Source organism: Dama dama, chromosome 27 (assembly GCF_033118175.1).
Source record: "Dama dama isolate Ldn47 chromosome 27, ASM3311817v1, whole genome shotgun sequence".
Lineage (NCBI taxonomy): Eukaryota > Metazoa > Chordata > Mammalia > Artiodactyla > Cervidae > Dama > Dama dama.
Genome location: NC_083707.1, coordinates 144,687 through 216,775, shown reverse-complemented (window position 1 = coordinate 216,775; position 72,089 = coordinate 144,687).

Sequence of the window (72,089 nt, the reverse complement as noted above, 5' to 3'; positions counted from 1 at the left end):
ATTTTTGACATCTTTGATGCTCTTCATGTTTTTCAACACCGCTTCATGCTCCTCATATTTTTCAGACCGTTTCTTGCTCCTCATATTTTTGACACCTTTTGAAGCTCTTCATATATTTCACACCTTTTCAGGCTCTTCATGTTTTTCAACATCGCTTCATACTTCTCCTATATATCAGACCGTTTCTTGCTCCTCATATTTTTGACACCTTTTGAAGCTGTTCATTTATTTCACTCCTTTACAGGCTCTTCATGTTTTTCAACACAGCTTCATGCTCCTCTTATTTTTTAGAGCATTTCATGCTCCTCATATATTACACAGCTTTTGAAGCTCTTCATATTTTTCACACATTTCCAGGCTCTTCATGTTTTTGAACACCGTTTCATACTCCTCTTATTTTTTCAGACCGTTTCCTGCTCCTAATATTTTTGAAACATTTTGAAGCTCTTCATATTTTTCACACCTTTTCAGGCTCTTCATGTTTTTGAACACGGCTTCATGCTCCTCCTTTTTTTCAGACCGTTTCGTGCTCCTCATGTATTTCAATCCTTTTGAAGCTCTTCATATTTTTCACACCTTTTCAGGCTCTTCATGGTTTTCAACACTGCTTCATGCTCCTCCTTTATTCAGACAGTTTCATTCTCCTCCTATTTTTGACACCTTTTGAAGCTCTTCATATATTTCACACTTTTTCAAGCTCTTCATGTTTTTGAACACCGATTCATGCTCCTCCTATTTGTCATACCGTTTCATGCTCCTCCTATTCTTCAGGCCGTTTCATGCTCCTCATATTTTTGACACCTTTTGTAGCTCTTCATATTTTTCACACGTTTTCAGGCTCTTCATGTTTTTCAAAACCGCTTCATGCTCCTCCTATTTTTCAGAACGTTTCACACTTCTCATATTTTTGACACCTTTTGAATCTCTTCATATTTTTCACAGCTTTTCAGGCTCTTTATGTTTTTGAACACCCCTTCATGCTCCTCTTCTTTTTCAGACCGTTTCATACTCCTCATATTTTGACACCTTTTGAAGCTCTTCGTATTTTTCACACATTTTCAGGCTCTTCATGTTTTTGAACACCACTGCATCTCCTGTTATTTTTCAGACCGTTTCATGCTCCTCATATTTGAGAAGTTTTGAAGCTCTTCATATATTTCACACCTTTTCAGGCACTTCATGTTTTTGAACACTACTGCATCTCCTCTTATTTTTCAGACCGTTTCATGCTCCTCATATTTGAGAAGTTTTGAAGCTCTTCATATATTTCACACCTTTTCAGGCACTTCATATTTTTCAAAACCGCTTCATGCTCCTCCTATTTTTCAGACCGTTTCATGCTCCTCATATTTTTGATACCTTTTGAAGCTCTTCATATTTTTCACACCTTTTCATGCTCTTCATGTTTTCAAAACCGATTCATGCTCCTCCTATTTTTCAGACCCTTTCATGCTCCTCCTATTTTTCAGGCCGTTTCATGCTCCGCATATATTTCACACCTTTTGAAGCTCTTCACATTTTTCACACCTTTTCTGGTTCTCATGTTTTTGAACACAGCTTCATGCTCCTCCTATTTTTCAGACCGTTTCATGCTCTTCATATATTTCACACCTTTTGAAGCTCTTCATATTTTTCATACCTTTTCAGGCTTCATGTTTTTCAACAGCATTTCATGCTCCTCCTATTTTTCAGACCGTTTCATGCTCCTCATATTTTTGATACCTTTTGAATATCTTCATTTTTTTCACACCTTTTCAGGCTCTTCATGTTTTTCAACACCGCTTCATGCTCCTCCTATTTTTCAGACCATTTCATGCGCCTCATATTTTTGACACCTTTTCAAGCTCTTCATATTTTTCACACTTTTTCAGGCTCTTCATGTTTTTCAACACCGCTTCATGCTCCTCCTATTTTGCAGACCGTTTCATGCTCCTCATATTTTTGACACCTTTTGAAGCTCTTCATATTTTTCACACCTTTTCATGCTCTTCATGTTTTTCAACACCGCTTCATGCTCCTCCTATTTTTCAGCCCGTTTCATGCTCCTCATAGTTTGACAACTTTTGAAGCTCTTCATATTTTTCACACCTTTTCAGGCTCTTCATGTTTTTCAACACGGCTTCCTGCTCCTCCTATTTTTCAGACCATTTCATGCTCCTCATAATTTTGACACCTTTTGAAGCTCTCCATATTTTTGACACCATTTAAAGCTCTTCATGTTTTTCAACACCGCTTCCTGCTCCTCCTTTTTGTCAGACCATTTCATGCTCCTCATATTTTTGACACCTTTTCATGCTCTTCATGTTTTTCAACACCGCGTCATGCTCCTAATATTTTTGACACCATTCGAAGCTCTACATATTTTGGACACCTTTTGAAGCTCTTCATGTTTTTCAACACCGCTTCATGCTCCTCATATTTTTCAGACCGTTTCTTGCTCCTCATATTTTTGACACCTTTTGAAGCTCTTCATATATTTCACACCGTTTCAGGCTCTTCATGTTTTTCAACACCGCTTCATACTCCTCCTATATATCAGACCCTTTCTTGCTCCTCATATTTTTGACACCTTTTGAAGCTCTTCATTTATTTCACTCCTTTACAGGCTCTTCATGTTTTTCAACACAACTTCATGCTCCTCCTATTTTTTAGAGCGTTTCATGCTCCTCATATATTACACACCTTTTGAAGCTCTTCATATTTTTCACACATTTCCAGACTCTTCATGTTTTTGAACACCGTTTCATGCTCCTCCTATTTTTTCAGTCCGTTTCCTGCTCCTAATATTTTTGACAAATTATGAAGCTCTTCATATTTCTCACACCTTTTCAGGCTCTTCATGTTTTTGAACACAGCTTCATGCTCCTCCTATTTTCCAGTCGTTTCATGCTCCTCATGTATTTCAATCCTTTTGAAGCTCTTCATATTTTTCACACCTTTTCAGGCTCTTCATGTTTTTAAACACGGCTTCATGCTCCTCCCATTTTTCAGACCGTTTTATGCTCCTCCTATGTTTGACACCTTTTGAAGCTCTTCATATTTTTCACAACTTTTCATGCTCTTCATTTTTGGAACACCACTTCATGCTCCTCCTATTTTTCAGTCCGTTTCAAGCTCCTCATATTTTTGACGCCTTTTGAAGCTCTTCAATATTTTTCACAACTTTACATACTCTTCATGTTTTCTACACCGATTCATGCTCCTCCTAATTTTCAGACCGTTTCATGCTCCTCCTGTTTTTCAGACCGTTTCATGCTCCTCATATTTTGACACTTTTTGAAGCTCTTCATATATGTCATACCTTTTCAGGCACTTTATGTTTTTCAACACAGCTTCATGCTCCTCCTATTTTTCAGACCGTTTCATGCTCCTCACATTTTTGAAACCTTTTGAAGCTCTTCATATTTTTCACACCTTTTCATGATCTTCATGTTTTTCAATACCACTTCATGCTCCTCCTAGATTTCAGACCATTTCATACTCCTCCTATTTTTGACACCTTTTGAAGCTCTTCATATATTTCACCCCTTTTCAAGCTCTTCATGTTTTTCAACACCGATTCATGCTCCTCCCATTTTTCAGACTGTTTCATGCTCCTCACATTTTTGACACCTTTTGAAGCTCTTCATATTTTTCACACCTTTTCAGGCTCTTCGTGTTTTTCAATACCACTTGATGCTCCTCCTAGATTTCAGACCGTTTCATGCTCCTCGTATTTCTGACACCTTTTGAAGCTCCTCATATATTTCACAACTTCTCAGGCTCTTCAAGTTTTTCCACACCGCTTCATACTTCTCCTATTTTTCAGCCCGTTTCATGCTCATCCTGTATTTCACACCTTTTGAAGCTCTTCATATTTTTCACACCTTTTCAGGCACTTCATGTTTTTCAACACCGCTTCATGCTCATCCTATTTGTCAGACCGTTTCATGCTCCTCTTAATTTTGACACCTTTTGAAGCTCTTCATATTTTTCACACCTTTTCAGGCTCTTCATATTTTTGAACACCCCTTCATGCTCCTCCTATTTTTCAGACCGTTTCATTCTCCTCATATTTTTGACACATTTTGAAGCTCTTCATATATTTCACACCTTTTCAGGCTCTTCTTTTTTTTCAACACCACTTCATGCTCATCCTATTTGTCAGACCGTTTCATGCTCCTCATACTTTTCACACCTTTTGAAGCTGTTCATATTTTTCACAACTTTTCAAGCTCTTCATGTAATTGAACACCGCTTCATGCTCCTCCTATTTTTCAGACCGTTTCATGCTCTTCATATTTCTGACACCTTTTGAAGCTCTTATATTTTTCACACCTTTTCAGGCTCTTCATGGTTTTCAACACCACTTGATGCTCCTCCTTTTTTTCAGACAGTTTCATTCTCGTCCTATTTTTGACACCTTTTGAAGCTCTTCATATATTTCACACCTTTTCAAGCTCTTCATGTTTTTGAACACCGATTCATGCTCCTCCTATTTTTCACCGTTTCATGCTCCTCCTATTTTTCAGGCCGTTTCATGCTCCTCATATTTTGACACCTTTTGAAGCTCTTCGTATTTTTCACTCATTTTCAGGCTCTTCATGTTTTTGAACACTACTGCATCTCCTCTTATTTTTCAGACCGTTTCAAGCTCCTCATATTTGAGAAGTTTTGAAGCTCTTCATATATTTCACACCTTTTCAGGCACTTCATATTTTTCAAAACCGCTTCATGCTCCTCCTATTTTTCAGAACGTTTCATGCTCCTCATATTTTTGATACCTTTTGAAGCTCTTCAAATTTTTCACACCTTTTCATGCTCTTCATGTTTTCAAAACCGATTAATGCTCCTCCTATTTTTCAGACCCTTTCATGCTCCTCCTATTTTTCAGGTCGTTTGATGCTCCTCATATTTTGACACATTTTGAAGCTCTTCATAGTTTTCATACGTTTTCAGGCTCTTCATGTTTTTCAACACCGCTTCATGGTCCTCCCATGTTTCAGAACGTTTCATGCTCCTCATGTATTTCACACCTTTTGAAACTCTTCATATTTTTCACACCTTTTGAAGCTCTTCATCATTTTCATATTTCTGAAGCTCTTCATATTTTTCACACTTTTTCAGGCTCTTCATGTTTTTCAACACCTCTTCAGGCTCCTCCTATTTTTCAGACCCTTTCATGCTAATCTAATTTTTGACACTTTTTGAAGCTCTTCATATTTTTCACACCTTTTAAGTCTCTGCATGTTTTTGAACACCTTTTCATGCTCCTCGTGTATTTCACTCCTTGTGCAGCTCTTCATATTTTGCACACATATTCAGGCTCTTCGTGTTTTTGAACACCGCTTCATCCTCCTCCTATTTTTAAGAGGGTTTCATGCTCCTCATATTTTTGACTCCTTTTGAAGCTCTTCATATTTTTCACACATTTTCATGCTCTTCATATTTTTCAACACCGTGTCATGCTCCTCCTATTTATCAGACCGTTTCATGCTCCTCATATTTTTCACACCTTTAAAGCTCTTCATATTTTTCTCACATTTTAAGGCTCTTCATGTTTTTCAACACCGTGTCATTCTCCTCCTATTTTTCAGACGGTATCTTGCTCTTCATAATTTTCACACCTTTAAAGCTCTTCATATTTTTCATGCCTTTTAAAGCTCGTCATATTTTTGAACACCACTTCATGCTCCTCCTATTTTTCAGACCGTTTCATGTTCCTGCTATTTTTCAGATCATTTCATGCTCCTAATATTTTTGATATCTTTTGAAACTCTTCATATTTTTCACACCTTTTTAGGCTCTTCATCTTGTTCAACACCGCTTCATGCTCCTCCTTTTTTTCAGACAGTTTCATTCTCCTCCTATTTTTGACACCGTTTGAAGCTCTTCATATATTTCACACTTTTTCAAGCTCTTCATGTTTTTGAACACTGCTTCATGCTCCTCCTATTTTTCAGATAGTTTCTTGCTCCTCATATTTTTTACTCCTTTTGAAGCTCTTCCTATTTTTCACACCTTTTCATGCTCTTCATGTTTTCAAAACCGATTCATGCTCCTCCTATTTTTCAGACCCTTTCATGCTCCTCCTATTTTTCAGATAGTTTCTTGCTCCTCATATTTTTGACTCCTTTTGAAGCTCTTCATATTTTTGACACCATTTCAAGCTCTTCTTGTTTTTTTTTTTTTTTTTTTTTTAATTTTTATTATTATTTTTTTTTTTCCAGTGGGTTTTGTCATACATTGCTATGAATCAGCCATGGATTTACATGTATTCCCAATCCCGATCCCCCCTCCCACCTCCCTCTCCACCCGATTCCTCTGGGTCTTCCCAGTGCACCAGGCCGGAGCACTTGTCTCGTGCATCCCACCTGGGCTGGTGATCTGTTTCACCATAGATAGTATACATGCTGTTCTTTTGAAATATCCCACCCTCACATTCTCCCAGAGAGTTCAAAAGTCTGTTCTGTATTTCTGTGTCTCTTTTTCTGTTCTGCATATAGGGTTATCATTATCACCTTTCTAAATTCCATATACATGTGTCAGTATGCTATAATGTTCTTTATCTTTCTGGCTTACATCACTCTGTATAATGGGCTCCAGCTTCATCCATCTCATTAGGACTGGTTCAAATGAATTCTTTTTAACGGCTGAGTAATATTCCATGGTGTATATGTACCACAGCTTCCTTATCCATTCATCTGCTGATGGGCATCTAGGTTGCTTCCATGTCCTGGCTATTATAAACAGTGCTGCGATGAACACTGGGGTGCACGTGTCTCTTTCAGATCTGGTTTCCTCAGTGTGTATGCCCAGAAGTGGGATTGCTGGGTCATATGGCAGTTCTATGTCCAGTTTTCTAAGAAATCTCCACACTGTTTTCCATAGCGGCTGTACTAGTTTGCATTCCCACCAACAGTGTAAGAGGGTTCCCTTTTCTCCACACCCTCTCCAGCATTTATTGCTTGTAGACTTTTGGATAGCAGCCATCCTGACTGGCGTGTAATGGTACCTCATTGTGGTTTTGATTTGCATTTCTCTAATAATGAGTGATGTTGAGCATCTTTTCATGTGTTTGTTAGCCATCTGTATGTCTTCTTTGGAGAAATGTCTGTTTAGTTCTTTGGCCCATTTTTTGATTGGGTCATTTATTTTTCTGGAATTGAGCTTCAGGAGTTGCTTGTATATTTTTGAGATTAATCCTTTGTCTGTTTCTTCATTTGCTATTATTTTCTCCCAATCTGAGGGCTGTCTTTTCACCTTACTTATAGTTTCCTTTGTAGTGCAAAAGCTTTTAAGTTTCATTAGGTCCCATTTGTTTAGTTTTGCTTTTATTTCCAATATTCTGGGAGGTGGGTCATAGAGGATCTTGCTGTGATTTATGTCGGAGAGGGTTTTGCCTATGTTCTCCTCTAGGAGTTTTATAGTTTCTGGTCTTACATTTAGATCTTTAATCCATTTTGAGTTTATTTTTGTGTATGGTGTTAGAAAGTGTTCTAGTTTCATTCTTTTACAAGTGGTTGACCAGTTTTCCCAGCACCACTTGTTAAAGAGGTTGTCTTTTTTCCATTGTATATCCTTGCCTCCTTTGTCAAAGATAAGGTGTCCATAGGTTCGTGGATTTATCTCTGGGCTTTCTATTCTGTTCCATTGATCTATATTTCTGTCTTTGTGCCAGTACCATACTGTCTTGATGACTGTGGCTTTGTAGTAGAGTCTGAAGTCAGGCAGGTTGATTCCTCCAGCTCCATTCTTCTTTCTCAAGATTACTTTGGCTATTCGAGGTTTTTTGTATTTCCATACAAATTGTGAAATTCTTTGGTCTAGTTCTGTGAAAAATACCGTTGGTAGCTTGATAGGGATTGCATTGAATCTATAGACTGCTTTGGGTAGAATAGCCATTTTGACAATATTAATTCTTCCAATCCATGAACACGGTATGTTTCTCCATCTGTTTGTGTCCTCTTTGATTTCTTTCATCAGTGTTTTATAGTTTTCTATGTATAGGTCCTTTGTTTCTTTAGGTAGATATACTCCTAAGTATTTTATTCTTTTTGTTGCAATGGTGAATGGTATTGTTTCCTTAATTTCTCTTTCTGTTTTTTCATTGTTAGTATATAGGAATGCAAGGGATTTCTGTGTGTTAATTTTATATCCTGCAACTTTACTGTATTCATTGATTAGCTCTAGTAATTTTCTGGTAGAATCTTTAGGGTTTTCTATGTAGAGGATCATGTCATCTGCAAACAGTGAGAGTTTTACTTCTTCTTTTCCTATCTGGATTCTTTTTACTTCTTTTTCTGCTCTGATTGCTGTGGCCAGCACTTCCAACACTATGTTGAATAGTAGTGGTGAGAGTGGGCACCCTTGTCTTGTTCCTGATTTCAGGGGAAATGCCTTCAATTTTTCACCATTGAGGGTGATGCTTGCTGTGGGTTTGTCATATATAGCTTTTATTATGTTGAGGTATGTTCCTTCTATTCCTGCTTTTTGGAGAGTTTTAATCATAAATGAGTGTTGAATTTTGTCAAAGGCTTTCTCTGCATCTATTGAGATAATCATATGGTTTTTATCTTTCAATTTGTTAATGTGGTGTATTACACTGATTGATTTGCGGATATTAAAGAATCCTTGCATTCCTGGGATAAAGCCCACTTGGTCATGGTGTATGATTTTTTTAATATGTTGTTGGATTCTGTTTGCTAGAATTTTGTTAAGGATTTTTGCATCTATGTTCATCAGTGATATTGGCCTGTAGTTTTCTTTTTTTGTGGCATCTTTGTCTGGTTTTGGAATTAGGGTGATGGTGGCCTCATAGAATGAGTTTGGAAGCTTACCTTCTTCTGCAATTTTCTGGAAGAGTTTGAGTAAGATAGGTGTTAGCTCTTCTCTAAATTTTTGGTAGAATTCAGCTGTGAAGCCATCTGGTCCTGGGCTTTTGTTTGCTGGAAGATTTTTGATGACAGTTTCGATTTCCTTGCTTGTGATGGGTCTGTTAAGATCTTCTATTTCTTCCTGGTTCAGTTTTGGAAAGTTATACTTTTCTAAGAATTTGTCCATTTCATCCAAGTTGTCCATTTTATTGGCATAGAGCTGCTGGTAGTAGTCTCTTATGATCCTTTGTATTTCAGTGTTGTCTGTTGTGATCTCTCCATTTTCATTTCTAATTTTGTTAATTTGGTTCTTCTCTCTTTGTTTCTTAATGAGTCTTGCTAATGGTTTGTCAATTTTGTTTATTTTTTCAAAAAACCACCTTTTAGCTTTGTTGATTTTTGCTATGGTCTCTTTAGTTTCTTTTGCATTTATTTCTGCCCTGATTTTTAAGATTTCTTTCCTTCTGCTAACTCTGGGGTTCTTCATTTCTTCCTTCTCTAATTGCTTTAGGTGTAGAGTTAGGTTATTTAATTGGTTTTTTTCCTGTTTCTTGATGTAAGCCTGTAATGCTATGAACCTTCCCCTTAGCACTGCTTTTACAGTGTCCCATAGGTTTTGGGTTGTTGTGTTTTCATTTTCATTCATTTCTATACATATTTTGATTTCTTTTTTGATTTCTTCTATGATTTGTTGGTTCCTATATATGCTGCCTACAAGAGACCCACCTCAAAACAAGAGACACATACAGACTAAAAGTGAAGGGCTGGAAAAAAATATTTCATGCAAACGGAGACCAAAAGAAAGCAGGAGTCGCAATACTCATATCAGATAAAATAGACTTTCAAATAAAGGAAGTGAAAAGAGACAAAGAAGGACACTACATAATGATCAAAGGATCAATCAAAAAAGAAGATATAACAATTATAAATATATATGCACCCAACATAGGAGCACCGCAATATGTACGGCAAACGCTAACAAGTATGAAAGAGGAAATTAATAGTAACACAATAATAGTGGGAGACTTTAATACCCCACTCACAACTATGGATAGATCAACTAAACAGAAAATTAACAAGGAAACACAAACCTTAAATGACACAATGGACCAGCTAGACCTAATTGATATCTATAGGACATTTCACCCCAAAACAATCAACTTCACCTTTTTCTCAAGTGCACACGGAACATTCTCCAGAATAGATCACATCCTGGGCCATAAATCTGGTCTTGGAAAATTAAAAAAAAATTGAAATCATTCCAGTCATCTTTTCTGACCACAGTGCAGTAAGATTAGATCTCAATTACAGGGAAAAAATTGTTAAAACTTCAAACATATGGAGGCTAAATAACACGCTTCTTCTTGTTTTTTAAGACCACTTCCTGCTCCTCCTTTTTGTCAGACCATTTCATGCTCCTCATATTTTTGACACCTTTTCATGCTCTTCATGTTTTTCAACACCGCGTCATGCCCCTCCTATTTTCAGACCGTTTCATGCTCCTCATATTTTTAACGTCTTTTGAAGCTCTTCACATTTTTCACACCTTTTAATGCTCTTCATGTTTGTGAACACCGCTTCATGCTCCTCCTATTTTTCAGAATGTTTCATGCTCCTCATATTTTTGACACCTTTTGAAGCTCTTCATATTTTTGACACCTTTTCAAGCTCTTCATGTTTTTCAACACCGCTTCATGCTCCTCCTATTTTTCAGACCGTTTCATGCTCATAATATTTTTGACACCATTCGAAGCTCTTCATATTTTTGACACCTTTTGATGCTCTTCATGTTTTTCAACACCGCTTCATGCTCCTCATATTTTTCAGACCGTTTCTTGCTCCTCATATTTTGACACCTTTTGAAGCTCTTCATATATTTCACACCTTTTCAGGCTCTTCATGTTTTTCAACACGACTTCATACTCCTCCTATATATCAGACCGTTTCTTGCTCCTCATATTTTTGACACCTTTTGAAGCTCTTCAATTATTTCCCTCCTTTACAGGGTCTTCATGTTTTTCAACACAGCTTCATGCTCCTCCTATTTTTTAGAGTGTTTCATGCTCCTCATATATTACACAACTTTTGAAGCTCTTCATATTTTTCACACTTTTCCAGGCTCTTCATGTTTTTGAACAACCGTTTCATGCTCCTCCTATTTTTTCAGACCGTTTCCTGCTCCTAATATTTTTGACACATTTTGAAGCTCTTCATATTTTTCACACCTTTTCAGGCTCTTTATGTTTTTGAACACGGCTTCATGCTCCTCCTATTTTTCAGACCGTTTTATGCTCCTACTATGTTTGACGATTTTTGAAGCTCTTCATATTTTTCACACCTTTTCAGGCTCTTCATGGTTTTCAACACCACTTGATGCTCCTCCTTTTTTTCAGACAGTTTCATTCTCCTCCTATTTTTGACACCTTTTGAAGCTCTTCATATATTTCACACCTTTTCAAGCTCTTCATGTTTTTGAACACCGATTCATGCTCCTCCTAATTTTTCATATCGTTTCATGCTCCTCCTATTTTTCAGGCCGTTTCATGCTCCTCATATTTTGACACCTTTTGAAGCTCTCCGTATTTTTCACACATTTTCAGGCTCTTCATGTTTTTGAACACTACTGCATCTCCTCTTATTTTTCAGACCGTTTCAAGCTCCTCATATTTGAGAAGTTTTGAAGCTCTTCATATATTTCACACCTTTTCAGGCACTTCATATTTTTCAAAAGCGCTTCATGCTCCTCCTATTTTTCAGAACGTTTCATGCTCCTCATATTTTTGATACCTTTTGAAGCTCTTCATATTTTTCACACCTTTTCATGCTCTTCATGTTTTCAAAATCAATTCATGCTCCTCCTATTTTTCAGACCCTTTCATGCTCCTCCTATTTTTCAGGCCGTTTCATGCTCCGCATATATTTCACACCTTTTGAAGCTCTTCACATTTTTCACACCTTTTCTGGTTCTCATGTTTTTGAACACAGCTTCATGCTCCTCCTATTTTTCAGACCCTTTCATGCTCTTCATATATTTCACACCTTTTGAAGCTCTTCATATTTTTCATACCTTTTCAGGCTTCATGTTTTTCAACAGCATTTCATGCTCCTCCTATTTTTCAGACCGTTTCATGCTCCTCATATTTTTGATACCTTTTGAATATCTTCATTTTTTTCACACGTTTTCAGGCTCTTCATGTTTTTCAACACCGCTTCATGCTCCTCCTATTTTTCAGACCATTTCATGCGCCTCATATTTTTGACACCTTTTGAAGCTCTTCATTTATTTCACTCCTTTACAGTCTCTTCATGTTTTTCAACACAGCTTCATGCTCCTCCTATTTTTTAGAGCGTTTCATGCTCCTCACATATTACACACCTTTTGAAGCTCTTCATATTTTTCACACATTTCCAGACTCTTCATGTTTTTGAACACCGTTTCATGCTCCTCCTATTTTTTCAGTCCGTTTCCTGCTCCTAATATTTTTGACACATTATGAAGCTCTTCATATTTCTCACACCTTTTCAGGCTCTTCATGTTTTTGAACACAGCTTCATGCTCCTCCTATTTTTCAGGTCGTTTCATGCTCCTCATGTATTTCAATCCTTTTGAAGCTCTTCATATTTTTCACACCTTTTCAGGCTCTTCATGTTTTTGAACATGGCTTCATGCTCCTCCCATTTTTCAGACCGTTTTATGCTCCTCCTATGTTTGACACCTTTTGAAGCTCTTCATATTTTTCACAACTTTTCATGCTCTTCATTTTTTGAACACCACTTCATGCTCCTCCTATTTTTCAGTCCGTTTCAAGCTCCTCATATTTTTGACACGTTTTGAAGCTCTTCAATATTTTTCACAACTTTACATACTCTTCATGTTTTCTACACCGATTCATGCTCCTCCTAATTTTCAGACCGTTTCATGCTCCTCCTGTTTTTCAGACCGTTTCATGCTCCTCATATTTTGACACTTTTTGAAGCTCTTCATATATGTCATACCTTTTCAGGCACTTTATGTTTTTCAACACAGCTTCATGCTCCTCCTATTTTTCAGACCGTTTCATGCTCCTCACATTTTTGAAACCTTTTGAAGCTCTTCATATTTTTCACACCTTTTCATGATCTTCATGTTTTTCAATACCACTTAATGCTCCTCCTAGATTTCAGACCGTTTCATACTCCTCCTATTTTTGACACCTTTTGAAGCTCTTCATATATTTCACCCCTTTTCAAGCTCTTCATGTTTTTCAACACCGATTCATGCTCCTCCTATTTTTCAGACTGTTTCATGCTTCTCACATTTTTGACACCTTTTGAAGCTCTTCATATTTTTCACACCTTTTCAGGCTCTTCGTGTTTTTCAATACCACTTGATGCTCCTCCTAGATTTCAGACCGTTTCATGCTCCTCGTATTTCTGACACCTTTTGAAGCTCCTCATATATTTCACAACTTTTCAGGCTCTTCAAGTTTATCCACACCGCTTCATACTTCTCCTATTTTTCAGCCCGTTTCATGCTCATCATGTATTTCACACCTTTTGAAGCTCTTCATATTTTTCACACCTTTTCAGGCACTTCATGTTTTTCAACACCGCTTCATGCTCCTCCTATTTTTCAGACCGTTTCATGCTCCTCATATTTTTGACACCTTTTGAAGCTCTTCATATTTTTCACACCTTTTCAGGCTCTTCATATTTTCGAACACCCCTTCATGCTCCTCCTATTTTTCAGACCGTTTCATTCTCCTCATATTTTTGACACCTTTTGAAGCTCTTCATATATTTCACACCTTTTCAGGCTCTTCTTTTTTTTCAACACCACTTCATGCTCATCCTATTTGTCAGACCGTTTCATGCTCCTCATACTTTTCACACCTTTTGAAGCTGTTCATATTTTTCACAACTTTTCAAGCTCTTCATGTAATTGAACACCGCTTCATGCTCCTCTTATTTTTCAGACCGTTTCATGCTCTTCATATTTCTGACACCTTTTGAAGCTCTTCATATTTTTCACACCTTTACAGGCTCTTCATGATTTTCAACACCACTTGATGCTCCTCCTTTTTTTCAGACAGTTTCATTCTCGTCCTATTTTTGACACCTTTTGAAGCTCTTCATATATTTCACACCTTTTCAAGCTCTTCATGTTTTTGAACACCGATTCATGCTCCTCCTATTTTTCATACCGTTTCATGCTCCTCCTATTTTTCAGGCCGTTTCATGCTCCTCATATTTTGACACCTTTTGAAGCTCTTCGTATTTTTCACACATTTTCAGGCTCTTCATGTTTTTGAACACCACTGCATCTCCTCTTATTTTTCAGACCGTTTCATGCTCCTCATATTTGAGAAGTTTGAAGCTCTTCATATACTTCACACCTTTTCAGGCACTTCATATTTTTCAAAACCGCTTCATGCTCCTCCTATTTTGCAGAACGTTTCATGCTCCTCCTATTTTTCAGGCCGTTTCATGCTCCTCATATTTTGACACCTTTTGAAGCTCTTCGTATTTTTCACACATTTTCAGGCTCTTCATGTTTTTGAACACCACTGCATCTCCTCTTATTTTTCAGACCGTTTCATGCTCCTCATATTTGAGAAGTTTTGAAGCTCTTCATATACTTCACACCTTTTCAGGCACTTCATATTTTTCAAAACCGCTTCATGCTCCTCCTATTTTGCAGAACGTTTCATGCTCCTCATATTTTTGATACCTTTTGAAGCTCTTCATATTTTTCACACCTTTTCATGCTCTTCATGTTTTCAAAACCGATTCATGCTCCTCCTATTTTTCAGACCCTTTCAAGCTCCTCCTATTTTTCAGGTCGTTTCATGCTCCTCATATTTTTGACACCTTTTGAAGCTCTTCATATATTTCACACCTTTTCAGGCTCTTCATGTTTTTCAACACCGCTTCATGCTCCTCCTATATATGAGACCGTTTCTTGCTCCTCATATTTTTGACACCTTTTGAAGCTCTTCATTTATTTCACTCCTTTACAGGCTCTTCATGTTTTTCAACACCGCTTCATACTCCTCCTATATATGAGACCGTTTCTTGCTCCTCATATTTTTGACACGTTTTGAAGCTCTTCATTTATTTCACTCCTTTACAGGCTCTTCATGTTTTTCAACACAGCTTCATGCTCCTCCTATTTTTTAGAGCGTTTCATGCTCCTCATATATTACACACCTTTTGAAGCTCTTCATAATTTTCACACATTTCCAGGCTCTTCATGTTTTTGAACACCGTTTCATGCTCCTCCTATTTTTTCAGACCGTTTCCTGCTCCTCCTATTTTTCACACCATTTCATTCTCCTCATATTTTGACACCTTTTGAAGCTCTTCATATTTTTCACACATTTTCAGGCTCTTCATGTTTTTTAACATGCCTTCATGCTCCTCCTATTTTTCAGACCGTTTCATGCTCCTCATATTTTTGACACATTTTGAAGCTCTTCATATTTCACACCTTTTCAGACACTTCATGTTTTTCAACAGCGCTTAATGCTCCTCCTATTTTAGGCCGTTTCATGCTCCTCGTATTTTTGAACCCTTTTGAAGCTCCTCATATTTTTCACAACTTTTCATGCTCTTCATTTTTTGAACACCGCTTCATGCTCCTCCTATTTTTCAGTCCGTTTCAAGCTCCTCATATTTTTGACACCTTTTGAAGCTCTTCAATATTTTTCACAACTTTACATACTCTTCATGTTTTCAACACCAATTCATGCTCCTCCTATTTTTCAGACCGTTTCATGCTCCTCATATTTTGACACTTTTTGAAGCTCTTCATATATGTCATACCTTTTCAGGCACTTTATGTTTTTCAACACAGCTTCATGCTCCTCCTATTTTTCAGACCGTTTCATGCTCCTCATATTTTTGACACCTTTTGAAGCTCTTCGTATTTTTCACACCTTTTCAAGCTCTTCATGTTTTAGAACACCGCTTCATGATCCTCCTATTTTTCAGACCGTTTCATGCTCTTTATATTTTTGACAACTTTTGAAGCTCTTCATATTTTTTCCACCGTTTCAGGCTCTTCATGTTTTTCAACACCACTTCGTGCTTCTCTTATATTTCAGACCGTTTCATGCTCATCTCATTTTTGACACCTTTGAAGCTCTTCATAGTTTTCACATCTTTTGAAGCTCTTCATATTTTTCACACCTTTTCAGGCTGTTGATGTTTTTCAACACCGCTTCATGATCCTCCTATTTTTCAGACCGTTTCATGCTCTTTATATTTTTGACAACTTTTGAAGCTCTTCATATTTTTTCCACCGTTTCAGGCTCTTCATGTTTTTCAACACCACTTCATGCTCCTCCTATTTTTCAGACCTTCATGCTCCTCATATTTTTGACACCTTTAGAAGCTCTTCATATTTTTCACACCTTTTCAGGCTCTTCATTTTCTTCAACACCTCTTCATGCTCCTCGTATTTTTCAGACAGTTTCTTGCTCCTCATATTTTTGACACATTTTGAAGCTCCTCATATTTTTCACACATTTTGAAGCTCTTCATATATTTCACACCATTTCAGGCTCTTCATGTTTTTAACACCACCTCATGCTCCTCCTATTTTTCAGACCGTTTCATTCTCCTCATATTTTTGACACCTTTTGAAGCTCTTCATATATTTCACACCTTTTCAGGCTCTTCATGTTTTTAACACCACCTCATGCTCCTCCTATTTTTCAGACCATTTCCTGCTCATCGATTTTTGACACCTTTTGAAGCTCTTCATATTTTTCACACCTTTTGAAGCTCTTAATATTTTTCACACGTTTTCAGGCTCTTCGCGTTTTTCAACAACGCTTCATGCTCCTCCTATTTTTCAGACCGTTTCATGCTCCTCATATATTTTACACGTTTTGAAGCTCTTTATATTTTTCACACCTTTTCAGGCTCTTCATGTTTTTGAACACCGTTTCATGCTATTCCTATTTTTCAAACTGTTTCATGGTCATCATATTTGTTACACCTTTTGAAGCTATTCATATATTTCACACTTTTTCAGGCTCTTCTTGTTTTTCAACACAGCTTCATTGTCCTCCTATTTTACAGACCGTTTCATGCTCCTCATTTTTTTGACACCTTTTGAAGCACTTCATATTTTTCACACTTTTCAGGCTCTTCATGTATTTGAAAACCGCCTCATGCTCCTCCTATTTTTCAGACCGTTTCATGTCCAAATGTATTTCACACCTTTTGAAGCTCTTTATATTTTTCAAAACTTTTCAGGCCCTTCATGTGTTTGATCACCATTTCATGCTCCTCCTATTTTTCAGACCGTTTCATGCTCCTCATATTTTTGACACCTTTTGAAGCTTTTCATATTTTTCACACCTTTTCATGCTCTTCATATTTTTGAACACCCGTCATGCTCCTCCTATTTTTCAGACCGTTTCATTCTCCTCATATTTTTGACACCTTTTGAAGCTCTTCATATATTTCACACCTTTTCAGGCTCTTCTTTTTTTTCAACGCCTCTTCATGCTCGTCCTATTTGTCAGACCGTTTCATGCTCATTTCATTTTTGACACCTTTTGAAGCTCTTCATATTTTTCACACCTTTTGAAGCTCTTCATATTTTCCACACGTTTTCAGGCTCTTCATGTTTTTGAACACCGCTTCATGCTCCTCATATTTTTCAGACCGTTTCGTGCTCCTCATATTCTTGACACTTTATGAAGCTCTTCATATTTTTCACACTTTTTCAGGCTCTTCATGTTTTTGAACACCGCTGCAGGCTCCTCCTACATTTCAGACCGTTTCATTCTCCTCATAGTTTTCACACCTTTTGAAGCTCTTCATATTTTTCACAACATTTCAAGCTCTTCATGTTTTTGAACACTGTTTCTCGCTCCTCCTATTTTTCAAACCGTTTCATGCTCATCTCATTTTTGACACCTTTTGTAGCTCTTCATATTTTTCACACGTTTTCTGGCTCTTCATGTTTTTCAACACCGTTTCTTGATCCTCCTATTTTTCAGACCGTTTCATGCTCATCTCATCTTTAACACCTTTAGAAGCTTTTCATATTTTTCACAACATTTCAGGCTCTTCATGATATTGAACACCGCTTCATGCTCCTCCTATTTTTCAGAGAGTTTCATGCTCCTCATGAATTTCACACCTTTGGAAGCTCTTCATATTTTTCATACCTTTTCAGGCTCTTCAGCTTTTTCAACACTTCTTCATGCTCCTCCTATTTTTCAGACCGTTTCATGCTCCTCATATTTTTAACACCTTTTGAAGCTCTTCATATTTGTCATATCTTTTCAGGCTCTTCATGTTTTTGAACACCGTTTCATGCTCCTCCTATTTTTCAGACCGTTTCATGCTCATCTCATTTTTGACACCTTTTGAAACTTGTCATATTCTTCACACCTTTTGAAGCTTTTCATATTTTTTCACACGTTTTCAGGCTCTTCATGTTTTTCAACACTGCTTCATGCTCCTCTTATTTTTCAGACCGTTTCATGCTCTTCATAATTTTGACACCTTTTGAAGCTCTTCATATTTTTCACACTTTTCAGGCTCTTCATTTTCTTCAACACCTCTTCATGCTCCTCGTATTTTTCAGACAGTTTCTTGCTCCTCATATTTTTGACACATTTTGAAGCTCCTCATATTTTTCACACATTTTGAAGCTCTTCATATTTTTCACACTTTTCAGGCTCTTCATGTTTTTCAACACCACTTCATGCCTCTCCTATTTTTCAGACCGTTTCATTCTCCTCATATTTTTGACACCTTTTGAAGCTCTTCATATATTTCACACCTTTTCAGGCTCTTCATATTTTTAACACCACTTCATGCTCCTCCTATTTTTCAGACCATTTCCTGCTCATCGATTTTTGACACCTTTTGAAGCTCTTCATATTTTTCACAACTTTTCAGGCTCTTCATCTTTTTCCACACCACTTCATGCTTCTCCTATTTTTCAGCCCGTTTCATGCTCCTCATGTATTTCACACCTTTTGAAGCTCTTCATATTTTTCACACCTTTTCATGCTCTTCATGTTTTTCCACACCACTTCATGCTTCTCCTATTTTTCGGCCTGTTTCATGCTCCTCACGTATTTCACACCTTTTGAAGCTCTTCATATTTTTCACACCTTTTCAGGCTCTTCTTGTTTTTAATCACCGTTTCATGCTCCTCCAATTTTTCAGACCGTTTCATGCTCCTCATATATTTGACACATTTTGAAGCTCTGAATATTTTTCACACTTTTCCGGCTTTTCATTTTTTTCAACACCACTTCATGCTCCTCCTATTTTTCACACCGTTTCATGCTCATCTCATTTTGACACCTTTTGAAGCTCTTCAAAATTTTCACATCTTTTGAAGCTCTTCATATTTTTCACAACTTTTCAGGCTCTTTATGATTTTCAACACCGCTTCATGCTCCTCCTATTTTTCAGACCGTTTCATGCTCATTTCATTTTGACACCTTTTGAAGCTCTTCAAATTTTTCACACCTTTTGAAGCTCTTCATATTTTTCACACCTTTTGAAGCTCTTCATATTTTCACACGTTTTCAGGCTCTTCATGTTTTTCAACACCGCTTCATGCTATTTCTATTTTTCAGAAAATTTCATGCTCCTCATGTATTTCTCACCTTTTGAAGCTCTTCATATTTTTCAAGCCTTTTCAGGCTCTTCATGTTTTTCCACACCCCTTCTTGATTCTCCTATTTTTCAGCCCGTTTCATGCTCCTAATGTATTTCACACCTTTTGAATCTCTTCATATTTTTTACACCTTTTCAGGCTCTTCATGTTTTTGATCACCGTTTCATGCTCTTCCCATTTTTCAGCCCGTTTCATGCTCCTCATGTATTTCACACCTTTTGAAGCTCTTCATATTTTTCACACCTTTTAAGGCTCTTCATGTTTTTGAACACCGTTTCATGCTCTTCCCATTTTTCAGACCGTTTCATGCTCCTCATATATTTCACTCCTTTTGAAGCTCTTCATATTTTTCAACACCGCTTCAAGATCCTCCTATTTTTCAGACCGTTTCTTGCTCCTCATATTTTTGACACCTTTGAGGCTCTTCATATATTTCACACATTTTCAGGCTCTTCCTGTTTTTCAACACCGCTTCATGCTCCTCCTAATTTTCAGACCGTTTCATTCTCCTCATATTTTTGACACATTTTCAAACTCTTCATATTTTTCACACCTTTTCAGGCTCTTCATGTTTTTGAACACCGTTTCATGCTGCTCCTATTTTTCAGACCGTTTCATGGTCCTCCTATTTTTCAGGCCGTTTCATGCTCCTCATATTTTTGACACATTTTCAAGCTCTTCATATTTTTCACACCATTTCAGGCTCTTCATGTGTTTGAGCACAGCTTAATGCTCCTCTTATTTTTCAGACCGTTTCATGCTCCTCATATTTTTCACACCTTTTGAAGCTCTTCATATTTTTCACACCTTTTCAGGCTCTTTATGTTTTTCAACACCACTTCATGCTCCTCCTATTTTTCAGACCATTTCATGCTCCTCATATTTTAGACACCTTTTGAAGCTCTTCATATTTTTCACACCTTTTCAGGCTCTTCATGTTTTTCAACACCACTTCATGCTCCTCCTATTTTTCAGACCGATCGTGCTCCTGATATTTTTGACAATTTTAGAAGCTCTTCATATTTTTCAACACCACTTCATGCTCCTCCTATTTTTCAGACCGTTTCGTGCTCCACATATTTTTGACACCTTTTGAAGCTCTTCATATTTTTCACACCTTTTCAGGCTCTTCATGGTTTTCAACACCGCTTCACGCTCCTCCTATTTTTCAGACCGTTTCATGGTCCTCATATATTTGACACCTTTTGAAGTTCTTCATATTTTTCACACCTGTCAGGCTCTTCATGGTTTTCAACACCACTTCATGCTCTTCCTATTTTTCAGACCGTTTCATGCTCCTCATATGTTTCACACCTTTTGAGGCTCTTCATGTTTTTTAACACCTTTTCATGCTCCTCCTATATTTCAGACCGTTTCATGCTCCTTATATTTTTGACACCTTTTGAAGCTCTTCATATATTTCACACCTTTTCAGGCTCTTCATATTTTTCAACACCGCTTCAAGCTCCTCCTATTTTTCAGACCGTTTCTTGCTCCTCATATTTTTGACACCTTTGAGGCTCTTCATATATTTCACACATTTTCAGGCTCTTCCTGTTTTTCAACACCGCTTCATGCTCCTCCTAATTTTCAGACCATTTCATTCTCCTCATATTTTTGACACATTTTCAAGCTCTTCATATTTTTCACACCTTTTCAGGCTCTTCATGTTTTTGAACACCGTTTCATGCTGCTCCTATTTTTCAGACCGTTTCATGGTCCTCCTATTTTTCAGGCCGTTTCATGCTCCTCATATTTTTGACACATTTTCAAGCTCTTCATATTTTTCACACCATTTCAAGCTCTTCATGTATTTGAGCACAGCTTAATGCTCCTCTTATTTTTCAGACCGTTTCATGCTCCTCATATTTTTCACACCTTTTGAAGCTCTTCATATTTTTCACACCTTTTCAGGCTCTTCATGTTTTCAAGACCGCTTCATGCTCCTCCTATTTTTCAGACCGTTTCATGCCCCTCATATATTTCACTCCTTTTGAAGCTCTTCATATTTTTCACACCTTTTTCGGCTCTTCTTGTATTTCCACAAATTTTCAGCCTCTCCTATTTTTCAGTCCGTTTCTTGCTCCTCATATTTTTCACACATTTTGAAGTTCTTCATATATTTCACAACTTTTCAGGCTCTTCATGCATTTCAACATCGTTTCATGCTTCTCATATTTTACAGACCGTTTCATGCTCCTAATGTATTTCACACATTTTGAATCTCTTCATATTTTTCACACCATTTCACGATCTTCATGTTTTTGAACACGGCTTCATGCTCCTCCTTTTTTTCAGACCGTTTCGTGCTCCTCATATTTTTGAGACCTTTTGAAGCTCTTCATATTTTTCGCACCTTTTCAGGCTCTTCATGTTTTTGAACACCGTTTCATGCTGCTCCTATTTTCAGTCCGTTTCTTGCTCCTCATGTATTTCACACCTTTTGAAGCTCTTCATATTTTTCACACCTTTTCAGGCTCTTCATGTTTTGAACACCGTTTTATGCTCCTACTATTTTTCAGACCGTTTCATGCTCCTCTTATTTTTGAAACCTTTTGAAGCTCTTCATATTTTTCACACCTTTTCAGGCTCCTCATGTTTTGAACACCGTTTTATGCTCCTACTATTTTTCAGACCGTTTCATGCTCGTCATATTTTTGAAACCTTTTGAAACTCTTCATATTTTTCACACCTTTTCAGGCTCTTCATGTTTTTCAACACCGCTTCATGCTCCTCCTTTTTTTCAGACCGTTTCATGCTCCTCATATTTTTGACACCTTTTGAAGCTCTTCATATTTTTCACACCTTTTCAGGCTCTTCATGTATTTCAACACCATTTCATGCTTCTCCTATTTTACAGACAGTTTCATGCTCCTAATGTATTTCACACATTTTGAAGCTCTTCATATTTTTCACACCATTTCAGGATCTTCATGTTTTTGAACACGGCTTCATGCTCCTCCTTTTTTTCAGACCGTTTCATGCTCCTCATATTTTTGACACCTTTTGAACCTCTTCATATTTTTCACACCTTTTCAGGCTCTTCATGTTTTTGAACACCGCTTCATGCTCCTCCTATTTTTCAGATCGTTTCATGTTCCTCATATTTTTGACACCGTTTGAAGCTCTTCATATTTTTCTCACCTTTTCAGGTTCTTCATGTTTTTGAACACCGCGTCATGCTCCTCCTATTTTTCAGAACGTTTCAAGCTCCTCATATTTTTGTCACATTTTGAAGCTCTTCATATTTTTCACACCTTTTCAGACTCTTCATGTTTTTCAACACTGCTTCATGCTCCTCCTATTTTTCAGAACGTTTCATCCTCCTCATATTTTTGTCACCTTTTGAAGCTATTCATATTTATCACACCTTTTCAGGCTCTTCATGTTTTTCAACACCACTTCATGCTCTTCTATTTTTCAGACGGTTTCATGCTCTTCTTATTTTTGACACCTTTTGAAGCTCCTCATATATTTCACACCATTTCAGGCTCTTCATGTTTTTCAACACCACTTCGTGCTCCTCCTATTTTTTAAGACCATTTCATGTTCCTCATATTTTTCATACCTTTTGAAGGTCTTCATATTTTGCACACCTTTTCAGGCTCTTCATGTTTTTGAGCACCGTTTCATGCTCCTCCTATTTTTCACACCTTTTGAAGCTCTTCATATTTTTCACAGCTTTTCAGACTCTTCATGTTTTTCAACACTGCTTCATGCTCCTCCTATTTTTCAAAACGTTTCATGCTCCTCATATTTTTGACATTTTTTGAAGCTCTTCATATTTTTCACACCTTTTCAGGCTCTTCATGTTTTTCAACACCGCTTCATGCTCCTCCTATTTTTGAGACCGTGCCTGCTCCTCATATTTTTCACACCTTTTAAAACTCTTCATATTTTTCACTTTTTTGAAGCTCTTCATATTTTTCACACCTTTTCAGGCTCTTCATGTTTTTGAACACCGCTTCATGATCCTCTTATATTTCAGACCATTTCATGCTCCTCATATTTTTGACGTATTTTGAAGCTTTTCATATTTTTCACACCTTTTCAGGCTCTTCATGTTTTTCAACACCACTTCATGCTACTCCATGTTTGCAGACCGTTTCATGCTCCTCATATTTTTGACACCTTTTGAAGCTCTTCATATTTTTCTCACCTTTTCAGGCTCCTCATGTTTTTGAACACCGCTTCATGCTCTTCCTATATTTCAGACCGTTTCATGCTCCTCATATTTTTGACATCTTTTGAAGCTTTTCATATTTTTCACACCTTTTCAGGCTCTTCATGTTTTTCAAAAACGCTTCTTGCTCCGCCTATTTTTCAGACCCTTTCATGCTCATCTCATTTTTGACACTTTTTGAAGCTCTTGATATTTTTCACAGCTTTTGAAGCTCTTCATATTTTTCACACCTTTTCAGGCTCTTCATGTTTTTCCAAACCGCTTCTTGCTACTCCTATTTTTCAGCCCGTTTCATGCTCCTCATATATTTCACACCTTTTGAAGCTCTTCATATTTTTCACACGTTTTCAGGCTCTTCATGTCTTTCATCACCGTTTCATGCTCCTCCTATTTGTCAGACCGTATCATGCTCTTCATATTTTTCACAACTTTTGAAGCTCTTCATATTTTTCACACTTTTTCAGGCTCTTCATATTTTTGAACACGACTTCATGCTCCTCCTATTTTTCAGACCGTTTCATGCTCCTCTCATTTTTGACACCTTTTGAAGCTTTACATATTTTTCACAACTTTTCAGGCTCTTCATGTTTTTGAACAGCGCTTCATGCTCCTCCTTTTTTTCAGACTGTTTCATGCTCCCCATATTATTGATACCTTTTGAAGCTCTTCATATTGTCACATTTTTGAAATTCTTCATAATTTTACACGTTTTCAGACTCTTCATGTTTTTCTACACCGCTTCATGCTCCTGCTATTTTTCAGACCGTTTCATGCTCCTCATATTTTTCACACCTTTTGAAGCTCTTCATATTTTTCACACCTTTTCAGGCTCTTCATGTTTTTGAACACTGCTTCATGCTCCTCCTATTTTTCAGACCGTTTCATGCTCCTCATATTTTTGACACCTTTTAAAGCTCTTCATATTTTTCACACCTTTCAAGCTCTTCATGTTTTTGAACACTGCTTCATGCTCCTCCTATTTTTCAGACCGTTTCATGCTCCTCATATTTTTGACACCTTTTGAAGCTCTCATATTTTTCACACCTTTTCAGGCTCTTCATGATTTTGAACACCGCTTAATGCTCCTCGTATTTTTTAGAGAGTTTCATGATCCTCATATTTTTGACACCTTTTGAAGCTCTTCATATTTTTCACATCTTTTGAAGCTCTTTGTATTTTCACATCTTTTAAAGCTCTTCATATTTTTCACACCTTTTCAGGCTCTTCATGTTTTTGAACCCCGCTTCATGCTCCTCCTATTTTTCAGACCGTCATGCTCCTCATATTTTTGACCCCTTTTGAAGCTTTTCATATTTTTCACACCTTTTCAGGCTCTTCATGTTTTTGAACACCGTTTCATGCTCCTCCTGTTTTTCAGACCGTTTCATGCTCCTCATATATTTCACAACTTTTGAAGCTGTTCATATTTTTCACACCTTTTGAAGCTCTTCATATATTTCACACCTTCTCAGGCTCTTCACGTTTTTCAACATCACTTCATGCTCCTCCAATTTTTCAGACCCTTTCATGCTAATCTAGTTTTTGACACCTTTTGAAGCTCTTCATATTTTTCTCACCTTTTGAAGCTCTTCATATTTTTCACACATTTCAGGCTCTTCATGTTTTTGAACACCGCTTCATGCTCCTCCTGTTTTTCAGACCATTTCATTCTCCTCATATTTTTCACAAATTTTGAAGCTCTTCATATTTTTAACACCTTTTGAAGCTCTTTATATTTTTCACACCTTTTGAAGCTGTTCATATTTTTCACATTTTTGAAGCTCTTCATAATTTTCACACGTTTTCAGGCTGTTCATGTTTTTCAACATCGCTTCATGCTCCTGCTATTTTTCAGACCGTTTCATACTCCTCATATTTTTGACACGTTTTGAGGCTCTTCATATTTTTCAAACCTTTTCAGGCTCTTCATGTTTCTGAACACTGCTTCATACTCCTCCTATTTTTCAGACCGTTTCCAGCTCATCTCATTTTTGACAACTTTTGAAGCTTTTCATATTTTTCACACCTTTTCAGGCTCTTCATGTTTTTGAACACCGCTTCATGCTCCTCCTAAATTTCAGAGAGTTTCATGCTCCTCATGTATTTCACACCTTTTGAAGCTGTTCATATTTTACACACCTTTTCAGGCTCTTCATGTTTTTCCACACCATTTCATGCTTCTCCTATTTTTCAGCCCGTTTCATGCTCCTCATGTATTTCACACGTTTTGAAGCTCTTCATATTTTTCACACCTTTTCAGGCTCTTCATGTTTTTCAACACCGCTTAATGCACCTCCTATTTTTCAGACCGTTTCATACTCATCTCATTTTTGACACCTTTTGAAGCTCTTCATATTTTTCACAACTTTGAAGCTCTTCATATTTTTCACACGTTTTCAGACTCTTCATGTTTTTCAACACCGCTTCATGCTGCTTCTATTTTTCAGACCGTTTCATGCTCCTCATATTTTTGACACGTTTTGAAGCTCTTCATATTTTTCACACGTTTTCAGGCTCTTCATGTTTTTGATCACCATTTCATGCTTCTCCTATTTTTCAGACCGTTTCATGCTCCTCATATTTTTGACACCTTTTAAAGCTCCTCATATTTTTCACACCTTTTCAGGCTCTTCATGGTTTTCAACACAGCCTCATGCTGCTCCTATTTTTCAGACCGTTTCATGCTCCTCATATTTTTGACAGCTTTAGAAGCTCTTCTTATTTTTCACATCTTTTCAGGCTCTTCATGTTTTTGAAAACACCTTCAGGCTCCTCCTATTTTTCAGACCGTTTCATGCTCCTCATATTTTTGACACCTTTTAAAGCTCCTCATATTTTTCACACCTTTTCAGGCTCTTCATGGTTTTCAACACCGTTTCATGCTGCTTCTATTTTTCACACCGTTTCATGCTCTCCATATTTTTCACACCTTTTGAAGCTCTTCATATTTTTCACACCTTTTCAGGCTCTTCATGTTTTTGAAAACACCTTCAGGCTCCTCCTATTTTTCAGACCGTTTCATGCTCCTCATATTATTGACACCTTTTGAAACTCTTCATATTTTTGACGCCTTTTCAGGCTCTTCATGTCTTTCAACACCGTTTCATGATCCTCCTATTTTTCAGACCGTTTCATGCTCATCTCATTTTTGACACCTTTTGAAGCTTTTCATATTTTTCACAACTTTTTAGGCTCTTCATGTTTTTGAACACCACTTCATGCTCCTCCTATTTTTCAGAGAGTTTCATGCTCTTATTGTATTTCACACCTTTTGAAGCTGTTCATATTTTTCACACCTTTTCAGGCTCTTCATGTTTTTCCACACCATTTCATGCTTCTCCTATTTTTCAGCCCGTTTCATGCTCCTCATGTATTTCACACGTTTTGAAGCTCTTCATATTTTTCACACCTTTTCAGGCTCTTCATGTTTTTCAACACCGCTTAATGCACCTCCTATTTTTCAGACCGTTTCATACTCATCTCATTTTTGACACCTTTTGAAGCTCTTCATATTTTTCACAACTTTGAAGCTCTTCATATTTTTCACACGTTTTCAGGCTCTTCATGTTTTTCAACACCGCTTCATGCTGCTTCTATTTTTCAGACCGTTTCATGCGCCTCATATTTTTGACACGTTTTGAAGCTCTTCATATTTTTCACACGTTTTCAGGCTCTTCATGTTTTTGATCACCATTTCATGCTTCTCCTATTTTTCAGACCGTTTCATGCTCCTCATATTTTTGACACCTTTTAAAGCTCCTCATATTTTTCACACCTTTTCAGGCTCTTCATGGTTTTCAACACCATTTCATGCTCCTCATATTTTTAACACCTTTTGAATCTCTTCATATTTTTCACACCTTTTCAGGCTCTTCATGTTTTTCAACACCGCTTCATGCTCCTGCTATTTTTCAGACCGTTTCATGCTCCTCATATTTTTGACACATTTTGAAGCTCTTCATATTTTTCACACCTTTTCAGACTCTTCATGTTTTTAAACACCACTTCAGTCTCCTCCTATTTTTCTGAACATTTCATGCTCCGCATATTTTTGCCACCTTTTGAAGCTTTTCATATTTTTCACACCTTTTCTGGCTGTTCAAGTTTTTCAACACCACTTCCTGCTCCTCCTTTTTTGCAGACCGTTTCATGCTCCTCATATTTTTGACACCTTTTGAAGCTCTTCATATTTTTCACACGTTTTCATGCTCTTCATGTTTTTCAACACCGCTTCATGCTCCTTTTATTTTTCAGACGGTTTCATGCTCATCTCATTTTTGACACCTTTTCAAGCTTTTCATATTTTTCACAATTTTTCAGGCTCTTCATGTTTTTGAACACCGCTTCATGCTCCTCCTATTTTTCAGACCGTATCCTGCTCCTCATATTATTCACACCTATTGAAGCTCTTCATATTTTTCACACCTTTTAAGACTCTTCATGTTTTTGAACACCACTTCATGCTCCTCCTATTTTTCAGAGAGTTTCATGCTCCTCATGTATTTCGCACCTTTTTAAGCTCTTCATATTTTTCACACCTTTTCAGGCTCTTCATGTTTTTCCACACCACTTCATGCTTCTCCCATTTTTCAGACCGTTTCATGCTCCTCATGAATTTCACACCTTTTGAAGCTCTTCATATTTTTCACACCTTTTCAGGCTCTTCATGTTTTTGAACACCGCTCATGATCCTCCTAATTTTCAGAACGTTACATGCTCCTCATATTTTTGACCCCTTTTGAAGCTCTTCATATTTTTCACACCTTTTCAGGCTCTTCATGTTTTTGATCACCGTTTCATGCTCCTCGTATTTTTCAGAACGTTTCATGCTCCTCATATTTTTGACACCTTTTGAACCTCTTCATATTTTTCACACCTTTTCAGGCTCTTCATGTTATTCAACACCGCCTCATGCTCCTCCTATTTTTCAGACCGATTCATGCTCCTCATTTTTTTCACACCTTTTGAAGCTCTTCATATTTTTCACACCTTTTCAGGCTCTTCTTGTTTTTGAACACACCTTCAGGCTCCTCCTATTTTTCAGACCGTTTCATGCTCCTCATATTTTTGACACCTTTTGAAACTCTTCATATTTTTGACGCCTTTTCAGGCTCTTCATGTCTTTCAACACCGTTTCGTGATCCTCCTATTTTTCAGACCGTTTCATGCTCATCTCATTTTTGACACCTTTTGAAGCTTTTCATATTTTTCACAACTTTTTAGACTCTTCATGTTTTTGAACCACTTCATGCTCCTCCTATTTTTCAGAGAGTTTCATGCTCCTATTGTATTTCACACCTTTTGAAGCTGTTCATATTTTTCACACCTTTTCAGTCTCTTCTTTTTTTTCAAATCCACTTCATGCTCCTCCTATTTTTCAGACCGTTTCATGTTCATCTCATTTTTTACACATTTGAAGCTCTTCATATTTTTCACACCTCTTGAAGCTCTTCATATTATTCACACGTTTTCAGGCTCTTCATGTTTTTCAACACGGCTTCATGCTCCTCCTGTTTTTCAGACCGTTTCATGCTCCTCATATATTTGACACATTTTGAAGCTGTTCATATTTTTCACACCTTTTCAGGCTCTTCATGTTTTTCAACACCATTTCATGCTCCTCATGTATTTCACAGCTTTTGAATCTCTTCATATTTTTCAAACCTTTTCAGGCTCTTCATGTTTTGCAACACCGCTTCATGCTTCTCCTATTTTTCAGCCCGTTTCATGCTCCTCATGTATTTCACAGCTTTTGAATCTCTTCATGTTTTTCACACCTTTTCAGGCTCTTCATGTTTTTGATCACTGTTTCATGCTCCTCCTATTTTTCAGACCGTTTCATGCTCCTCATATTTTTGACACCTTTTGAAGCTCTTCATATATTTCACACCTTTTCAGGCTCTTCATGTTTTAGAACATCGCTTCATGCTCCTCCTATTTTTCAGACCGTTTAATGCTCCTCATGTATTTCACACCTTTTGAAGCTCTTCATATTTTTCACACCTTTTCAGGCTCTTGATGATTTTCAACACCGCTTCATTCTCCTCCTATTTTTCAGACCGTTTCATGCTCATCTCATTTTTGATACCTTTCGAAGCTCTTCATATTTGTCACACCTTTTGAATCTCTTCATATTTTTCATGTTTTTGAATCTCTTCATATTTTCACACCTTTTAAGGCTCTTCATGTTTTTCAACACCGCTTCATGCTCCTCCTATTTTTCAGACCGTTTCATGCTCATCTCTTTTTTGATACCTTTTGAAGCTCTTCATATTTGTCACACCTTTTGATGCTCTTCATATTTTCATATTTTTGAATCTCTTCATATTTTCACACATTTTCAGGCTCTTCATGTTTTTCAACACCGCTTCATGCTCCTCCTATTTTTCAGACCGTTTTATGCTCATCTCAATTTGACACCTTTTGAAGCTCTTCCTATTTTTCACACCTTTTGAAGCTCTTTATATTTTTCACACCTTTTTGGCTCTTCATGATTTTCAACATCGCTTCATGCTCCTCCTATTTTTCAGACCTTTTCATGCTCATCTCATTTTTGATACCTTTTGAAGCTCTTCATATTTGTCACACCTTTTGAAGCTCTTCATATTTTTCATATTTTTGAAGCTCTTCATATTTTCACAACTTTTCAGGCTCTTCATGTTTTTCAACACCACTTCATGCTCCTCCTATTTTTCAGACCTTTTAATGCTCCTCATGTATTTCACACTTTTTAAGCTCCTCATATTTTTCACACCTTTTCAGGCTCTTCATGTTTTTGAACACCGCTTCAGACTCCTCCTATTTTTGAGACCGTTTCATTCTCCTCATATTTTTGACACCTTTTGAAACTCTGCATATTTTTCACTTCTTTTCAGGCTCTTCATGATTTTCAACACCACTTCATGTTCCTCCTATTTTTCAGACCGTTTCATGCTCATTTCATTTTTGACATCTTTTGAAGCTCTTCATATTTTTCACACCTCTTGAAGCTCTTCATAATTTTCATATTTTTGAAGCTCTTCATATTTTTCACACTTTTTCAAGCTCTTCATGTTTTTCAACAAAACTTCAGGCTCCTCCTATTTTTCAGACCCATTCATGCTAATCTAATTTTTGACACTTTTTGAAGCTCTTCATATTTTTCACACCTTTTCAGTCTCTTCATGTTTTTGAACACCGTTTCATGCTCCTCATCTATTTCACACCTTTTGAAGCTCTTCATATTTTGCACACCTTTTCAGGCTCTTCATGTTTTTGAACACCGTTTCGTGCTACTCGTAGTTTTCAGACCGTTTCATGCTCCTCATATTTTTGACACCTTTTGAAGCTCTTCATATATTTTACACCTTTTGAAGCTCTTCATATATTTCACACCTTTTCAGGCTTTTCATGTTTTTCAACAGCACTTCATGCTCCTCCTATTTTTCAGACCCTTTCATGCTAATCTAATTTTGACATCTTTTAAAGCTCTTCATATTTTTCAAACCTTTTGAAGCTCTTCATATTTTTCACACTTTTTCAGGCTCTTCATGTTTTTCAACACCGCTTCATGCTCCTCCTATTATTCAGACCATTACATGCACCTCATATTTTTCACACCTTTTGAAGCCCTTCATATTTTTCACACCTTTTCAGGCTCTTCATGTTTTTCAACACTGCTTCATGCTCCTCCTATTTTTCAGAACGTTTCATGCTCCTCATATTTTTCACCCCTTTTGAAGCTCTTCATATTTTTCACACCTTTTCAGGCTCTTCATGTTTTTGAACACCACTTCATGCTCTTCCTATTTTTCAGAACGTTTCATGCTCCTCATATTTTTGACACCTTTTAAAGCTCTTCATATTTTTCACACCTTTCAAGCTCTTCATGTTTTTGAACACCGCTTCATGCTCCTCCTATTTTTGAGACCGTTTCATGCTCCTCATATTTTTTATCACCTTTTGAAGCTCTTCATATTTTTCACACCTTTTCAGGCTTTTCATGTATTTGAACACGCTTCATGCTTCTCCTTGTTTGCAGACCTTTATTTGCTCCTCATATTTTTGACACCTTTTGAAGCTCTTCATAATTTTCACACGTTTTCAGCTCTTCATGTTTTTCAACTCCGCTTCATGCTCTTCCTATTTTTCAGACCGTTTCAAGCTCATCTCATTTTTGACAACTTTTGAAGCTTTTCATATTTTTCACACCTTTTCAGGCTCTTCATGTTTTTGAACACCGCTTCATGCTCCTCGTAAATTTCAGAGAGTTTCATGCTCCTCATGTATTTCACACCTTTTGAAGCTGTTCATATTTTTCACACCTTTTCAGGCTCTTCATGTTTTTCCACACCATTTCATGCTTCTCCTATTTTTCAGCCCGTTTCATGCTCCTTATGTATTTCACACGTTTTGAAGCTCTTCATATTTTTCACACCTTTTCAGACTCTTCATGTTTTTGAACACCGCTTCATTCTCCTCCTATTTTTCAGACCGTTTCCTGCTCCTCATATTTTTGACACCTTTTGATGCTCTTCATATTTTTCACACCTTTTGAAGCTCTTTATATATTTCACACCATTTCAGGCTCTTCATGTTTTCAACATCACTTCATGCGCCTCCTATTGTTCAGACCCTTTCATGCTAAACTAATTTTGACACCTTATGAAGCTCTTCATATTTTTCACACCTTTTCAGGCTCTTCATGTTTTTGAACACCGTTTCATTCTCCTCCTATTTTTCAGACAGTTTCTTACTCCTCATATTTTTGACACGTTTTGAAGCGCTTCATATTTTTCACTCCTTTTCAGGCTCTTCATGATTTTGAACAACGTTTCATGATCCTCCTACTTTTCACAACGTTTCATGTTCCTCATAATTTTGACACCTTTTAAAGCTTTTCATATTTTTCACACCTTTTCAGACTCTTCATGTTTTTGAACACCGCTTCATGCTCCTCCTATTTTTCAGACCGTTTCCTGCTCCTCATATTTTTGACACCTTTTGATGCTCTTCATATTTTTCACACCTTTTGAAGCTCTTTATATATTTCACACCATTTCAGGCTCTTCATGTTTTCAACATCACTTCATGCGCCTCCTATTGTTCAGACCCTTTCATGCTAAACTAATTTTGACACCTTATGAAGCTCTTCATATTTTTCACACCTTTTCAGGCTCTTCATATTTTGAACAAGCTTCATGCTCCTCCTATTTTTCAGACCGTTTCATGCTCCTCATATTTTTGACACCTTTTGAAACTCTTCATATTTTTCACACCTTTTCAGGCTCTTCACGTTTTTGAACACCGCTCATGATCCTCCAAATTTTCAGACCGTTTCATGCTCTTCATATTTTTAACACCTTTTGAAGCTCTTCATATTTTTCACACCTTTTCAGGCTCTTCATGTTTTTCCACACCACTTCATGCTTCTCATATTTTTCAGATCGTTTCATGCTCCTCATGACTTTCACACCTATTGAAGCTCTTCATATTTTTCACAACTTTTCAGGCTCTTCATGTTTCTGATCACCGTTTCATGCTCCTCCTATCTTTCACAGCGTTTCATGTTTCTCATATTTTTGACACCATTTGAAGCTCTTCATATTTTTCACACCTTTTCAGGCTCTTCATATTTTTGAACACCGATCATCATCCTCCAAAATTTCAGACCGTTTCATGCTCTTCATATTTTTGACACCTTTTGAAGCTATTCATATTTTTCACACCTTTTCAGGCTCTTCATGTTTTTCCACACCACTTCATGCTTCTCATATATTTCAGACCGTTTCATGCTCCTCATGAATTTCACACCTTTTGAAGCTCTTCATATTTCTCACACCTTTTCAGGCTCCTCATGTTTTTGATCACCGTTTCATGCTCCTCCTATTTTTCAGAACGTTTCATGCTCCTCATATTTTTGACACCTTTTGAAGCTCTTCATATTTTTCACACCTTTTCAGGCTCTTCATGATTTTGAACACCGCTTCATGAACCTCCTATTTTACAGACCGTTTCATGCACTTTATATTTTTGACCCTTTTTGAAGCTCTTCTTATTTTTCACACCTTTTCAGGCTCTTCATGTTTTTGAACACCGTTTCATTCTCCTCCTATTTTTCAGACAGTTTCTTACTCCTCATATTTTTGACACTTTTGAAGCTCTTCATATTTTTCACTCCTTTTCAGGCTCTTCATGATTTTGAACAACGTTTCATGATCCTCCTATTTTTCAAAACGTTTCATGTTCCTCATAATTTTGACACCTTTTAAAGCTTTTCATATTTTTCACACCTTTTCAGACTCTTCATGTTTTTGAACACCGCTTCATGCTCCTCCTATTTTTCAGACCGTTTCCTGCTCCTCATATTTTTGACACCTTTTGATGCTCTTCATATTTTTCACACCTTTTGAAGCTCTTTATATATTTCACACCATTTCAGGCTCTTCATGTTTTCAACATCACTTCATGCGCCTCCTATTGTTCAGACCCTTTCATGCTAAACTAATTTTGACACCTTATGAAGCTCTTCATATTTTTCACACCTTTTCAGGCTCTTCATATTTTTGAACACAGCTTCATGCTCCTCCTATTTTTCAGACCGTTTCATGCTCCTCATATTTTTGACACCTTTTGAAACTCTTCATATTTTTCACACCTTTTCAGGCTCTTCATGTTTTTCAACACCGTATCATGATCCTCCTATTTTTCAGACCGTTTCATACTCATCTAATTTTTGACACCTTTTGAAGCTTTTCATATTTTTCACAACTTTTTAGGCTCTTCATGTTTTTGGACACCGCTTCAGCTCCTCCTATTTTTCAGAGAGTTTCATGCTCCTAATATATTTCACTCCTTTTGAAGCTCTTCATATTTTTCACACCTTTTCAGGCTCTTCATGTTTTTCCACACCACTTCATGCTTCTATTTTTCAACCCGTTTCATGGTCCTCATGTATTTCACACCTTTTGAAGCTCTTCATATTTTTCACACCTTTTCAGGCTCTTCATGTTTTTCAACACCATTTCATGCCGCATCTATCTTTCAGACCGTTTCATTCTTCTCATATTTTTGACACCATTTGAAGCTCTTCATATTTTTCACACCTTTTCAGGCTCTTCATGTTTTTGAACACCGCTCATGATCCTCCAAATTTTCAGACCGTTTCATGCTCTTCATATTTTTAACACCTTTTTAAGCTCTTCATATTTTTCACACCTTTTCAGGCTCTTCATGTTTTTCCACACCACTTCATGCTTCTCATATTTTTCAGATCGTTTCATGCTCCTCATGAATTTCACACCTTTTGAAGCTCTTCATATTTTTCACAACTTTTCAGGCTCTTCATGTTTCTGATCACCGTTTCATGCTCCTCCTATCTTTCACAGCGTTTCATGTTTCTCATATTTTTGACACCATTTGAAGCTCTTCATATTTTTCACACCTTTTCAGGCTCTTCATATTTTTGAACACCGATCATCATCCTCCAAAATTTAAGACCGTTTCATGCTCTTCATATTTTTGACACCTTTTGAAGCTATTCATATTTTTCACACCTTTTCAGGCTCTTCATGTTTTTCCACACCACTTCATGCTTCTCATATATTTCAGACCGTTTCATGCTCCTCATGAATTTCACACCTTTTGAAGCTCTTCATATTTCTCACACCTTTTCAGGCTCCTCATGTTTTTGATCACCGTTTCATGCTCCTCCTATTTTTCAGAACGTTTCATGCTCCTCATATTTTTCACACCTTTTGAAGCTCTTCATATTTCTCACACCTTTTCAGGCTCCTCATGTTTTTGATCACCGTTTCATGCTCCTCCTATTTTTCAGACCGTTTCATGCTCCTCATATTTTTGACACCTTTTGAAGCTATTCATATTTCTCACACCTTTTCAGGCTCTTCATGTTTTTCAACACGGCTTCATGCTCCTCCAATTTTTCAGACGGTTCCATGCTCCTCATGTTTTTCACACCTTTTGAAGCTCCTCATATATTTCACACCTTTTGAAGCTCTTCATGTTTTTCACACCTTTTGAAGCTCTTCATATGTTTCACACCTTTTCAGGCTCTTCATGTTTTTCAACACCACTTCATACTCGTCCTATTTTTCTGACCGTTTCTTTCTCCTCTCATTTTTGACACCTTTTGAAGCTCTTCATATTATTCACACCTTTTGAAGCTCTTCATATTTTTCACACCTTTTCAGGCTCTTCACGTTTTTCAACACCACTTCATGCTCCTCCTATTTTTCAGTCCATTTCATGTTCCTCATATTTTTGACACCTTTTGAAGCTCTTCATGTTTTTCACATCTTTTCAGGCTCTTCATGGTTTTGTACACCGCTTAATGCTCCTCCTATTTTTCAGACCATTTCATGATCCTCATATTTTTGACACCTTTGAAGCTCTTCATATTATTCAAAGCTTTTCAGGCTCTTCAACTTTTTGAACACCGTTTCATGCTCCTCCCATTATTCAGACAGTTTCATGCTCCTCATATATTATACACATTTTGAAGCTCTTCATATTTTTCACACATTTTCAGGCTCTTCATGTTTTTAAACACCACTTCATGCTCCTCCTATTTTTCAGATCGTTTCATGCTCCTCATATTTTTCACACCTTTTGAAGCTCTTCATATTTTTCACACCTTTTCAGGCTCTTCATGTTTTTCACACCGCTTCATGCTCCTCCTATTTTTTAGAACGTTTCATGCTCCTCATACATTTGACAACTTTTGAAGCTCTTCATATATTTCACACATTTTCAGGCTCTTCATGTTTTTCAACATCGCTTCATGCTCCTCCTATTTTTCTGACCGTTTCATGCTCCTCATATTTTTGACACCTTTTGAAGCTCTTCATATTTTTCACTCTTTTCAGGCTCTTCATGTTGTTCAACACCGTTTCATGCTTCTCCTATTTTTCAGAATGTTTCATGCTCCTCATATTTTTGACACCTTTTGAAGCTCTTCATATTTTTCACACCTTTTCAGTCTCTTCATGTTTTTCAACACCACTTCATGCTCCTCCTAATTTTCAGACCGTTTCTTGTTCCTCATAGGTTTGACATCTTTTGAAGCTCTTCATATTTTTCACACATTTTCAGGCTCTTCATGTTTTTCAACACCACTTCATGCTACTCCTATTTTTCAGACCATTTCATGCTCCTCATCTGTTTCACACCTTTTGAAGCTCTTTATATTTTTCAGTTTTTCAGGCTTTTGATCTTTTTGAACACTGTTTCATGCTCCTCATATTTTTGACACCTTTTGAAGCTCTTCATGTATTTCACATATTTTCAGGCTCTTCATGTATTTCAACACCGCTTCATGCTCCTCCTATTTTTCAGACTGTTTCATGCTCCTAATATTTTTGACACCTTTTAACTTCTTCATATTTTTCACACCTTTTCAGTCTCTTCATGTATTTCAACATCACTTCCAGCTCCTTCTATTTTTCAGACCGTTTCATGCTGCTCATATTTTTGACTCCTTTTGAAGCTCTTCATATTTTTCACACCATTTCATGCTCTTCATGTTTTTCAACACCACTTCATTCTCCTTCTATTTTTCAGACCGTTTATTGCTCCTCATATTTTTCACACCTTTTGAAGCTCTATACATTTATCACAACTTTTCAGGCTTTTCATGATTTTAACACCGTTTCATGCTCCTCATATTTTTGACACCTTTTGAAGCTCTTCATGTTTTTCACAACTTTTGAGGCTCTTCATGTTTTTCAACACCGCTTCATGCTCCTCCAATTTTTCAGACCGTTCCATGCTCCTCATGTTTTTCACACCTTTTGAAGCTCCTCATATATTTCACACCTTTTGAAGCTCTTCATGTTTTTCACACCTTTTGAAGCTCTTCATATGTTTCACACCTTTTCAGGCTCTTCATGTTTTTCAACACCACTTCATTCTCCTCTTATTTTTCAGACCGTTTATTGCTCCTCATATTTTTCACACCTTTTGAAGCTCTATACATTTATCGCAACTTTTCAGGCTTTTCATGATTTTAACACCGTTTCATGCTCCTCATATTTTTGACACCTTTTGAATGTCTTCATATATTTCACACCTTTTCAGGCTCTTCATGTTTTTCAACACCGCTTCATGCTCCTCCTATTTTTCAGACCGTTTCATGCTCCTCATATTTTTGACACCTTTTGAAGCTCTTCATATTTTTCACATCTCTTCATGCTCTTCAAATTTTTCAACACCATGTTATGCTCCTGCTATTTTTCAGACTGTTTCATGCTCCCCATATTTTTGACACCTTTTGAAGCTCTTCATATATATCACACCATTTCAGACTCTTTATCTTTTTCAACACCGGTTCATGCTCCTCCTATTTTTCAGACCGTTTCATGCTCCTCATATTTTTCACACCTTTTGAAGCTCTATACATTTATCGCAACTTTTCAGGCTTTTCATGATTTTAACACCGTTTCATGCTCCTCATATTTTTGACACCTTTTGAAGGTCTTCATATATTTCACACCTTTTCAGGCTCTTCATGTTTTTCAACACCGCTTCATGCTCCTCCTATTTTTCAGACCGTTTCATGCTCCTCATATTTTTGACACCTTTTGAAGCTCTTCATATTTTTCACACCTCTTCATGCTCTTCAAATTTTTCAACACCATGTCATGCTCCTGCTATTTTTCAGACTGTTTCATGCTCCCCATATTTTTGACACCTTTTGAAGCTCTTCATATATATCACACCATTTCAGACTCTTTATCTTTTTCAACACCGGTTTATGCTCCTCCTATTTTTCAGACCTTTTCATGCTCATCATATTTTTGCTACGTTTTGAAGGCTTCATATTACTCACACCTTTCAGGCTCTTCATGTTTTTGAACACCCTTCCATGCTCGACCTATTTTTCAGACCATTTCATATTCCTCATATTTTTGAAACCTTTTAAGCTCTTCATATTTTTAACACATTTTCAGGCTCTTCAAGTTTTTGAACACCGCTTCATGCTACTCCTATTTTTCACACCTTTTGAAGCTCTTCATATTTTTCAATCCTTTTCATGCTCTTCATGTTTTTCAACACCGTTTCATGCTCCTCCTATTTTTCAGACCGGTTCATGCTCCTCATATTTTTGACACATTTTTGAAGCTCTTGATATTTTTCACACCTTTTCAGGCTCTTCATGTTTTTCAACACCGTTTCATGCTCCTCCTATTTTTCAGACCGTTTCATGCTCCTCATATTTTTGACACCTTTTGAAGCTCGTTATATTTTTCAAACCTTTTCAGTCTATCTATGTTTTTCAGCACCACTTGATGCTGCTCCTATTTTCAGACAGTTTCATGCTCCTCATATTTTTGACACCTGTTGAAGCTCTTCATATTTTTCACACTATTTCAGGCTCTTCATGTTTTGAATACCGTTTCACGCTCGTCCTATTTTTCAGGCCGTTTCATGCTCCTCATATTTTTGACAACTTTTGAAGCTCTTCATATTTTTCACAGCTTTTCAGGCTCTTCACGTCTTACAACACCGTTTCATGCTCCTACTATTTTTCAGACCGTTTCATGCTCCTCCTATTTTTGACACCTTTTGAAGCTCTTCATATTTTTCACACGTTTTCAGGCTCTTCATGTTTCTGAACACCGCTTCATGCTCCTCCTATTTATCAGATCATTTCATGCTCCTCACATTTTTGACACCTTTTGAAGCCTTTCATATTTTTCACACCTTTCAGGCTCTTCATGTTTTGGAACACCGTTTCATGCTCCTCCTATTTTTCAGACCATTTCATGCTCCTTATATTTTTGACACCTTTTAAGCTCTTCATATTTTTCACACCTTTTCAGGCTCTTCTTCTTTTTCAACACTGCTTCATGCTTCTCCTATTTTTTAGACTGTTTCATGCTCCTCATATTTTTGACAACTTTTGAAGCCTTTCATATTTTTCATACCTTTCAGCCTCTTCATGTTTTTTAACACCGTTTCATGCTCCTCCTATTTTTCGACCATTTCATGCTCCCCATATTTTTGACACCTTTTAAGCTCTTCATATTTTTCACAGATTTTCAGGCTCTTCAAGTTTTTGAACACCGCTTCATGCTACTACTATTTTTCAGACCATTTCATGCTCCTCATATTTTTGACACCTTTTGAAGCTCTTCATATATATCACACCATTTCAGACTCTTTATCTTTTTCAACACCGGTTCATGCTCCTCCTATTTTTCAGACCGTTTCATGCTCCTCATATTTTTCACACCTTTTGAAGCTCTATACATTTATCGCAACTTTTCAGGCTTTTCATGATTTTAACACCGTTTCATGCTCCTCATATTTTTGACACCTTTTGAAGGTCTTCATATATTTCACACCTTTTCAGGCTCTTCATGTTTTTCAACACCGCTTCATGCTCCTCCTATTTTTCAGACCGTTTCATGCTCCTCATATTTTTGACACCTTTTGAAGGTCTTCATATATTTCACACCTCTTCATGCTCTTCAAATTTTTCAACACCATGTCATGCTCCTGCTATTTTTCAGACTGTTTCATGCTCCCCATATTTTTGACACCTTTTGAAGCTCTTCATATATATCACACCATTTCAGACTCTTTATCTTTTTCAACACCGGTTCATGCTCCTCCTATTTTTCAGACCTTTTCATGCTCATCATATTTTTGCTACGTTTTGAAGGCTTCATATTACTCACACCTTTCAGGCTCTTCATGTTTTTGAACACCCTTCCATGCTCGACCTATTTTTCAGACCATTTCATATTCCTCATATTTTTGAAACCTTTTAAGCTCTTCATATTTTTAACACATTTTCAGGCTCTTCAAGTTTTTGAACACCGCTTCATGCTACTCCTATTTTTCACACCTTTTGAAGCTCTTCATATTTTTCAATCCTTTTCATGCTCTTCATGTTTTTCAACACCGTTTCATGCTCCTCCTATTTTTCAGACCGGTTCATGCTCCTCATATTTTTGACACATTTTTGAAGCTCTTGATATTTTTCACACCTTTTCAGGCTCTTCATGTTTTTCAACAACGTTTCATGCTCCTCCTATTTTTCAGACCGTTTCATGCTCCTCATATTTTTGACACCTTTTGAAGCTCGTTATATTTTTCAAACCTTTTCAGTCTATCTATGTTTTTCAGCACCACTTGATGCTGCTCCTATTTTCAGACAGTTTCATGCTCCTCATATTTTTGACACCTGTTGAAGCTCTTCATATTTTTCACACTATTTCAGGCTCTTCATGTTTTGAATACCGTTTCACGCTCGTCCTATTTTTCAGGCCGTTTCATGCTCCTCATATTTTTGACAACTTTTGAAGCTCTTCATATTTTTCACAGCTTTTCAGGCTCTTCACGTCTTACAACACCGTTTCATGCTCCTACTATTTATCAGATCATTTCATGCTCCTCACATTTTTGACACCTTTTGAAGCCTTTCATATTTTTCACACCTTTCAGGCTCTTCATGTTTCTGAACACCGCTTCATGCTCCTCCTATTTATCAGATCATTTCATGCTCCTCACATTTTTGACACCTTTTGAAGCCTTTCATATTTTTCACACCTTTCAGGCTCTTCATGTTTTGGAACACCGTTTCATGCTCCTCCTATTTTTCAGACCATTTCATGCTCCTTATATTTTTGACACCTTTTAAGCTCTTCATATTTTTCACACCTTTTCAGGCTCTTCTTCTTTTTCAACACTGCTTCATGCTTCTCCTATTTTTTAGACTGTTTCATGCTCCTCATATCTTTGACAACTTTTGAAGCCTTTCATATTTTTCATACCTTTCAGCCTCTTCATGTTTTTTAACACCGTTTCATGCTCCTCCTATTTTTCAGACCATTTCATGCTCCCCATATTTTTGACACCTTTTAAGCTCTTCATATTTTTCACAGATTTTCAGGCTCTTCAAGTTTTTGAACACCGCTTCATGCTACTACTATTTTTCAGACCATTTCATGCTCCTCATATTTTTGACACCTTTTGAAGCTCTTAATATTTTTTACACCTTTTCAGGCTCTTCATGATTTTCACACCTTTTCATGCTCTTCATGTTTTTGAACACCGTTTCATAATCCTCCTATTTTTCAGACCATTTCATGCTCCTCATATTTTTGAAACCTTAAGCTCTTCATATTTTTCACAGATTTTCAGGCTCTTCAAGTTTTTGAACACCGTTTCATGCTCCTCCTATTTTTCAGACCATTTCATGCTCCTCATATTTTTGACACCGTTTGAAGCTCTTAATATTTTTTACACCTTTTCAGGCTCTTCATGATTTTCACACCTTTTCGGGCTCTTCATGTTTTTCAACACTGTTTCATGCTCCTCCTATTTTTCAGACTGTTTCATGCTCCTCATATTTTTCACACTTTTGAAGCTCTTTATATTTTTCACACCTTTTCAGGCTCTTCATGTTTTTCAACACCGCTTCATGCTCCTCCTAATTTTCAAACCGTTTCAAGCTTCTCATATTTTTGACACCTTTTGAAGCTCTTCATATTCTTCACACCTTTTCATGCTCTTCATGTTTTTCAACACAGTTTCATGCTCCTCCTATTTTTTAAACCTTTTGAAGCTCTTCATATATTTCACACCTTTTCAGGCTCTTCATGTTTTTCAACACCATTTCATGCTCCTCCTATTTTTCAGACCGTTTCATGCTCCTCATATTTTTGACACCTTTTGAAGCTCGTTATATTTTTCAAACCTTTTCAGTCTATCTATGTTTTTCAGCACCACTTGAGGCTGCTCCTATTTTCAGACAGTTTCATGCTCCTCATATTTTTGACACCTTTTGAAGCTCTTCATATTTTTTACTCCTTTTCAGGCTCTTCATGTTTTTCAACACCGTTTCATGCTCGTCCTATTTTTCAGTCCGTTTCATGCTCCTCATATTTTAGACACTTTTTGAAGCTCTTCATATTGTTCACAACTTTTCAGGCTCTTCAAATTTTTCAACACAGGTTCATGCTCCTCCTATTTTTCAGACCGTTTCATGCTCCTCATATTTTTCACACCTTTTGAAGCTCTTCATATTTCACAAGTTTTGAAGCTCTTCATATTTTTCACACCTTTTGAAGCTCTTCATATTTTTCAAACCTTTTCAGGCTCTTCATGTTTTTCAGTACCGCTTCATGCTCCTCCTATTTTTTAGACTGTTTCATGCTCCTCATAATTTTGACACGTTTTGAAGCTCTTCATATTTTTCACACCTTTTCATGCTCTTCATGTTTTTGAACACCGTTTTACGCTACTCCTATTTTTTACACCTTTTGAAGCTCTTCATATTTTTCAAACCTTTTCAGGCTCTTCATGTTTTTCAGTACCGCTTCATGCTCTTCCTATTTTTAAGACAGTTTCATGCGCATCTTAATTTTGAAACCTTATGAAGCTCTTCATATTTTTCACACATTTTCAGTCTCTTCATGTTTTTCCACACCATTTCAGGCTGCTCCTATTTTTCAGACCGTTTCATGCTCCTTATATATTTGACACCTTTTGAAGCTCTTCATATTTTTCACTCCTTTTTAGGCTCTTCGTCTTATTCAACACCGTATCATGCTCCTCCTATTTTTCAGAATGCTTCATGCTCCTCATATTTTTGACACCTTTTGAAGCTCTTCATATTTTTCACACCATTTCAGGCTCTTCATGTTTCTGAACACCGTTTCATGCTCCTCATATTTTTACATGTTTTGAAACTCTTCATATTATTCACACCTTTTCAGGCTCTTCATATTTTTCAACACCGCTTCATGCAACTCCTATTTTTCAGACCGTTTCATGCTTCTTATATTTTTGACTTCTTTTGAAGCTCTTCATATACTTCACTCCTTTTTAGGCTCTTCGTGTTTTTCAACACCGTTTCATGCTCCTCCTATTTTTCAGAACGCTTCACGCTCCTCATATTTTTGACACATTTTGTAGCTCTTCATATATTTCACACCTTTTCAGGCTCTTCATGTTTTTCAACACCGCTTCATGCTCTTCCTATTTTTAAGACAGTTTCATGTGCATCATAATTTTGAAACCTTTTGAAGCTCTTCATATTTTTCACACATTTTCAGTCTCTTCATGTTTTTCCACACCGTTTCAGGCTGCTCCTATTTTTCAGACCGTTTCATGCTCCTTATATATTTGACACTTTTTGAAGCTCTTCATATTTTTCACTCCTTTTTAGGCTCTTCGTGTTTTTCAACACCGTTTCATGCTCCTAATATTTTTCAGACCGTTTCATGCTCCTCATATTTTTGACACCTTTTGAAGCTCTTCATATTTTTCACACCTTTTCAGGCTCTTAATGATTTTGAGCACCGTTTAATTTTCCTCCTATTTTTCAGACCGTTTCATGCTCCTCTTATTTTTCACACCTTTTGAAGCTCTTCATATTTTTCACACCTTTTCAGTATCTTCAAGTTTTTGAACACCGCTTCATACTCCTCATATTTTTCACACCTTCTAAAGCTCTTCATATTTTTCACAACTTATCAGGCTCTTCATGTTTTTGAACACCGTTTCATGCTCCTCCTATTTTTCATACCGTTTCGTGTTCCCCATATTTTGACACCTTTTGAAGCTCTTCTTATTTTTCACATCTTTTCAGTATCTTCAAGTTTTTGAACACCGTTTCATGCTCCTCCTATTGTTCAGATCGTTTCCTGCTCCTCATATTTTTGACAACCTTTGGAGCTCTTCATATTTTTCACACCTTTTCAGGCTCTGCATGTTTTGAACACTCCTTCATGCTCCTCCTATGTTTCAGACCGTTTCATGCTCCTCATATTTTTTCACCTTTTGAAGCTCTTCATATGTTTCACACATTTTCAGACCCTTCATGTTTTTCAACACCGCTTTATGCTGCACCTATTTTTTAGAACAGTTTCATGCTACTCATATTTTTGACACTTTTTGAACCTCTTCATATTTTTCACACCTTGTCAGGCTCTTCATGTTTTTGAACACCGCTTCATGCTCCACATATTTTTAAGACCGTTTCATGCTCCTCATATTTTTCACACATTTTCATGCTCTTCATGTTTTTGAACACCATTTCATGCTCCTCATATTTATGACACCTTTTGAAGCTCTTCATATTTTTCACACCTTTTGAAGCTCTTCATATATTTCACACAATTTCAGGCTCTTCATGTTTTTCAACACCGCCTCATGCTCCTCCTATTTTTCAGACCGATTCATGCTCCTCATATTTTTCACACCTTTTGAAGCTCTTTATATTTTTCACACCTTTTCAGGCTCTTCATGGTTCTAAACACGGCTTCATGCCCGTCATATTTTTCAGACCATTTCATGCTTCTCATATTTATGACACCTTTTGAAGCTCTTCATATTTTTCACACCTTTTGAAGCTCTTCATATATTTCACACAATTTCAGGCTCTGCATGTTTTGAACACTCCTTCATGCTCCTCCTATGTTTCAGACCGTTTCATGCTCCTCATATTTTTTCACCTTTTGAAGCTCTTCATATGTTTCACACATTTTCAGACCCTTCATGTTTTTCAACACCGCTTTATGCTGCACCTATTTTTTAGAACAGTTTCATGCTACTCATATTTTTGACACTTTTTGAACCTCTTCATATTTTTCACACCTTGTCAGGCTCTTCATGTTTTTGAACACCGCTTCATGCTCCACATATTTTTAAGACCGTTTCATGCTCCTCATATTTTTCACACATTTTCATGCTCTTCATGTTTTTGAACACCATTTCATGCTCCTCATATTTATGACACCTTTTGAAGCTCTTCATATTTTTCACACCTTTTGAAGCTCTTCATATATTTCACACAATTTCAGGCTCTTCATGTTTTTCAACACCGCCTCATGCTCCTCCTATTTTTCAGACCGATTCATGCTCCTCATATTTTTCACACCTTTTGAAGCTCTTCATATTTTTCACACCTTTTCAGGCTCTTCATGGTTCTAAACACGGCTTCATGCCCGTCATATTTTTCAGACCATTTCATGCTTCTCATATTGCAGACACCTTTTAAGCTCTTCATATTTTTCACACCTTTTAAGGCTCTTCATGATTTTTAACAGCATTTCATGCTCCTCTTATTTTTCAGAACGTTTCATGCTACTCCTGTTTTTGACACGTTTTGAAGCTCTTCATGTTTTTCAAACCGTTTCATGCTCTTCATGTTTTTCAACACCTCCTCATGCTCCTGCTATTTTTCAGACTGTTTCATGCTCCTCATATTTTTGACACCTTTTGAAGCTCATCATATATTTCACACCTTCTCAGGTTCTTCTTGTTTTTGAACAAAGCTTCATGCTCCTCCTATTTTTCACACCTATTGAAGCTCTTCATATATTTCACACCTTTTCAAGCTCTTCATGTGTTTGAACACCGCTTCATGCTCCTCCTATTTATCACATCTTTTGAAGCTCTTCATATATTTCACACCTTTTTAAGCTCTTCATGTTTTTGAACACCGCTTCATTCTATTCCTATTTTTCAGAACTTTTCATGCTCCTCATATTTTTGACACCTTTTGAAGCTCTTCATATTTTTCACACAATTTCAGGCTCTTCATGTTTTTCAACACCGCCTCATTCTCCTCCTATTTTTCAGACCGATTCATGCTCCTCATTTTTTTCACACCTTTTGAAGCTCTTCATATTTTTCACACCTTTTCAGGCTCTTCATGTTTCTAAACACGGCTTCATGCCCGTCATATTTTTCAGACCATTTCATGCTTCTCATATTGCAGACACCTTTTAAGCTCTTCATATTTTTCACACCTTTTCAGGCTCTTCATGATTTTGAACAGCATTTCATGCTCCTCTTATTTTTCAGAACGTTTCATGCTACTCCTGTTTTTGATACGTTTTGAAGCTCTTCATGTTTTTCAAACCGTTTCATGCTCTTCATGTTTTTCAACACCTCCTCATGCTCCTCCTATTTTTCAGACTGTTTCATGCTCCTCATATTTTTGACACCTTTTGAAGCTCTTCATATTTTTAACGCTTTTTAAGGCTCTTCTTGTTTTTCAACACCGCTTCATGCTCCTCCTATTTTTCAGACCCTTTCAAGCTCCTCATATTTTTGACACCTTTTGAATCTCTTCATATTTTTCACACCTTTTCAGGCTCTTCATGTTTTTCAACACCGCTTCATTCTCCTCCTATTTTTCAGACCGTTTCATGCTCCTCATATTTTTGACACCTTTTGACGCTCATCATATTTTTAACACCTTTTCAGGCTCTTCATGTTTTTCAACACCGCTTCATGCTCCTCCTATTTTTCAGACTGTTTCATGCTCCTCATATTTTTGACACGTTTTGAAGCCTTTCATGATTTTCACACCTTTCAGCTCTTCATGTTTTTGAACACCTTTTCATGCTCCTCCTATTTTTCAGACCATTTCATGCTCCTCATATTTTGGACACCTTTTAAGCTCTTCATATTTTTCACACCTTTTCAGGCTCTTCAGGTTTTTGAACACCGCTTCATGCTCCTTCTATTTTTCAGACCGTTTCATACTCGTCATATTTTTGACACGTTTTGAAGCCCTTCATATTTTTCACGCCTTTCAGACTCTTCATGTTTTTGAACAGCGTTTCATGCTCCTCCTATTTTTCACACCATTTCTTGCTCTTCATATTTTTGACACCTTTTAAGCTCTTCATATTTTTAACACATTTTCAGGCTCTTCAAGTTTTGGAACACCGCTTCATGCTACACCTATTTTTGACACATTTTGAAGCTCTTCATATTTTTCACTCCTTTTCAGACTCTTCATGTTTTTCAACACCGTTTCATGCTCCTCCTATTTTTCAGACTGTTGCATGCTCCTCATATTTTTGACACCTTTTAAGCTCTTGATATTTTTCACACCTTTTCAGGCTCTTCACATCTTTCAACACCGTTTCATGCTACTCCTATTGTTCAGACCGTTTCATGCTCCTCATATTTTTGACACCTTTTGAAGCTCTTCATATTTTTCAAAACTTTTGAAGCTCTTCATATTTTTCATACCTTTTCAAGCTCTTCATTGTTTTCAACACCACTTCATGCTCCTCCTATCTTTCAGTTCATTTCATGCTCCTCATATTTTTAACATTTTTGAAGCTGTTCATATTTTTCACACGTTTTCAGGCTCTTCATGTGTTTCAACACTGTTTCATGCTCCTCCTATTTTACAGATCATTTCATAATCCTCATATTTTTGACACCTTTTGAAGCTCTTCTTGTTTTTCAACACCGTTTCATGCTCTTCCTATTTTGCAGACCGTTTCATGCTCCTCATTGTTTTCAGACCGTTTCATGCTCCTCATATTTTTGTCACCTTTTGAAGCTCTTCATGATTTTAAACACCGTTTCATGTTCTATCTATTTTTCAGACCGTTTCTGCTCCTCCTACTTTTGAGACCGTTTCATGCTCCTCATATTTTTGACACTTTTTGAAGCTCTTCATATTTTTCAAAACGTTCACAGCTCTTCATGTTTTTCAACTCCGTTTCATGCTTCTCCGATTGTTCAGACCGTTTCATGCACCCCATATTTTTCAGTCCATTTCACTCTCCTCATATTTTTGACACCTTTTGACTCTCTTCATATTCTTCACACCTTTTAAGGCACTTCAGGTTTTTCAACAACGTTTCTTGCTCCTCCTAGTTTTCAGACCGTTTCATGCTCCTCATATTTTTAACACCGTTTGACGCTCTTCATATTTTTCACACTTATTCCTGCTTTTCATGTTTTTCAACACCGCTTCATGCTCCTCCTATTTTTCAGACCTTTTCATGCTCCTCATAAGTTTCACACCTTTTGAAGCTCTTCATATTTTTCACACCTTTTCAGTCTCTTCATGTTTCTGAACACCGCTTCATGCTCCTCTTATTTTTCAGACAGTTTCATGCTCCTCATATTTTTGACACCTTTTCAAGCTCTTCATATTTCTGACACCTTTTCAGGCTCTTCATGTTTTTGAACACCACTTCACGCTCCTCCTGTTTTTCAGACCGCTTAATGCTCTTCATATTTTTGACACCTTTTGAAGCTCTTCATATTTCTCACACCTTTTCAGGCTGTTCATGTTTTTGAACACCGCTTCATGCTCTTCTTATTTTTCAGGCCGTTTCATGCTCGTCATATTTTTCACACCGTTTGTAGTTCTTCATATTTTTCACTACTTTTCAGACTCTTCTTGTTTTTCAACATCGTTTCATGCTCCTGCTATTTTTCATACTGTTTCTTGCTCCTCATATATTAGACACCTTTTGAAGCTGTTCATATTTTTCACATTTTTTCAGGCTCTTCATGTTTTTGAACACCGCTTCATGCTCCTCCTACTTTTCAGAACGTTTCATGCTCCTCATAATTTTGACCCCTTTTGAAGCTCTTCATATTTTTCACACCTTTTGAAGCTCTTCATATTTTTCACACGTTTTCAGGCTCTTCATGTTTTTCAACACCGCTTCATGCTCCTCCTATTTTTCAGACCGTTTCATGCTTCTCATAATTTTGACACCTTTTAATCTCTTCATATTTTTCACACCTTTTCAGGCTCTTCATGTTTTTCAACACCGCTTCATGCTCCTCCTATTTTTCAGACCGTTTCATGGTCCTCGTATTTTTGACACCTTTTGAAGCTCTTCATATTTATCACACCTTTTCAGGCTCTTCATATTTTTCAACACCGCTTCATTCTCCTCCTATATTTCAGACCGTTTCATGCTCCTCATATTTTTGACACCTTTTGAAGCTCTTCATATTTTTCAACCCTTTTCAGGCTCTTCATGTTTTTAAAAACCGCTTCATGTTCCTCCTAATTTTCAGACTGTTTCATTCTCCTCATAATTTTGACACGTTTTGAAGCCTTTCATGTTTTTCACACCTTTCAGGCTCTTCATGTTTTTGAACACAATTTCATGCTCCTCCTATTTTTCAGACCATTTCATGCTCTTCATATTTTTGACACCTTTTAAGCTCTTCATATTTTTCACAGATTTTCAGGCTCTTCAAGTTTTTGAACATCGCTTCATGCTACTCCTATTTTTCAGACCGTTTCATGCTCCTCATATTTTTGACACCTTTTGAAGATCTTCATATATTTCACTCTTTTCAGGCTCTGCATGTTTTTCAACACCGCGTCATGCTCCTCTTATTTCAGACCGTTTCATGCTCCTCATATTTTTGACACCTTTTGAAGCTCTTTATATTTTTTACATCTTTTCAGGCTCTTCCTGTTTTTCAACACCGGTTCATGCTCCTCCTATTTTTCAGACCGTTTCATGCTCTTCATATTTTTGACACCGTTTGAAGCTCTTCATATTTTTTACACCTTTTCAGGCTCTTTATGTTTTACAACACCGCTTCATGCTGCTCATATTTTTCAGATCGTTTCATGCTCCTCATATATTTGACACGTTTTGAAGCTCTTCATATATTTCACACCTTTTCAGGCTCTTCAAGTTTTTCAACACCGCTTCCTGCTCCTCCTATTTTTCAGACCGTTTCATGCTCCTCATATTTTTGTCACCTTTTGAAGCTCTTCATATAGTTCACAACTTATCAGGCTCTTTATGTATTTGAACAATGCTTCATGCTCCACCTATTTTTCAGACCTTTTCATGCTCCTCATATTTTTTACACGTTTTGAAGCTCTTCATATATTTCACACTTTTTCAGGCTCTTCATGTATTTGAACAACACTTCATGCTCCTCCTATTTTTCAGACCGTTTCTTGCTCCTCATATTTTTGACACCTTTTGAAGCTCTTCATATATTTCACACTTTTTCAGGCTCTTCATGTATTTGAACAACACTTCATGCTCCTCCTATTTTTCAGACAGTTTCATGCTCCTCATATTTTTGACACCTTTTGAAGCTCTTCATATATTTTACTCCGTTTCAGGCTCTTCATGTTTTTCAACACCGTTTCATGCTCGTCCTATTTTTCAGACCGTTTCATGCTCCTCATATTTTAGACACTTTTTGAAGCTCTTCATATTGTTCACAACTTTTCAGGCTCTTCAAATTTTTCAACACAGCTTCATGCTCCTCCTATTTTTCAGACCTTTTCATGCTCCTCATATTTTTGACACCTTTTGAAGCTCTTCTATTTTCCAAACCTTTTCAGTCTTTACATGTTTTTCAGCACCACTATATGCTCCTCCTATTTTTCAGACCGTTTCATGCTCCTCATATTTTGGACACCTTTTGAAGCTCTTCATATATTTCACACATTTTCAGGCTCTTCATGTTTTTGAACACCGCTTCCTGCTTCTCCTTTTTGTCAGACCATTTCATGCTCCTCATATTTTTGACACCTTTTCACGCTCTTCATGTTTTTCAACACCGCGTCATGCCCCTCCTATTTTCAGACCGTTTCATGCTCCTCTTATTTTTGACGTATTTTGAAGCTCTTCACATTTTTCACACCTTTTAATGCTCTTCATGTTTGTGAACACCGCTTCATGCTCCTCCTATTTTTCAGAATGTTTCATGCTCCTCATATTTTTGCCACCTTTTGAAGCTCTTCATATTTTTGACACCTTTTCAAGCTCTTCATGTTTTTCAACACCGTTTCATGCTCCTCCTATTTTTCAGACTGTTTCATGCTCATAATATTTTTGACACCATTCGAAGCTCTTCATAATTTTGACACCTTTTGATGCTCTTCATGTTTTTCAACTCCGCTTCATGCTCCTCATATTTTTCAAACCGTTTCTTGCTCCTCATATTTTTGACACCTTTTGAAGCTCTTCATATATTTCACACCTTTTCAGGCTCTTCATGTTTTTCAACACCGCTTCATACTCCTCCTATATATCAGACCGTTTCTTGCTCCTCATATTTTTGACACCTTTTGAAGCTCTTCAATTATTTCACTCCTTTACAGGCTCTTCATGTTTTTCAACAGAGCTTCATGCTCCTCCTATTTTTTAGAGCGTTTCATGCTCCTCATATATTACACACCTTTTGAAGCTCTTCATATTTTTCACACATTTCCAGGCTCTTCATGTTTTTGAACACCGTTTCATGCTCCTCTTATTTTTTCAGACGGTTTCCTGCTCCTAATATTTTTGACACATTTTGAAGCTCTTCATATTTTTCACACCTTTTCAGGCTCTTCATGTTTTTGAACACCGTTTCATGCTCCTCCTATTTTTTCAGACCGTTTCCTGCTCCTAATATTTTTGACACATTTTGAAGCTCTTCATATTTTTCACACCTTTTCAGGCTCTTCATGTTTTTGAACACCATTTCATTCTCCTCCTATTTTTTCAGACCGTTTCCTGCTCCTAATATTTTTGACACATTTTGAAGCTCTTCATATTTTTCACACCTTTTCAGGCTCTTCATGTTTTTGAACACCGTTTCATTCTCCTCCTATTTTTTCAGACCGTTTCCTGCTCCTAATATATTTTACACTTTTTGAAGCTCTTCATATATTTCACAACTTTTCAGGCTCTTCGTGGATTTCAACACCACTTCATGCTCCTCCTTTATTTCAGACAGTTTCATTCTCCTCCTATTTTTGACACCTTTTGAAGCTCTTCATATATTTCACACCTTTTCAAACTCTTCATGTTTTTGAACACCGATTCATGCTCCTCCTATTTTTCATACCGTTTCATGCTCCTCCTATTTTTCAGGCCGTTTCATGCTCCTCATATTTTGACACCTTTTGAAGCTCTTCGTATTTTTCACACATTTTCAGGCTCTTCATTTTTTTGAACACCACTACATCTCCTGTTATTTTTCAGACCGTTTCATGCTCCTCATATTTGAGAAGTTTTGAAGCTCTTCATATATTTCACACCTTTTCAGGCACTTCATATTTTTCAAAACCGCTTCATGCTCCTCCTATTTTTCAGAACGTTTCATGCTCCTCATATTTTTGATACCTTTTGAAGCTCTTCATATTTTTCACACCTTTTCAAGCTCTTCATGTTTTCAAAACCGATTCATGCTCCTCCTATTTTTCAGACCGTTTCATGCTCCTCCTATTTTTCAGGCCGTTTCATGCTCCGCATATATTTCACACCTTTTGAAGCTCTTCACATTTTTCACACCTTTTCTGGTTCTCATGTTTTTGAAAACAGCTTCATGCTCCTCCTATTTTTCAGACCGTTTCATGCTCTTCATATATTTAACATCTTTTGAAGCTCTTCATATTTTTCATACCTTTTCAGGCTTCATGTTTTTCAACAGCATTTCATGCTCCTCCTATTTTTCAGACCGTTTCATGCTCCTCATATTTTTGACACCTTTTGAATATCTTCATTTTTTTCACACCTTTTCAGGCTCTTCATGTTTTTCAACAGCATTTTATGCTCCTCCTATTTTTCAGACCGTTTCGTGCTCCTCATGTTTTTCAAACCTTTTGAAGCTCTTCATATTTTACACACCTTTTCAGGCTCTTCATGTTTTTGAACACCGTTTCTCGCTCCTCCTATTTTTCCAACCGTTTCATGCTCATCTCATTTTTGACACCTTTTGTAGCTCTTCATATTTTTCACACGTTTTCTGGCTCTTCATGTTTTTCAACACCGTTTCTTGATCCTCCTATTTTTCAGACCGTTTCATGCTCATCTCATCTTTAACACCTTTAGATGCTTTTCATATTTTTCACACCTTTTCAGGCTCTTCATGTTATTGAACACCGCTTCATGCTCCTCCTATTTTTCAGAGAGTTTCATGCTCCTCATGAATTTCACACCTTTTGAAGCTCTTCATATTTTTCATACCTTTTCAGGCTCTTCAGGTTTTTCAACACCGCTTCATGCTCCTCCTATTTTTCAGACCGTTTCATGCTCCTCATATTTTTGACACCTTTTGAAGCTCTTCATATTTGTCATATCTTTTCAGGCTCTTCATGTTTTTGAACACCGCTTCATGCTCCTCTTATTTTTCAGACCGTTTCATGCTCATTTCATTTTTGACACCTTTTGAAGCTCTTCATATTTTTCACACCTTTTCAAGCTCTTCATGTTTTTCAACACCGTTTCATGCTCCTCCTATTTTTCAGACCGTTTCATGCTCATCTCATTTTTGACACCTTTTGAAACTCTTCATATTCTTCACACCTTTTGAAGCTTTTCATATTTTTTCACACGTTTTCAGGCTCTTCATGTTTTTCAACACCGCTTCATGCTCCTCCTATTTTTCAGACCGTTTCATGCTCCTCATAATTTTGACACCTTTTGAAGCTCTTCATATTTTTCACAAGTTTCAGGCTCTTCACGTTTTTAAACAACACTTCATGCTCCTCCTATTTTTCAGACCTTCATGCTCCTCATATTTTTGACACCTTTAGAAGCTCTTCATATTTTTCACACCTTTTCAGGCTCTTCATTTTCTTCAACACCTCTTCATGCTCCTCGTATTTTTCAGACAGTTTCTTGCTCCTCATATTTTTGACACATTTTGAAGCTCCTCATATTTTTCACACATTTTGAAGCTCTTCATATATTTCACACTATTTCAGGCTCTTCATGTTTTTCAACACCACTTCATGCTCCTCCTATTTTTCAGACCGTTTCATTCTCCTCATATTTTTGACACCTTTTGAAGCTCTTCATATATTTCACACCTTTTCAGGCTCTTCATATTTTTAACACCACTTCATGCTCCTCCTATTTTTCAGACCATTTCCTGCTCATCGATTTTTGACACCTTTTGAAGCTCTTAATATTTTTCACACGTTTTCAGGCTCTTCACGTTTTTCAACAACGCTTCATGCTCCTCCTATTTTTCAGACCGTTTCATGCTCCTCATATATTTGACACGTTTTGAAGCTCTTTATATTTTTCACACCTTTTCAGGCTCTTCATGTTTTTGAACACCGTTTCATGCTATTCCTATTTTTCAAACTGTTTCATGGTCCTCATATTTGTTACACCTTTTGAAGCTATTCATATATTTCACACCTTTTCAGGCTCTTCTTGTTTTACAACACAGCTTCATTCTCCTCCTATTTTACAGACCGTTTCATGCTCCTCATGTTTTTGACACCTTTTGAAGCACTTCATATTTTTCACACTTTTCCGGCTCTTCATGTTTTTCAACACCGTTTCATGCTCCTCCTATTTTTCAGATCATTTCATGCTCATCTCATTTCTGACACATTTTGAAGCTTTTCATATTTTTTACAACTTTTCAGGCTCTTCATGTTTTTGAACACCACTTCATGCTCCTCCTATTTTTCAGAGAGTTTCATGCTCCTCATGAATTTCACACCTTTTGAAGCTCTTCATATTTTTCACCCCTTTTCAGGCCCTTCATGTTTTTTCACACCACTTCGTGCTTCTCCTATTTTTCAGACCGTTTCATGCTCCTCATGTATTTCACACCTTTTGAAGCTCTTCATATTTTTCACACCTTTTCAGGTCTTCAAGTTTTTGATCACAGTTTCAGGCTCCTCCTATTTTTCAGACCGTTTCATGCTCCTCATATTTTTCACACCGTTTGAAGCTCTTCATATTTTTCACCCCTTTTCAGGCCCTTCATGTTTTTGAACACCGCTTCATGCTCCTCCTATTTTTCAGACCGTTTCATGCTCCTCATATTTTTCACACCGTTTGAAGCTCTTCATATTTTTCACACCTTTTCAGTCTCTTCATGTTTTGAACACCGCTTCATGATCCTCCTATATTTCAGACCGTTTCATGCTCCGCATATATTTCACACCTTTTGAAGTTCTTCATATTTTTCACACCTTTTCTGGTTCTCATGTTTTTGAACACAGCTTCATTCTTCTCCTATTTTTCAGACCGTTTCATGCTCCTCATATATTTCACACCTTTTGAAGCTCTTCCTATTTTTCAGACCTTTTCAGCTCTTCATGTTTTTCAACAGCATTTCATGCTCCTCCTATTTTCCAAACCGTTTCATGCTCCTCATATTTTTGATACCTTTTGAAGCTCTTCATATTTTTCACACCTTTTTATGCTCTTCATATTTTCAACACCGATTCTTGCTCCTCCTATTTTTCAGACCGTTTCATGCTCCTCCTATTTTTCAGGCCGTTTCATGCTCCTCATATTTTGACACATTTTGAAGCTCTTCATATTTTTCACATTTTTGGAGCTCTTCATATTTTTCACATGTTTTCAGACTTTCCATGTTTTTCAACACCACTTCATGCTCCTCATTTTTTCAGACCGTTTCATTCTCCTCATATTTTGACACGTTTTTAGGCTCTTCATATTTTTCACACCTTTTCAGGGTCTTCATGTTTTTGAACACCGTTTCTTGCTCCTCCTAATTTTCAGACCGCTTCATGTTCCTCATATTTTTGACAACTTTTGAAGGTCTTCATATTTATCACACGTTTTCACGCTCTTCATGTTTTTCAAAAGCACTTCATGCTCCTCGTGTTTTGCAGACCGTTTCATGCTCCTCAGATTTTTGACAGCTTTTGAAGCTCTTCATATTTTTCACACCTTTTCAGGCTCTTCATTTTTTGAACACCACTTCATGCTCCTCCTATTTTTCAGACCGTTTCATGCTCAACTCATTTTGACACCTTTTGAAGCTTTTCAGATTTTTCACAACTTTTCAGGCTCTTCATGTTTTTGAACAACACTTCATGCTCCTCCTATTTTTCAGAGAGTTTCATGCTCCTCATATATTTCACACCTTTTGAAGCTCTTCATATATTTCACACCTTTACAGGCTCTTCATTTTTTTCAACACCGCTTCATGCTCGTCCTATTTTTCAGACCGTTTCATGCTCATCTCATTTTAGACACATTTTGAAGCTTTTCGTATTTTTCACACCTTTTGAAGCTCTTCTTATTTTTCACATCTTTTCAGGCTCTTCATGTTTTTCAACACTGCTTCATGCTCCTCCTATTTTTCAGAACGTTTCATGCTCCTCATATTTTTGACATTTTTTGAAGCTCTTCATATTTTTCACACCTTTTCAGGCTCTTCATGTTTTTCAACACCGCTTCATGCTCCTCCTATTTTTGAGACCGTGGCCTGCTCCTCATATTTTTCACACCTTTTAAAACTCTTCATATTTTTCACATTTTTGAATCTCTTCATATTTTTCACACGTTTTCCGACTCTTCATGTTGTTCACCACCGCTTCATGCTCCTGTTATTTTTCAGACCGTTTCATGCTCCTCATATTTTTCACACCGTTTGAAGCTCTTCATATTTTTCACACCTTTTCAGTCTCTTCAAGTTTTTGAACACCACTTCATGATCCTCCTATATTTCAGACCGTTTCATGCTCCTCATATTTTTGACGTCTTTTGAAGGTTTTCATATTTTTCACACCTTTTCAGGCTCTTCATGTTTTTCAGCACCACTTCATGCTACTCCATGTTTGCAGACCGTTTCATGCTCCTCATATTTTTGACACCTTTTGAAGCTCATCATATGTTTCACACCTTTTCAGGCTTTTCATGTTTTTCAATACCGCTTCATGCTCATCCTCTTTTTCAGACCGTTTCATGCTCCCCATATTTTTGACACCTTTTGAAGCTCTTCATATTTTTCACACCTTTTCAGCTCTTCATGTTTGTCAAAACCACTTCATGCTCCTCCTATTTTTCAGACCGTTTCATTCTCCTCATATATTTGACACCTTTTGAAGCTCTTCATATATTTCACACATTTTCAGGCTCTTCATCTTTTTGCACACCGCTTCATGCTCCTCCTATTTTTCACACCGCTTCATGCTCTTCATATTTTTCACACCTTTTGAGCTCCTCATATTTTTCACATTTTTGAAGCTCTTCATATTTTTCACACCTTTTCAGGCTCTTCATGTTTTTCAAAACCGCTTCATGCTCCTCCTCTTTTTCAGACCGTTTCATGCTCCTCATATCTTTCACACCTTTTGAAGCTCTTCATATTTTTCACACCTTTTCAGGCTTTTCATGTTTTTGAACACCGCTTCATCCTCCTCGTATTTTTCAGACCGTTTCATGCTCCTCATATTTTTGACACCTTTCGAAGCTCTTCATATTTTTCACACCTTTTGAAGCTCTTCATATATTTCACACCTTTTCAGGCTCTTCATGATTTTCAACACCGTTTCATGCTCTTCCTATTTTTCAGACCGTTTCATGCTCATCTAAATTTTTAAACCTTTTGTAGCTCTTCATATTTTTCACACCTTTTGAAGCTCTTGATAGTTTTCACACCTTTTCAGGCTTTTCATGTTTTTGAACACCGCTTCATGCTCCTCCTATATTTCAGACCGTCATGCTCCTCATATTTTTGACACCTTTTGAGGCTCTACATATTTTTCACATCTTTTGAAGCTCTTCGTATTTTCACATCTTTTAAAGCTTTTCATATTTTTCACACCTTTTCAGGCTCTTCATGCTTTTGAACCCCGCTTCATGCTCCTCCTATATTTCAGACCGTCATGCTCCTCATATTTTTGACACCTTTTGAAGCTCTTCCTATTTTTCACACATTTTCATGCTCTTCATGTTTTTGAACAACGCTTCATGGTCCTCCTATTTTTCAGACCGTTTCATGCTCCTCATGTATTTCACACCTTTTGAAGCTCTTCACATTTTTCACACCTTTTCAGGCTCTTCATGTTTGTCAAGACCTTTTCATGCTCATATTATTTTTCAGAACGTTTCATGCTCCTCATATTTTTGACACCTTTTGAAGCTCTTCATATTTTTCACACCTTTTCAGGCTCTCCTTATTTTTCAACACCACTTCATGATCCTCCTATTTTTCAGAACGTTTCATGCTCCTCATATATTTGACACCTTTTGAAGCTCTTCATTATTCACAACTTTTCAGAGTCTTCATGTTTTTCATCACCGTTTCATGCTGCTTCTATTTTTCAGACCGTTTCATGCTCCTCATATTTTTCACATATTTTGAAGCTCTTCATATTTTTCACACCTTTTCAGGCTCTTCATGTTTTTGACGACAGCTTCATGCTCCTCCTATTTTTCAGACCATTTCATGCTCCTCATATATTTGACACCTTTTGAAGCGCTTCATATTATTCACAACTTTTCAATCTCTTCATGTTTTCAAAAACACTTCATGCTCCTCCTATTTTTCAGACCGTTTCATGCTCCTCATATATTTGACACCTTTTGAAGCTCTTCATATTTTTCACACCTTTTCAGGCTCTTCATGTTATTCAACACCATTTCATGCTCCTCATATTTTTGACACCTTTTGAATCTCTTCATATTTTTCACACCTTTTCAGGCTCTTCATGTTTTTCAACACCGCTTCATGTTCCTGCTATTTTTCAGACCGTTTCATGCTCCTCATTATTTTGACACATTTTGAAGCTCTTCATATTTTTCACACCTTTTCAGACTCTTCATGTTTTTAAACACTGCTTCAGTCTCCTCCTATTTTTGAGACCATTTCATGCTCCGCATATTTTTGCCACCTTTTGAAGCTTTTCATATTTTTCACACCTTTTCTGGCTGTTCAAGTTTTTCAACACCGCTTCATGCTGCTTCTATTTTTCAGACCGTTTCATGCTCCTCATATTTTTGACACCTTTTCAAGCTCTTCATATTTTTCACACGTTTTCATGCTCTTCATGTTTTTCAACACCGCTTCATGCTCCTCCTATTTTTAAGACCGTTTCATGCTCATCTCATTTTTGACACCTTTTCAAGCTTTTCATATTTTTCACAATTTTTCAGGCTCTTCATGTTTTTGAACACCACTTCATGCTCCTCCTATTTTTCAGACCGTATCCTGCTCCTCATATTATTCACACCTATTGAAGCTCCTCATATTTTTCACACCTTTTCAGGCTCTTCAAGTTTTTCAACACCACTTCATGCTCCTACTTTTTGCAGACCTTTTCATGCTCCTCATATTTTTCACACCTTTAAAGCTCTTCATATTTTTCACACCTTTTCAGTCTCTTCTTTTTTTTCAACACCAATTCATGCTCCTCCTATTTTTCAAACCGTTTCATGCTCATCTCATTTTTGACACCTTTTGAAGCTTTTCATATTTTTCAAAACTTTCCAGGCTCTTCATGTTTTTGAACACCGCTTCATGGTTCTCCTATTTTTGAGACCGTTTCATTCTCCTCATATTTTTGACACCTTTTGATGCTCTTCATATTTTTCACACCTTTTCAGGCTCTTCATGTTTTTCAACACCACTTCATGCTCCTCCTATTTTTCAGACCGTTTCATGCTCATCTCATTTTTGACACATTTGAAGCTCTTCATATTTATCACACCTTTTGAAGCTCTTCATATTTTTCACACGTTTTCAGGCTCTTCATGTTTTTCAACATCGCTTCATGCTCCTCCTATTTTTCGGACCGTTTCATGCTCCTCATATTTTTGACACTTTTTGAAGCTCTTCACATTTTTCACAACTTTTTTGGATCTTCATGTTTTTCAACACTGATTCATGATCCTCCTCTTTTTCAGACCGTTTCATGCTCCTCATATTTTGACACATTTTGAAGCTCTTCATATTTTTCACACCTTTTCAGTCTCTTCATGTTTTTGAACACCGCTTCATGCTCATCCTATTTTTCAGACCGTTTCATGCTCCGCATATTTTTACCACCTTTTGAAGCTTTTCATATTTTTCACACATTTTCTGGCTGTTCAAGTTTTTCAACACCACTTCATGCTCCTCCTTTTTTGCAGACCGTTTCATGCTCCCCATATTTTTTACAACTTTTGAAGCTCTTCATATTTTTCACACGTTTTCAGGCTCTTCATGTTTTTCAAGACCGCTTCATGCTCCTCCTATTTTTCAGACCGTTTCATGCTCCTCATATTTTTGACACTTTTTGAAGCTCTTCATATTTTTCACACCTTTTCAGACTCTTCATGTTTTTGAACACCACTACATGCTCCTCCTATTTTTCAGATTGTTTCATGCTCCTCATGTATTTCACACCTTTTGAAGCTCTTCATATATTTCAAAGCTTTTCAAGCTCTTCATGTTTTTCAACTTAGCTTCATGCTCCTCATATTTTTCAGACGGTTTCATGCTCCTCATATTTTTTATACCTTTTGAAGCTCTACATATTTTTCACACTTTTTCACACTCTTCATGTTTTTCAACACTGCTTCATGCTCCTATTATTTTTCAGACCGTTTCATGCTTCTCATATTTTTGACACGTTTTGAGGCTTGTCCTATTTTTCACACCTTTAAATGCTCTTCATGTTTTTGAACACCGCTTCATCCTCCTCCTCTTTTTACGACCGTTTCATGCTTCTCATATTTTTGACACGTTTTGAAGCTCTTCATATTTTTCACACCTTTTCAGTCTCTTCATGTTTTTGAACACCGCTTCATGCTCATCCTATTTTTCAGACCGTTTCATGCTTCTCATATTTTTGACACGTTTTGAGGCTTGTCCTATTTTTCACACCTTTAAATGCTCTTCATGTTTTTGAACACCGCTTCATGCTCCTCCTATTTTTCAAACCGTTTCATGCTCCTCATATATTTGACACCTTTTTAAGCTCTTCATATTTTTCACACGTTTTCAGTCTCTTCATGTTTTTGAACACCGCTTCATGCTCATCCTATTTTTCAGACCGTTTCATGCTCCGCATATTTTTACCACCTTTTGAAGCTTTTCATATTTTTCACACCTTTTCAGGGTCTTTATTTTTTTTCAACACCTTTTCATGATCCTCTTTTTTTTCAGACCGTTTCATGCTCATCTAATTTTTGACACCTTTTGAAGCTCTTAATATTTTTCACACCTTTTGAAGCTCTTCATATTCTTCACACGTTTTCAGGCTCTTCATGTTTTTCAACACCGCTTCATGCTGCTTCTATTTTTCAGACCGTTTCATGCTCCTCATATTTTGACACGTTTTTAAGCTCTTCATATTTTTCACACCTTTTCCTGCTCTTCATCTTTTTCAAAACCGTTTCATGCTCATCCTGTTTTTCAGAGTGTTTCATGCTCCTCATATGTTTGACACCTTAAGAAGCTCTTCATATTTTTCACACCTTTTCAGTCTCTTCATGTTTGTCAAGACCTTTTCATGCTTATATTATTTTTCGGAACGTTTCATGCTCCTCATATTTTTGACACCTTTTGAAGCTCTTCTTATTTTTCACACCTTTTCAGGCTCTTCATGATTTTCAACACAGCCTCATGCTGCTCCTATTTTTCAGACCGTTTCATGCTCCTCATATTTTTGACACCTTTAGAAGCTCTTCTTATTTTTCACACCTTTTCAGGCTCTTCATGTTTTCAACACAGCTTCATGCTCCTCCTATTTTTCAGACCGTTTCATTCTCCTCATATTTTTGACACCTTTTGAAGCTCTTCATATTTTTCACACATTTTCAGGCTCGTCATGTTTTTGAACACCGCTTCATGCGCCTCCTATTTTTCAGACCGTTTCATGCTCCTCATATTTTTGACAGATTTTGAAGCTTTTCATATTTTTCACACCTTTTCAGGCTCTTCAAGTTTTTCAACACCACTTCATGCTCCTCCTTTTTGCAGACCTTTTCATGCTCCTCATATTTTTGACACCTTTCGATGAACCTCATATTTTTCACACCTTTTCAGTCTCTTCTTTTTTTACAACACCACTTCAAGCTCCTCCTTTTTTTCAAACCGTTTCATGCTCATGTCATTTTTGACACCTTTTGAAGCTTTTCATATTTTTCACACCTTTTCAGTCTCTTCTTTTTTTTCAAATCCACTTCATGCTCCTCCTATTTTTCAGACCGTTTCATGCTCATCTCATTTTTGACACATTTGAAGCTCTTCATATTTTTCACACCTTTTGAAGCTCTTCATATTTTTCACACGTTTTCAGGCTCTTCATGTTTTTCTACACCGCTTCATGCTCCTCCTATTTTTCAGACCGTTTCATGCTCCTCATGTATTTAACACCTTTTGAAGCTATACATATTTTCCACACCTTTTCAGACTGTTCATGTTTTCAACACCGCTTCATCCTCCTCCTATTTTTCACCGTTTCATGCTCCTCATATTTTTCACACATTTTGAAGCTGTTCATATTTTTCACACCTTTTCAGGCTCTTCATGTTTTTCAACACCGCTTCATGCTCCTCCTATTTTTCAGACCGTTTCATGCTCCTCATGTATTTCACACCTTTTGAAGCTCTTCATATTTTTCACACCTTTTCAGGCTCTTCATGTTTTTCAACACCGCTTCATGCTCCTCCTATTTTTCAGACCATTCCATGCTCCTCATATTTTTGACACCTTTTGATGCTCTTCATATTTTTCACAATTTTCAGGCTCTTCATGTTTTTCAACACCACTTCATGCTCCTCCTATTTTTCAGACCGTTTCATGCTCATCTCATTTTTGACATCTTTTGAAGCTCTTCATATTTTTCACACCTTTTGAAGCTCTTCATATTTTTCATATTTTTGAAGCTCTTCATATTTTTCACACTTTTTCAGGCTCTTCATGTTTTTCAACAAAACTTCAGGCTCCTCCTATTTTTCAAACCCTTTCATGCTAATCTAATTTTTGACAATTTTTGAAGCTCTTCATATTTTTCACACCTTTTCAGTCTCTGCATGTTTTTGAACACCGTTTCATGCTCCTCATGTATTTCACTCCTTTTGATGCTCTTCATATTTTGCACACCTTTTCTGGCTCTTCATGTTTTTGAACACCGTTTCATGCTCCTCCTATTTTTCAGACCGTTTCATGCTCCTCATATTTTTGACACCTTTTGAAGCTCTTCATATATTTTACACTTTTTGAAGCTCTTCATATATTTCACACCTTTTCAGGCTCTTCATGTTTTTCAACAGCACTTCATGCTCCTCCTATATTTCACACCCTTTCATGTTAATCTAATTTTTGACACCTTTTGAAGCTCTTCATATTTTTCACACCTTTTGAAGCTCTTCATATTTTTCATACCTTTTCAGTCTGTTCATGTTATAAACCCTTCTTTATGCTCCTCCTATTTTTCAGACCGGTTCATGCTAATCTAATTTGTGACACCTTTTGAAGCTCCTCCTATTTTTCACACCTTTTGAAGCTCTTCATATTTTTCACACCTTTTCAGGCTGTTCATGTTTTTGTACACCGCTTATGCTCCTCCTAATTTTCAGACGTTTCATGCTCCTCATATTTTTGACACATTTTGAAGCTCTTCATTTTTTTCACACCTTTTCAGGCTCTTCATGTTTTTCAACACCGCTTCATGATCCTGTTAGATTTCGGACTGTTTCATGCTCCTCATATTTTTGACACCTTTTGAAGCTCTTCATTTTTTTCACACCTTTTCAGGCTCTTCATGTTTTTCAACACCGCTTCATGATCCTGTTAGATTTCGGACTGTTTCATGCTCCTCATATTTTTGACACCTTTTGAAGCTCTTCATATTTTTCACACCTTTTCAGGCTCTTCATGTTTTTAAATACGACGTCATGCTCCTCCTATTTTTCAGACCCTTTCATGCTAATCTAATTTTTGACACTTTTTGAAGCTCCTCATATTTTTCACACCTTTTTAGTCTCTGCATATTTTTGAACACCGTACATGCTCCTCATGTATTTCACACCTTTTGAAGCTCTTCATATTTGGCACACCTTTTCAGGCTCTTCATGTTTTTGAACACCGCTATCCTCCTCCTAATTTTAAGCGGGTTTCATGCTCGTCATATTTTAGACACATTTTGAAGCTCTTCAAATTTTTCTCACCTTTTCAGGCTCTTCATGTTTTTGAACACCGCTTCATGCTCCTCCTATTTTTCAGACCATTTCATAATCCTCATATATTTGACAACTTTTGAAGCTCTTCATACTTTTCACAATTTTTCAGGCTCTACATGATTTACAACACCACTTCATGCTCCTCCTATTTTTCAGACCGTATAATGCTCCTCATATTTTTGACACCATTTGAAGCTCTTCATATTTTTCACACCTTTTCAGGCTCTTCATGTTTTTGAACACCCCTTCATGTTCCTCCTATTTTTGAGAATTTTTCATGCTCCTCATATAATTCACACCTTTTGAAGCTCTTCTTTTTTTTCACAACTTTTCAGGCTCTTCATGTTTTTCAACACCGTTTCATGCTCCTCATATTTTTCAGACCGTTTCATGCTCCTCATATTTTTGACACCTTTTGAAGCTCTTCATATTTTTCACACCTTTTCAGGCTCTTGAGGTTTTTCAAACCGCTTCATGATCCTCCTATTTTTCAGACCGTTTCATGCTCCTCATATTTTTGACACCTTTTGAAGCTCTTCATATATTTCACACCTTTTCACGCTCTTCATTTTTTTCAACACCGCTTCATGCTCCTCCTATTAATCAGACCGTTTCATGCTCATCTCATTTTTGACACCTTTTGAAGCTCTTCATATTTTCCATATTTTTGAAGCTCTTCCTATTTTCACACATTTTCAGACTCTTCATATTTTTCAACACCGCTTCATGCTCCTGCTATTTTTCAGACCGTTTCATGCTCCTCATATTTTTGATACCTTTTGAAGCTCTTCATGTTTTTCACACCTTTTCAGGCTCTTCATGTTTTTCAACACCCCTTCATGCTCCTCCTATTTTTCAGAACTTTTCATGCTCCTCATATTTTTCACACCTTTTGAAGCTCTTCATATTTTTCACACCTTATCAGGCTCTTCATGTTTTTGAACACCACTTCATGCTCTTCCTATTTTTCAGACCGTTACATACTCCTCAGATTTTTGACATATTTTGAAGCTCTTCATATTTTTCACACCGTTTCAGGCTCTTCATGTTTTTCCAAACTGCTTCATGCTCCTCCTATTTTTCAGACCGTTTCATGCTCCTCATATTTTTCACACCATTTGAAGCTCTTCATATTTTTCACACCATTTGAAGCTCTTCATATTTTTCACACCTTTTGAAGCGCTTCATGTTTTTCACACCTTTTCAGGCTCTTCATGTTTTTCAACACCGCTTCATGATCCTCCTATTTTTCGGACCGTTTCATGCGCCTCATATTTTTGACACCTTTTGAAGCTCTTCATATTTTTCACACTTTTCAGGCTCTTCATGTTTTTCAACACCACTTCATGCTCCTTGTATTTTTCAGACCGTTTCATGCTCCTCATATTTTTGACACCTTTTGAATCTCTTCATATTTCTCACAGCTTTTCAGGCTTTTATGATTTTCACACCGCTTCATGCTCCTCCTATTTTTCAAACCGTTTCGTTCTCCTCATATTTTTGACACGTTTTGAGGCTCTTCATATTTTTCACACCTTTTCAGGCTATTCATGTTTTTGAACACCGTTTCATAATCCTCCTAATTTTCAGACCGTTTCATGCTCCTCATATTTTTGACACCTTTTAAAGCTCTTCATATTTTTCACACCTTTTCAGGCTCTTCATGTTTTTGAACACTGCTTCATGCTAATCTTATTTTTCAGACGGTTTCATGCTCCTCATGTATTTAACACCTTTTGAAGCTACACATATTTTCCACACCTTTTCAGGCTGTTCATGTTATTGAACACAGCTTCATGCTCCTCCTATTTTTCAGACCGTATCATGCTCCTCATATTTTCCACACCTTTTGAAGCTCTTCATATTTTTCACACCTTTTCAGGCTCTTCATATTTTTGAACACGATTTCATGCCCCTCTTATTTTTCAGACTGTTTCATGCTCATCTCATTTTTGTCATCTTTTGAAGCTCTTCATATATTTCACACCTTATGAAGCTCTTCATATTTTTCATACCTTTTCAGGCTCTTCATGATTTTCAACACCGCTTCATGCTCCTTGTATTTTTCAGACCTTTTCATGCTCATCTGTTTTTTGACACCTTTTGAAGCTCTTCATATTTTTCACACCTTTTGAAGCTCTTCATATTTTTCACATTTTTGAAGCTCTTCATACTTTTCACACGTTTTCAGACTCTTCATGTTTTTCAACACCGCTTCATGCTCCTGCTATTTTTCTGACCGTTTCATACTCCTCATGTATTTCACACATTTTGAAGCTCTTCATATTTTTCACACCTTTTCAGGCTCTTCATGTTTTTCAACACCGCTTCATGCTCCTCCTATGTTTCAGACCGTTTAATCCTCCTCATGTATTCCACACCTTTTGAATCTCTTCGTATTTTTCACACCTTTTCAGGCTCTTCATGTTTTTGAACATCATTTCATGCTCCTCCTATTTTGCAGACCGTTTCATTCTCCTCATATTTTTGACACCTTTTCAAGCTCTTCATATATTTCACACCTTTTCAGGCTCTTCATATTTTTGAACACCGCTTCATGCTCCTCCTATTTTTCAGACCGTTTCCGGCTCCTCATAATTTTCACACCTTTTGAAGCTCTTCATATTTCTCACACCTTTTCAGGCTCTTCATGTTTTTCATCACCACTTCATGCTTCTCCTATTTTTCAGACCGTTTCATGCTCATCTAATATTTGACACTTTTGAAGCTTTTCATATTTTTGACACCTTTTGAAGCTCTTCACATTTTTCACACCTTTTCAGGCTCTTCATGTTTTTGAACACCGTTTCATTCTCCTCCTGTTTTTCAGACAGTTTCTACTCCTCATATTTTTGACACGTTTTGAGGCTCTTCATATTTTTCACACCTTTTCAGGCTCTTCATGATTTTGAACAACGTTTCATGATCCTCCTATTTTTCAGAACGTTTCATGTTCCTCATAATTTTGACACCTTTTAAAGCTATTCATATTTTTCACACCTTTTCAGGCTCTTCATGTTTTTGAACACCGCTTCATGCTCCTCCTATTTTTCAGACCGTTTCATGCTCCTCATATTTTTGACACCTTTTGATGCTCTTCATATTTTTCACACCTTTTGAAGCTCTTTATATATTTCACACCATTTCAGGCTCTTCATGTTTTCAACATCACGTCATGCCCCTCCTATTGTTCAGACCCTTTCATGCTAAACTAATTTTGACACCTTATGAAGCTCTTCATATTTTTCACACCTTTTCAGGCTCTTCATGTTTTTGAACACCGCTTCATGCTCGTCCTATTTGCAGACCGTTTCATGCTCCTCATAATTTGACACCTTTTGAAGCTCTTCATATTTTTCACACCATTTCAGTCTCTGCATTTTTTTGAACACCGCTTCATGATCCTCCTATTTTTCAGACCGTTTCATGCTCCACATGTATTTCACACCTTTTGAAGCTCTTCATATTTTGCACATATTTTCAGGCTCTTCATGTTTTTCACAACCACTTTTTGCTCCTCCTATTTTTCAGACCGTTTCATGCTCCTCATATTTTTGACACTTTTGAAGCTCTTCATATTTTTCACACCTTTTCAGGCTCTTCATGTTTTTGAACACCGCTTCATTCTCCTCCTAAATTTCAGACCGTTTCATGCTCCTCGTATTTTTGACACCTTTTGAAGCTGTTCATATTTTTCACACCTTTTCAGGCTCTTCACGTTTTTGAACAACGCTTCATTCTCCTCCTATTTTTCAGACCGTTTCATACTCCTCATATATTTTACACCTTTTGAATCTCTTCATATATTTGACACCTTTTCAGGCTCTTCATGTTTTTGAACACAGCTTCATGCTCTTCCCATTTTTCAGACCGTTTCATGGTCCTCATATTATTGACACATTTTGAATCTCTTCATATTTTTCACACCTTTTCAGGCTCTTCATGTTTTTCAACACTGCCTTATGCTCCTCCTTTATTTCAGACTGTTTCATGCTCCTCATGTAATTCACACCTTTTGAAGCTCTTTATATTTTTCACACATTTTCAGGCTCTTCATGTTTTTCAACACCGCTTCATGCTCCTCCTATTTTTCAGACCGTTTCATGCTCATCTAATTTTTAACACCTTTTGAAACTCTTCATATATTTCACACCTTTTGAAGCTCTTCATATTTTTCACATTTTTGAAGATCCTCATATTTTTCACACCTTTTTAATCTCTGCATATTTTTGAACACCATTTCATGCTCCTCATATATTTCACACCTTTTGAAGCTCTTCATATTTTGCACACCTTTTCAGGCTCTTCATGTTTTTGAACACCGCTATCCTCCTCCTAATTTTAAGCGTGTTTCATGCTCGTCATATTTTAGACACATTTTGAAGCTCTTTATATTTTTCTCACCTTTTCAGGCTCTTCATGTTTTTGAACACCGCTTCATGCTCCTCCTATTTTTCAGACCGTTTCATACTCCTCATATATTTGACAACTTTTGAAGCTCTTCATATTTTTCACAATTTTTCAGGCTCTACATGTTTTACAACACCACTTCATGCTCCTCCTATTTTTCAGACCGTATCATGCTCCTCATATTTTTGACACCATTTGAAGCTCTTCATATTTTTCACACCTTTTCAGGCTCTTCATGTTTTTGAACACCCCTTCATGTTCCTCCTATTTTTGAGAACTTTTCATGCTCCTCATATAATTCACACCTTTTGAAGCTCTTCGTTTTTTTTAAAACTTTTCAGGCTCTTCATGTTTTTCAACACCGTTTCATGCTCCTCATATTTTTCAGACCGTTTCATGCTCCTCATATTTTTGACACCTTTTGAAGCTCTTCATATTTTTCACACCTTTTCAGGCTCTTGAGGTTTTTCAACACCGCTTCATGATCCTCCTATTTTTCAGACCGTTTCATGCTCCTCATATTTTTGACACCTTTTGAAGCTCTTCATATTTTTCACACCTTTTCAGGCTCTTCATATTTTTGAACACGATTTCATGCCCCTCTTATTTTTCAGACTGTTTCATGCTCATCTCATTTTTGTCATCTTTTGAAGCTCTTCATATATTTCACACCTTATGAAGCTCTTCATATTTTTCATACCTTTTCAGGCTCTTTATGATTTTCAACACCGCTTCATGCTCCTTGTATTTTTCAGATCTTTTCATGCTCATCTGTTTTTTGACACCTTTTGAAGCTCTTCATATTTTTCACACCTTTTGAAGCTCTTCATATTTTTCACATTTTTGAAGCTCTTCATACTTTTCACACGTTTTCAGACTCTTCATGTTTTTCAACACGGCTTCATGCTCCTGCTATTTTTCTGACCGTTTCATACTCCTCATGTATTTCACACATTTTGAAGCTCTTCATATTTTTCACACCTTTTCAGGCTCTTCATGTTTTTCAACACCGCTTCATGCTCCTCCTATGTTTCAGACCGTTTAATCCTCCTCATGTATTCCACACCTTTTGAATCTCTTCGTATTTTTTACACCTTTTCAGGCTCTTCATGTTTTTGAACATCATTTCATGCTCCTCCTATTTTGCAGACCGTTTCATTCTCCTCATATTTTTGACACCTTTTCAAGCTCTTCATATATTTCACACCTTTTCAGGCTCTTCATATTTTTGAACACCGCTTCATGCTCCTCCTATTTTTCAGACCGTTTCAGGCTCCTCATAATTTTCACACCTTTTGAAGCTCTTCATATTTCTCACACCTTTTCAGGCTCTTCATGTTTTTCATCACCACTTCATGCTTCTCCTTTTTTTCAGACCGTTTCATGCTCATCTATTATTTGACACTTTTGAAGCTTTTCATATTTTTGACACCTTTTGAAGCTCTTCACATTTTTCACACCTTTTCAGGCTCTTCATGTTTTTGAACACCGTTTCATTCTCCTCCTGTTTTTCAGACAGTTTCTACTCCTCATATTTTTGACACGTTTTGAGGCTCTTCATATTTTTCACACCGTTTCAAGCTCTTCATGATTTTGAACAACGTTTCATGATCCTCCTATTTTTCAGAACGTTTCATGTTCCTCATAATTTTGACACCTTTTAAAGCTATTCATATTTTTCACACCTTTTCAGGCTCTTCATGTTTTTGAACACCGCTTCATGCTCCTCCTATTTTTCAGACCGTTTCATGCTCCTCATATTTTTGACACCTTTTGATGCTCTTCATATTTTTCACACCTTTTGAAGCTCTTTATATATTTCACACCATTTCAGGCTCTTCATGTTTTCAACATCACTTCATGCGCCTCCTATTGTTCAGACCCTTTCATGCTAAACTAATTTTGACACCTTATGAAGCTCTTCATATTTTTCACACCTTTACAGGCTCTTCATGTTTTTGAACACCGCTTCATGCTCGTCCTATTTGCAGACCGTTTCATGCTCCTCATAATTTAACACCTTTTGAAGCTCTTCATATTTTTCACACCATTACAGTCTCTGCATTTTTTTTGAACACCGCTTCATGATCCTCCTATTTTTCAGACCGTTTCATGCTCCACATGTATTTCACACCTTTTGAAGCTCTTCATATTTTGCACACATTTTCAGGCTCTTCATGTTTTTCACAACCACTTTTTGCTCCTCCTATTTTTCAGACCGTTTCATGCTCCTCATATTTTTGACACCTTTTGAAGTTCTTCATATTTTTCACACCTTTTCAGGCTCTTCATGTTTTTGAACACCGCTTCATGCTCCTCCTAATTTTCAGACCGTTTCATGCTCCTCGTATTTTTGACACCTTTTGAAGCTCTTCATATTTTTCACACCTTTTCAGGCTCTTCACGTTTTGGAACAACGCTTCATTCTCCTCCTATTTTTCAGACCGTTTCATGAACCTCATATTTTTTACACCTTTTGAAGCTCTTCATATATTTGACACCTTTTCAGGCTCTTCATGTTTTTGAACACAGCTTCATGCTATTCCCATTTTTCAGACCGTTTCATGGTCCTCATATTATTGACACCTATTGAATCTCTTCATATTTTTCACACCTTTTCAGGCTCTTCATGTTTTTCAACACTGCCTTATGCTCCTCCTTTATTTCAGACTGTTTCATGCTCCTCATGTAATTCACACCTTTTGAAGCTCTTTATATTTTTCACACATTTTCAGGCTCTTCATGTTTTTCAACACCGCTTCATGCTCCTCCTATCTTTCAGACCGTTTCATGCTCATCTAATTTTTAACACCTTTTGAAACTCCTCATATATTTCACACCTTTTGAAGCTCTTCATATTTTTCACATTTTTGAAGCTCCTCATATTTTTCACACCTTTTTAATCTCTGCATATTTTTGAACACCGTTTCATGCTCCTCATGTATTTCACACCTTTTGAAGCTCTTCATATTTTGCACACCTTTTCAGGCTCTTCATGTTTTTGAACACCGCTATCCTCCTCCTAATTTTAAGCGGGTTTCATGCTCGTCATATTTTAGACACATTTTGAAGCTCTTCATATTTTTCTCACCTTTTCAGGCTCTTCATGTTTTTGAACACCGCTTCATGCTCCTCCTATTTTTCAGACCGTTTCATACTCCTCATATATTTGACAACTTTTGAAGCTCTTCATATTTTTCACAATTTTTCAGGCTCTACATGTTTTACAACACCACTTCATGCTCCTCCTATTTTTCAGACCGTATCATGCTCCTCATATTTTTGACACCATTTGAAGCTCTTCATATTTTTCACACCTTTTCAGGCTCTTCATGTTTTTGAACACCCCTTCATGT